This window comes from Epinephelus lanceolatus, chromosome 10 (assembly GCF_041903045.1).
Source record: "Epinephelus lanceolatus isolate andai-2023 chromosome 10, ASM4190304v1, whole genome shotgun sequence".
NCBI lineage: Eukaryota > Metazoa > Chordata > Actinopteri > Perciformes > Serranidae > Epinephelus > Epinephelus lanceolatus.
This window is the reverse complement of record NC_135743.1, coordinates 10,277,537-10,349,329: the sequence shown is the minus strand read 5'-3', so window position 1 is coordinate 10,349,329 and position 71,793 is coordinate 10,277,537. Positions and strand designations below refer to the sequence as shown.

General features: G+C 39.7%; 5 protein-coding genes across 7 annotated transcripts in view; 1 reads left to right on the top strand and 4 right to left on the bottom strand.

Moving 5' to 3' along the window:
* lta (lymphotoxin alpha (TNF superfamily, member 1)) overlaps positions 1 to 5,482 on the bottom strand; it is a 9,872-nt gene extending 4,390 nt beyond the window's left edge. The window contains exons 1-5 of the mRNA XM_078171208.1: positions 5,118 to 5,482; positions 2,698 to 2,821; positions 1,900 to 1,951; positions 1,734 to 1,766; positions 668 to 700 (exon numbers count right to left, since the gene is read on the bottom strand). Coding sequence (XP_078027334.1) covers positions 668 to 700; positions 1,734 to 1,766; positions 1,900 to 1,951; positions 2,698 to 2,821; positions 5,118 to 5,176 — 301 coding nt within the window. The 5' untranslated portion in view covers positions 5,177 to 5,482. The remainder of the gene's footprint in view (positions 1 to 667; positions 701 to 1,733; positions 1,767 to 1,899; positions 1,952 to 2,697; positions 2,822 to 5,117) is intronic.
* A 10,343-nt stretch (positions 5,483 to 15,825) lies between these two features.
* LOC117265684 (uncharacterized) lies at positions 15,826 to 25,231 on the bottom strand. The gene is made up of 7 exons (XM_033640320.2): positions 25,034 to 25,231; positions 24,480 to 24,619; positions 21,937 to 22,007; positions 20,153 to 20,287; positions 16,130 to 16,228; positions 16,020 to 16,047; positions 15,826 to 15,917 (listed from the first exon to the last, which is right to left on the bottom strand). The coding sequence occupies exons 1-6, from the start codon at positions 25,145 to 25,147 to the stop codon at positions 16,034 to 16,036; spliced, it is 573 nt and encodes a 190-aa protein (XP_033496211.1). The 5' UTR covers positions 25,148 to 25,231; the 3' UTR covers positions 15,826 to 15,917; positions 16,020 to 16,033.
* Positions 25,232 to 30,930: 5,699 nt separating this feature from the next.
* Positions 30,931 to 32,854, bottom strand: glrx3 (glutaredoxin 3). Its single transcript, XM_033640532.2, has one exon. The coding sequence runs from the start codon at positions 32,828 to 32,830 to the stop codon at positions 31,856 to 31,858; it is 975 nt and encodes a 324-aa protein (XP_033496423.1). The 5' UTR covers positions 32,831 to 32,854; the 3' UTR covers positions 30,931 to 31,855.
* On the top strand, positions 32,844 to 54,608 carry bag6 (BCL2 associated athanogene 6). 3 transcript variants are annotated; one of them, XM_033640531.2, is made up of 25 exons: positions 32,844 to 32,999; positions 35,560 to 35,647; positions 35,750 to 35,867; positions 36,316 to 36,530; positions 38,105 to 38,176; positions 38,283 to 38,405; positions 38,494 to 38,687; positions 39,004 to 39,136; positions 40,264 to 40,464; positions 40,552 to 40,642; positions 41,074 to 41,124; positions 42,736 to 43,088; positions 43,175 to 43,247; positions 43,390 to 43,718; positions 45,363 to 45,615; positions 45,753 to 45,922; positions 46,368 to 46,421; positions 47,515 to 47,623; positions 47,878 to 48,002; positions 49,252 to 49,386; positions 49,792 to 49,848; positions 49,957 to 50,181; positions 51,863 to 51,970; positions 52,064 to 52,210; positions 54,047 to 54,608. In XM_033640531.2, the coding sequence occupies exons 2-25, from the start codon at positions 35,567 to 35,569 to the stop codon at positions 54,140 to 54,142; spliced, it is 3,513 nt and encodes a 1,170-aa protein (XP_033496422.1). In that variant the 5' UTR covers positions 32,844 to 32,999; positions 35,560 to 35,566; the 3' UTR covers positions 54,143 to 54,608. The 3 variants fall into 3 exon arrangements, with proteins under 3 accessions (XP_033496422.1, XP_033496420.1, XP_033496421.1); XM_033640529.2 differs by having other exon boundaries at positions 40,552 to 40,774; XM_033640530.2 differs by lacking the exon at positions 41,074 to 41,124 and having other exon boundaries at positions 40,552 to 40,774.
* Positions 54,609 to 59,203: 4,595 nt separating this feature from the next.
* On the bottom strand, positions 59,204 to 71,318 carry tspan13a (tetraspanin 13a). Its single transcript, XM_033640205.2, has 6 exons — positions 71,099 to 71,318; positions 67,930 to 68,097; positions 67,638 to 67,718; positions 64,188 to 64,301; positions 63,958 to 64,077; positions 59,204 to 63,844 (listed from the first exon to the last, which is right to left on the bottom strand). The coding sequence occupies exons 1-6, from the start codon at positions 71,159 to 71,161 to the stop codon at positions 63,770 to 63,772; spliced, it is 621 nt and encodes a 206-aa protein (XP_033496096.1). The 5' UTR covers positions 71,162 to 71,318; the 3' UTR covers positions 59,204 to 63,769.
* Between the last annotated feature and the right edge of the window lie 475 nt (positions 71,319 to 71,793).

The window sequence follows — 71,793 nt, the reverse complement described above, 5'->3', positions numbered from 1 at the left end:
CATTCATATGGGGAGCTGCTTTGTTGTTATTTACTCTATGGTGCAACCACTTCCCCTTCATCTGCCCTGTCATCATCTGCTTCACTTAAAGACTTCCTACGTTTCTCAGAATGACTGTCAGCAGCTCCCAAAGAGCATGTCTGAACTTGCTGCACCCGGCATGTGTGGGTGTCAAGTGTGGCAACAGTTTGAGAGTCAAACTTTGTACTCAAAACACATCTTGCATTTTGGTCAGTTGAGACTTCTTTGGGCAAGACAGTGGCATCCCTGTCTCTTTATATAATGTAGTTTTCTCTGTATGACCATTGAAAGTCTGTTTGCCGTGACAGCTCTAGATAGAAGTACTCGCTCCTAGACAGTGACAAAAAGCCCCTTACATTGTGTATTGATGTTTTAGACAGTTGAAAATGTTTCTGCTGCCATTGGAAATATCAAAACTTGACATATTTTTGTTTATTCTAGACCAGTTTTTCATAGAAACAATCAAACTGAGAAATGTGAGATGAGGAACCAAAGATTTAAATATACAAAGTACATCACTAAAGCATTTTAGCCACTTAGAAACATGCTATCTAAAAATACTCATGTCATCAACACATGAGTTTACCGCACAAGAGGAAGCAATGTAAATGATCTGAATAATAACCAGAAGAGGAAGTGTACTTACGCTTGACCAGCTGGATGTATGAGAGAGAGGATCCTGTAAAGAAACATTTTAGAGGTTATTTGATGATGCAGTTACTGGAAATGTTCAAAGTATGTTTATTCTTTGAGCTCTGGTTCCAGGTGGATGTAACTTCTTCTTAAAGGCTTGTGATATTACTCGTTACAGGGTTCCCACAGTCATGAAATTACTGGATAAGTTATGAAATTAGAAAGAACTGTTTTCCAGGCCTGGAAATGATTTTGAATTAACAGGATGTTTTAGAAAAAAATTGAATATAAATTATTTTGGCTGTTTTTTAAGATATGTTTAATAAAAATTCCAAACATGTCTTAATGTTATGTGAAATATGCTCCTTGTATTACTGATTTGAAATCTAGCATTGTGCTGCGCAACCGTTGAAACGTCACTAGTAGGCTATTATCTGATACGCAGCCCAGACCACTATCAGGTAATCGCCAAGAAAAGCGACAGAAATGTGGCGTCACATCAGGAGAGAAACAAGTAAAATGCCGAAAAGCTGTGGCACCAGGTATCATAACACCCCAGGAAGAGTAGCTGTTATTGCTGTAACAACTTACAGGGATCCTGAATAATGAAGAAATAAAGAAATCCGTGATGTCTGTCCGCTGTTTTGGGTCATTGAGGGGCATGAAGGCAATCCAAATTAATTTATTAAGGATTCAGGAGTGCACAGCATCAGGCACGGTCACAAAACAATTTTTAGACATGTCTATAAAACAAACGTTTGTTTATGAAGAAATGATGCACACAAACGTGTCAAAATTAAATCTTTAAACACGTTAAATTTCATTGACATCTACAGGATCTTTGTGTTTCTATCCCCCCAAAAGGTGCGCGACCTTTTGGTATATGCTGATCTGCAGCTAGTTGGCGGCAAGAATGTCTAACAAGCGAGTTGCTTAAATGCCTGGGAAGTTTGTGTTCAGTAATGTCTGGCTATATCGCTATATAGGATGGCCCATTTTTAACTACTTTAAGTCATGGAAATAGGGTGAAATATAATGGAAAAGTTTAATGTGTGGGAACACAGTAGTGACAAACTTACGTATAGACGTTAAGGGAGCTGGGACAGTGTTGACTGCAAGACAAAAAAAAATTCCAGTTTCATTCATGTAAATGTGCCGCGTTTTTACATTTTTACTGAAATACTCACAAGATCTTAATTTGTGCAATAATGTGAGGTTGTTTGAAGTGACATCTAATTATTGTACCTGGTGGACCTGTTGGACTGACAGAACCTGGCTTCAGTGTAGTGACTGTGCCCTAGAAAATAGAAAACCATCATCATTTGCATCATCATCATATTCATCATCTTGTTATTTTGCCATCTGGTTTGGTGGGAAATGTGTATTTTTTCAGCCAATTCTGTGAATTTTGGTAGGATACAATGTAGGAAAATCCCACACAATGAAGGAATCCTTAAGTTTAACTGGAAAAGATAAAGATAACCAAAACTAAAATACAACTTCATTCAAACTGTGTGGTCCTTTTTGAGGTGGTAGTTTGTGGCATTGAATCACATTATATAGACATTTACTACACTGAGGCACCTAGGAGTATCCCTGTTTCAGACATAGCTCAGATCCAGCCGCGACATCACATCAGTCACGACGTTGCTGCCCCCTAGAGGCACCCTCAGGGAGTCTGGGCTTCATTTAAAGCAACAAGCTGAACTAAGAACAAATCTTGTTGAAATGAATACAGAGATTAGATAGGAAGTGCTTTGTGATGGCATAAAACACAGTGAACAGCCACTTCTTTTGCACATACAGTAGTAACATCATTCAGACATTACTGTGTGTTTTTATGTGACATCATGAGAATTACACGAATGGATTTTTCAAGCACACATGAGACATGACTCCACATGTGATGGCATTCAACACTAGGCAGTCTAAGTAGTAGTCCAGCTACATCAGTATTCAGACATTGAGTAAAGTGTTAACCAATGACTCTCGAATCTAAATGTAAATTTTCTTGTCTCCCGTCACCGTGACAGATGTACTGACCTCAGTTGACTTGGGTTTGATGGAAAGGACTAGCGCAGCCATAACCACCATGGCCACAGTGAGGATACCACACCACACCTGCAGCAGCACGTACTTCTGAGAGGACCTCGACTGACCCTCCATTCTGTCAAACACAGACACACACACACACACATGTACACACATTAGGTTTGTCATATATTTGTACTGATTTTAATGACTTCCCTGGAGGCTTAACATAATGTTAACATCTGACTTTTTTTTTACTTCCTGGCCCTTATTGCAGTTCTGACTATAACTCTTACCACAAGCTTCACTGCAGACATCTGGTGCGACTTTGTAATAATTACTAATTTTCAGATTAAGATTTTACTTGAAAAAGAATATAAAATGATCGAAGCTCCACCAAAGAGGCATTTTTCCTCTGAACTTCTCAACTTCTGCTTGAGGTCCAAAAATGATCAGATTTTTAAAAAACAAAAGCAAAGACTTGAGAAAAAGCTAAAAAAGGAAGACAAATTTCTGTAGTGGATCTTTGTTTTTCTTTGTCTCTTACTCTTCGATGCCCCTTCAGAGTTATCTTGTAATTGTAACAGTAATGCTCACACACTGATGCATCTGTATTCACAACCTTATGATGTAATAAATGGTAATAAGTCTCTCACAGAGTCCATTTTACTCTTGAACAAGTTACTGTGATTCATCAGGTACGTTTTTCTGATGATAATTTGTAGTACGATTTTGAACGCAGGACTTCTACTTACAAATAATCATTTTTCTGTTGAAGTACTTGGTAACTGGTGCTTCAACTTAAAGTAACTATAAGTAACTTACCGAGTGTTACCATGAACTTTGTTTTTCTCGCATGCCTACAATCGCTTGTGCAGGATACTGTTTGTTCTGATTGTGATGTTTTAGCGAAAATACAGGTGTTTGGGAAGTACTGACTGTACGACTGGATAAATGGGACTTGGATTATACTGCACAAGTTGTGTGAGAGTTTGTAAACTGATGTTTTGTTATAGTTTTGCTGTTGAACGCTGTGGACATTTACTTAAATTCATGAAGAATATTCTAAGTGGTAGGACAGTAGACAAGTTGACAGGACAAGTGTTTAAAACCTGTCTCTCTACTCGTGTTTCTCCTCTCAGTGAATGAGTAGCTGTACTTATTTATCTCTTATTTGGTAAATAATATGTTAACACAACTCTGAGGAATAACAAGCAAAACTCAGAATGTAATAGATGCTTTCTGTCCTTTAACCTGCAGCTCTAAAATCACTAAGTATAACTAAACCAGACTACACACAGCAGCAGGGCCACATGTATGAGATTAGCTGTGATGCACGCATTGCATTATGGTCACATGTACCCTCAGCTCATAGCCACCATGGTGCCACTTCTCTACAATTTAACCTCAGTGGGAGTTGGGGGGTTTTCTGGAACCTGCACAGAGTAGCATGTCAGCCTGTAGTTTGTGGTTTGGTTGTTTTTTTGTAATGATATCACAGAGAGTCATCAAAGGCTGCTGAAATACCACTGACCCAGAACTGTTTTTTCAAGTGACTGTCAGTCAAACTCCATTCAACAAGAATGTTAGGATGGTCCGCAGGTTATTTCCACTAACATACTTTGCATACCAATCCAAGCACGTTGCTCTTCTTTACATTCCACTGCATACGATGTATAACGAACAGTGGGCGTAACACGTTTAGCATGTGAGACAGTGAAAGGACTAGTTGAAAGCAAATCTCTATGTATCTTTATTGAAGCTGATAAATATGCTAAATTATTTATTTGCCCCCATCTGATGATTTTTTTTAAAAAAAGTCTGAACTGGAAATAAATATTTCTGACCAACAGCTGTGGGAAAAAAATATTAACCCAGTTCTTATTTGAAAGTCACACATTACAGTGGACAGCAGCGTATTTCATGTATCTGGGGCTACTGAATGAATCAAGTGTGTAATTCTACATCGCACCCTTATTTGTATAGAGTGTGTCATGAAGGTTGAGCGCTGATTTCTCAGTAACTGAATCCAGACAATATCCCAACAAGTCGTATTAAACCTCTTTTTCTGCACTGATGTGAGAAGCTTTGACTGTTGACTCCCCACTGTGGGATTTGATGTTCAAAGATAGATGTTTTTTAGAACTCCAAATTTTAAATTGTACCAAAACATGTTATTATTGACCTTGTTATTGTGACCCTGACACAAATATTGTGGAAATACTGAAAAAAACAAAAACAAGACAAAAATCCTTGAACACATGTATTCTTCTGATCACACATAGTTGCATAGTTTGGAGATTTCAGCATCTAGGCAGTTATGATCATACCCACAGACTGATAGATGAACACCTGATAAAGTCTAGTAATGTGAGAGATAAGTAAAACAAACAAACAATTGAAGTAAATGAATTGACTAAATCTTAACTCACCCAGTGTGTGCTGCACTCTCAGTGTCCAAAATCATCTGCTGCTTCTCTTTGATAGACATGTCAGATTGACAGGGCTTTCCCTTTTACATGGGCCCTGTAGTGAAGATATTATGGAGTTTTCCCCCCCCCCCTGCACAGAGAGCTGTGGTTGGACCTAGTGGAGGAAGGAGGCTGTGGTGTAGGTGGCTCCACTTGTGGATGACAAAGAGTATTGCAGGCGGGATGAAACTGAGAAGCACCACATAACAAATAGTGTGAAACTTTTATTGGATTAATGAAACCAAATTGCAGTTTCACATAGTATAACTTTGATGTAAAAATAAATGTCTACCTTCATTTCCCCTGAAATGAAACAAATATCTACGAACACAAGTTGTTAAGAAGCTTATGTTGAATAAGATGAAAACAGTATTTTTGTGACACATACAGAAATACGTCTGTGGTTCAGCCCCCCACTGACACATTAATGTTTGTTGTGGGTGGTTTGTGATTTCCCATGTTTATAGGTCACTCACCTCAACAACTATGACAGGGACTTTTTCTTCACACACTGTAATGCAGCATGTTATGGCATCCCCTTTTGACATCCTCCTGCCTCATTCGGTCTCTCTGCAAAGACTGATTTCTCAGTGAAAGCCTCAGTACATGCAATATCAGCTAAACAAGTGTTTACATGTGTAGTAAATGTAAAGTTCAAGGGTCAACAAAGCTCCAGTAGAATAAATGTAAGCTTTAAGTGCTGGAACATAACCCAAATGTAGGTGTTTAGATACATCTGAGGATTGTTTCTTTGGACAAATTGCATGAAGTTAGCGTAACAGAGGTTTTATCTTAAGTGGTTTTAAAAAAGGGAAGACAAAATTAGTAAAAAAAAAAAAAAAATGAAAAGGCTCAGTTTATACAAACAGCTAATCATGAGTTTACATACACTGCTCAAAAAGTAAGGGAACACTTAATGGTCACAGTTTAACACCAGGGCAGTTAAACTTCAGGGACATCAATCTGTCCATTTAGGAAACACAAGTGATTGTGAATCAGTTCCAGCTGCTTTGGTGCAAATCAAAGTGACAACAGGTGCAATGGAGAGGCAAAAGCAAGGCAACCCCCAAAAAGGGAATGGTTTTACACATGGTGTCCACAGACAGTTGCTCTCTCCTTATCCTTCCTGACTGATTCTTCTCTAGTTTTGTGTTCTACTAGTGTCTTTGTCACTACTGGTAGCATGAGGCTGTACCTGCAGCCCAGTCAGGTTGCACAGGTAGTCCAGCTCCTCCAGGATGACACATCCATACATGCAGTCACAAGAAGGTTTGCTGTGTCTCCCAGCACAGTCTCAAGAGCATGGAGGAGATTCCAGGAGACCGGCTGTTACCGACCAGGTCTGAGAGGAGATCCCCACCATCCGCCGACTCATCAGGAGCATGCCCAGATGTTGTCAGGAATGCATACAGGCAAGTGAGGGCCATACACACCACTGAGTCACATCACGAGTTGCAGTGATGAAATTCACGTTAGTTGGATCAGCCTGTGATTTAAATTATTAATGATTTTCAGTGTGATTTTGAATCCAGCCCTCAGTGGTTTGTTCCCAACAAACTACACTATGTACATCAGTAAAGATTTTCAACTTGAATAATTCGTTCATCAAGATCTGATGTGTGATTTAAATGTTCTCTTAATTTGTTTGAGCAGTGTATAAAGTAACTAGCTCCACAAGAGTAATTCCCAGCTTTCTGAAGTGCTTGAACCCCAAATTTTGATACATTTAGAAAATTAAGATATGCCACATCAGCAGTGTGGGGTAAAATTTCACCTGCAAAATGACCATTTGTTCATCAATTGCTCATCGTATGTTACCTTAAATTTGTGAAGAACACTTTGTTCTTAGTGCATGCCTCCATGGTGAACGAGGAATCCGAAAGAGGTGAACATTCTTAAAGAATTGAAGTCATTGGGGCTGTGTTTAACGACCGCAAAACTGTATAAAAAAAATCAGTTTACAAAGTCACACAACTCTTGCAGTATAATCCAAGTCTCGTTCATCCAGCTGTACGCTCAGCACTTCCCAAACACCTGCATTTTTGCCAAAACATTACAGTTTGGCTCATGAGTAGCACCCTCGAACATAACGGAGCATGTGCATGCATACTGTATGAGCTGCATATACTGCATTAGTTGTGTGAGAGTTTGTAGACTGATGTTTTGGTATTGTCCTGCTGTTAAACTCGGTCCCTGTTTACTTCAATTCATGAAGAATGCCAATATGAGGTTTCAGCATCATCCAAAGAAACGTGTTTTAAGTGTAAGATTCTCTTGTTTCTTTTCCCCCGGACAGTGTTGCTCATTGAGCTGTAGTGACGTACGTATGTACATATAGAACAACATTACAAAACAAGCAGGACATATAAATAGCAGCAGCAGAAAAGAATTTAGTGTTTACATGTGTATGTGTATGTATCAATCATCCATTGTTTTAATTGGTTACTTTTGGATGTTGAGAAAGCGCCATGTGACCAAAGCTTTAATACTTTTATAGATAAATCAACGCAAAGGTTTGTGTAAGAATTCAGTTTTTGTTTAAGGTTTATATTTTGTCCTAACTTTAGGATGTATTTTTTCACAAAGAACAAGGACTGTGAATTTTATATACATTTAATTTACAACAGCAAGTAATGAGCAAACCGACTAACTGAAACCAAACTGAACTGAAAACAAGAATTAGAAACAAAATTAAAATAGAAAACTGATGTAATGTTTCATCACAACCATAACAGGTCTGCGAGCATACAGTTGTAAATATACACACAAAATACTAGGCTTATTGGTCCAGTAGTTTATGCAATAAGCTGCTGTCAGACAGATACACACGGACGCACTGACAGAGATAAAAAGCTGTTTCAATAGACACTGGCAGCTGACCATAATTAATTAAGACGAGCTTAAAAAGCTGTAAACCTCTCTTTTTTAAAGTAAAAGTTACACCTGAAGGAGTTGTAATGCAGTAAGAGCTTAACGGTACCGAGGAGCGAGCTTTAGTAACGTAAGACTTTATTGCTGAAATGCTGTTTTGTTCCGAGTGTGGAATGGGTTGATTGTAGAGGAACTAAGTTCCAGTATTTCAAAAGCAGACGCAGACATCAAGATGAGAGATCTTGGTATGAAAACAGTAGTGAGAGTTGGGTTTTGAAAACATGGTGAGCTAGAGAGTGAGAGGGTCACTTTCCATTTCACTTTACTGTTTTTGGTTTCATGCTCCATGGGACATCCCCAACTAACCAGTGTATGTTCTCCGGGATTATGTAAATGTCACCAACTCTCTCCTACCTTATCTCTGTTATCACACACACATACTAACACACACACACCCACACATGAAACACGACAGACATGTGGGGCGGTTGTGGGCTGCTGGGTGCTGTCCCCACTCAAAACAATGAAGTGAACAAACAGTTCTTTATGTTTTCTCCCATGCTTCTTACCTGTAGCAGTAAAATGATGCACAGGTACAAGTTCTTATTTCCATGCGTCTCCTCATCATTTCCCACCAGGTCAGTATGTATGAATGGAGGACAGACTAATTGATTCTGTTGAGATTTGTGACAAAGTGAATGCAAAACGTCAGTGTGGTCAGACTTAAAGAACTCAGCATCTTGAAAACCAAGTTGTTCTTTAGTTTTGGGTCATCAGTCATCATGTCAAAGCTCAACTCTGCCCAACGAGAACATTATGTCCTTGTTTAGTTCCACGGAACTCACAGTTCAGATTTTGTGGTCACATTCATCGAGACATCGCTGGTACAAGATTGTGCTTTACTGTAAGAACCGTAAGTAGAACTTACAGCCCCCACAAACTATTAAGATTTTCTATACACGTTGGTGAAGATTCGAAGATTCGGTGAAATTAAAACGGCATTAATCAAAGTTTTTCATAAAAACATATTTAGGTGTAATTCATTAACGCCCTGTCTACACAGATATTTTTGAATACAGATATTAGGTCACTTAATCTGAGATTTTTTAAAAAGTCCTCTAAGGTGAGGATTTTTAAAAACTGGTCAGTGTTTATTTGTGTGGACATGTGAAACGGAGCAAAAAGGAAATGATGACCTCATCTCCTCAACTCATGCGTGCCTATTGTTTCTTTGTGTAACAAATATTTCCCAGAAACAATACCAACAACGGTGGACTCATTATGTTAGCACTGCTCGGTCTAATGAGTACTTTACATTTAAACTTAGTATTGCTGCACCACTTCATGGATGAACGGAGGCGTTTGCTGCACTCAGTGTTCCATCTCAGCATCTGCGGTTTAAAGTCCACTGGAGATGGCGTTGGTCAGATGATGTGGGGCTTTCCAGTGGAGGACTGTTGTTGATGAGGAGTGGAAGGAAAACTTTTGCATGTCCAGAGCATCAGTTGTATCTTTGAGTGAGCTGCGTCATCCTTTTATCAAAGGAGAATCAATGATGATGATATCTCAAGTAGGTGTTTTGAAATGTTAATGCAGCCTGTCGCTGTGTGTGACGAAGGAAGACTGCTGCAGACACCTTTCGCCAGCAGGTGTTAGGAGTTGTTTGTGCTCTAGTGTGGATGGAGATATTTTGTGTGCACAGAATTTATTTTTAGACGAAAAGGGGAAATATCTGTTTGGAAAAATACCTGTATACGTGTAGACAGGGCCTTAGAGTTTCAAAAACCCAGCTAATAGATATAGTTGTTATCGAAGCATACTTAGGAGGCGTGGTGAGGGGGAAAACTTACCATAATATCAGTAGGCTACGACCATTAATGCTATGATGAAATAGACTAGCATGTGTTAGAGAACTCCATGCACGCTTCAAGATAGCAGCATCAATGTTACTCAAGGCCATTTGCGTTTCATGGTATGAAGATGTACAGGGATGCAACCTCAAGAACAACAGGTTCATGGACAATAACAACTTTTTTACCAGTAGCTAAACAATCTAACACTGTTTGAATAAGACATTAGATCCTTTTTGATTAATTAGAAACAGCCCTGAAATCGCCATTACCAAACCAGACTCCATTTAGCCACCATATTCTCAAATCTAACCGATTAATAGAATTGTTTCAACCAAACCTGGGTTGGTGGTTGTTAAAGGTACACTATGCAGGACTTTCCTAAGAAACAATGTAAGTAATCCCTTTCAGTCATCACTTATGATTCCTGGAAGTGTGTGGCAGTGTGTTTTTCTGCAAATATAATGAGAAGAGACGCCCAACTGAAGCTTGACAGAAGCGATTTTGGGGCTGTTTCTAGTTTAAACTGAAGGATCCTACTCTTTAGTAAAACATCCATCTCTGTAGGGATCCTTTCCATGAAGTTGTCAGACATAAAATACACAAGCACTTTAAGTAGACATAGAATGATGGTCGACAATGCCCTGAGCTCTGGCGACCATAATAATACTGGTCCAGTTTTAAAAAATGTCCCCATTAATCTGGGTCCGTGTGTGATAAATAACCTCTAGCTCTGGATTTTTAAGTTGCATTGATGTGCAAAAAGCCACACAGCATGGTGGCAAACACTTTGTTTTCCCCCTCGGCGTAAACGTGACATTTTGTGGGCGTTTCCATAAATAATGACTGTATCTCTCGGCTTCATCAGGACTGTGTGGGTGTAGTTTAATCAACTTTGACTGACACCATCAGTAAACAACCCCACAAGTTCCATCAGATATTTGAATGTTGCTAAATCCTAAAGGACATGATCACAAGTTTTAGATGAGCCTGCAGCAAAGTTATAACGATTAGAAATCAGGGTTACATTTTAAGTGTGGTCTCACTTGAACCCAGCATTGCAAAAACAAACAAACAAAAAAACAATCTTTAAGCCCTTTTCTTTACATTTACATCTATTTTAATGATATATTTCCATGTGTCATAATATTGTGGTGTGAAGAGGCTCTGGCTTTGGACAGAATGAATTAGTATTCTTTCACACCAGCAATTAACACTCATAGGTGAACAGGGAGTTCCTTTATTTTCTGCAGCAGAATCATGTTTGGAATTTCAGATTTCCCCTTTTTTGAAAACAATTGCTTTGTTTATTTGTGTTTTTACTTTCAATATGCAGAATGATATCTGTGCAGATGTGAACACTGGAAGTCTGTTTTCACATTCATCTGCTGAAAGGAGAACATTTTTTCTGTGCTCACCTTTAAACTGACTTTAAGACCTGTATGTGTGGGATAATTATGTGACATTGCAACAACTCTGGAGGCCAATCAAGGTCCATCAGTTAAACTCATCAGCTAAAAAGAGATTTTCATGTTCATAGATTCTGGAGTAGATTTGATTAGATAACTGAACTTTGAACAGCTAGAGTTATTCATTACTTTTAAGATTAAGATTTTACATTACAAAGCAAATGATCAGCAGACAGAATAAAATAGAACACACTGTTTAGATTAAAACAGTTGGACCACCATAGCCTTTTTGGCTTGTGACCCCTAAAGCACTGTCATGTTTCAGATGTCCAGGGACAGATGCTAATATTTTTAAGCACAGCCCCCGGGGGCCGCCAAGCCCCTAAATTAGGTAAACAAAGTACATTATTTAGGCTTTCCACGTAGGCACGGTGACGTTAGAGAGGTTTGCTCCCTCCGCCTTCACCTTTCCACGTAGGTTCGTGGAAGAGCAGAGAGGTCCTGGAACAGAGTCATACCCCCAAATATCAAACTGCTAATAGACATTAAGTATTCTTTGACTAAAGTGCTCCTGACTGAAGTACTTTTTGGAGGCCCAAATGTAAACTCATGTAAAAACAATGCAGAAAATGCCATTTAATGCAATGTAAAATAGCCTTCCTTAACTGTGATGCTTCAGTAAATGAAAAGACATTGACAGAATGCCGTGCCGTTGCCTCACACACACTCTCCCTCCCTCCCTTCCAGTGTTTTCCCATGAATTGCGATGTGCTGTTTCCTGAAGGCATTGATTCTGATGAAAAACAAGCTAGACGTCTCGGCTAGTTAGTGAAACTGGCTGCCCACATACCAGTACATTACCTCCTGTAATGTGTCATATTCCAACCACTTCCTTCCATTCAATACTAAATGTCTGTTGCCTTTTCATTTTTTCATCGTCTGCCTTTTGTGTTTCTGGTTCTTCTGTAAGGATCGTGCTAGCAGTTTCAGTAGGCTTAGTGAACCCACACGTCAGTAGCCTCACCATATTTATAAATAGCTAGCAAAAAGTACTGTTCACAGTTTGTGTAGAATGTTGAACTAAAAGATGCAAATGAATCGGGATGTTTGTGGAACTGTAGCATTGCGTTGGCAAAGGCTCGCAACCTTTATTGAGACAGGTAATCTGTGTGTGTGTGTTTACACTTGGCATTAACATGTGTCTTGGATGATCAGGTCACCAGTGGACAGCTCTAAGTACACGTGTCAACGCAACCTGTGCATCTTGAGATGTAATCGCTCAGACCACATTCAGAGGGGGTCTAGGACACATATGGCCACATTCCCTCAGCAGTGTGTAAGCTAATAGGTCCTGGGCCACGGTGAAGGATTGCTGTCCACTTGTGATGCGATCACCCAAGACCCATGTTAGTACCATAAATAAACAAGCTCATGGGGACACAGTCTCATTCTCAAGAGAGACCTGATTAAACTGAGTGGTCATCTACAGAGAATATTGGGTGCATACAGAGGAACTTCATGGCCACGGGCCATTGGGACATTGTTAATATCAAAACCCTGGTGTCTTTGAGTCGCTAGCAGTTACACCAGAGAGATCAGTTAAATAACACCTCAACCTCCTGGCAGTAGCCTGCGTAGCATTAGGGCCAACACCCGCTGGCTCAAAAACAGATTTTCCTCCCCAGGCTCTCTGGAAGCTGAACTGCCAGACTCAGCAGACTTGTCAGACTAGTTATGCTGAGAATAAATGATGCAATTCATATGTGAAAACCCACACGTACACACATGGTCAATCTGGGCTAAAATATTACATCATAACTTTTGTCTTTTTAAGATATAAAAATGACAGCTATTTGTTTAAACATGTCTGTTACACTGCAGCCCTGGAGATGTGTATTTCATTCTATTCTTTACATGTCTGTAAGGAGAAGTAATGACAAATAAACGCACTTTAACTTGAACTGCATTTGAAAAGAGTAGAGTAGAGGAAAAAGTAAAAAAAAAAAATCAAAGTTTTAAGAGAGATGAGCCACGGGACTACACTAGTCATTCATTAATTCATTCGTTTATTGTAACAGCTTAACCTGTCAGGGGTCGTGAGGGGGCTGGAGCCTATCCCAGCTGACATTGGGCGAGAGGCAGGGTACACCCTGGACAGGTCACCAGACTATCACAGGGCTGACACATAGAGACAGACAACCATTCACACTCACATTCACACCTACAGGCAAGTTAGAGTCACCAATTAACCTGCATGTCTTTGGACTGAGGGAGGAAGCTGGAGTGAACATGCAACATGCAAACTCACACAGAAGGGCTCCTCCACCGTGGGTTCAAACCAGGAACCCTCTTGCACCACCCCACCTCCTTACTATATATAGTAACCTCTAATGACCTTGACTAATGACTATATGTAGTAAAGTGGCACAAGCTAATTTCAACGACTTTTTATACACTTTACTATATATAAAGTAGTTAAGATTAGCTCCACCTTGACCGGCTGCAACAGCAAAATGCTGCCTCCACACTATTGCATCTCTACTACAATCAAATGATGTCATACATATAATGATATTTAGCTCACGAGGGCATGTTACTGTGCTTCACTTTTGATATTTTGAGAGCATTTTGCAGATAATATAGTGCTTTTACTTAATTTTGAATGCGGGACTTTTAATTGTAATGGAGTATTTTAGTAAATAGCATACTAAGCGTTTCCCTTACCTCTGGGCTGTGTGACGTCATGTCGCGAGAGCTTTGCTCCACTGTGTCTGTAGCTCTCTCTACTCGTGGGACAGCCGTTTTCTTGAGGAAGAGGTGTTTCGGGATTGGATGTCTTCTCTTCTTCAGCTGGCAGTAGTCATCTTGGGAGAAGTGAGCACTGCAGACCCGATGGTCTGCAAGGCGCAGTGTCTGGACAGTTAGCATCCATTTGTAGCACAACTAGCCACAACTTCAGCATCTCGCTGTCCAACAAAGGCAGCCTGTGAAAGCTGTATGGGGTGTTGCGCAACATCCTGTTCTTGCAATTCAGATAAGCACAAACACGAACCATTGTTTTCAATCGATGCGGTAAAACTCTCAACTGTACTCCGGGACAACCAGCGCCACTCTGAGCACGCTCAGCATGGCTCTGTTTTCTTCCGGCAACAAGCAAAGCTCTCGCGAGATGACGTCACACAGCCCAGAGGTAAGAGAAACGCTTAGTATGCTATTTACAGAGATAGCACTGGCGATCTGAACTGGTCAGTGGCGAAAAAAAGCACTTTTAATGCGCAAACTTATACGGGACGCATTTGCCCCCGTTACCATTTTAGCTCGTTTCGCGGCTGTCGCCTGCATCCGCCTCCCTCAATACTGAACCAATTTTAAAATGAGTTGTACCTATGAATCATACGCACACATACACATGGGGAAATAGGGCCCAGGTTGAAAAATATCGAAGTTATCCTTTAATCATCTGACCACTCCTACAAATACACAGTTCAGTGGCACTGCAGTGAGTTGTAGTGACTGAGGGTTGGATGGCACACTTTTTCATCAGGTATCCAAGGAGAGACCAATAAACGCACACCAGCGTGGCAAAGTTGATGAGGAGAATTCAACTTCTGCTTTCTGTATTTCATTACGTTTTCATATCCCTCAACATTTCCAGCACCCGGGCCAATCTGGCAAATATGTGTTACTAAGTGACAGCTCTGTTTACTAAATACATGCATGACATCTCACAGTTGGCATGTGGTGGTGCCCTTGTTACAGAAGCAGAACATTGATTTTGCAATCATGCTGCCTTTTTGTTTGTTTAGATTCAAAGAGGGAAGGTGGAAGTGAATATCAGTTGCTGTCATAACAGCACAAGCATAAACACAAATTGTTGCCAGCATCATTGTGTTTATTCCGAGTGAGTATCTGCTGTTGTTTATTTTTAGAAACGTAATGCTCATCACTTCCAGTACAGGAGAGAAACCCTTTCCAGGGAAAACCGACTAGAAACTGGATGTTGGTAACGAAAGCGTTGCGAATGACTGACATCTTTACTGCATCAAACGGCACAATGGAGTCACAAAAAAGTATTTATATGAAACTGTTTCTGTATGCGACTTTAATGGTCTTAATGAACCAATATTTTTCTCAGCATTTGTGATCAAACTCCAGCACACTGAATACGTCTGTGTTAAAATAGTGCAGAATCTGTGCTGCCTTCATTCAAGTTATCTGAACAGGTATTTTTGTTCAGTGGCATCATGGGAATTCCCCCGGGTTTTTGCTGGGTGAGTGTGGGTGGATCCTCCCCAACAAAGGTGTTTTTTTTTTACCTCACGTTATGTCACCTCTGGATCTTCTTGTTTAAAGTGATGAGAATGACAGGTGGATGAGCAAACAATCAAACAACATAATGACTGGCCTCACTTTTCACTCTGGCATTATATTTTTGGCACCACAAATCACTGATGACATCATTATGATGTGATGTTTGTAAAAATGTAGGTACTTAGTCTCAGTCTAATGTAAAGGTGTGATAAAATAATGCAATTCCTGAAGGAGAGACTTTTTGCTTTATTTGTTGTTACACAGTGAAAACATGAAATAATCTTAATATCATCTGGGACATCCATGGCTCCAGCAACTTCCTGTAAGAAATGAAGTCTGTAATTTAAAATCAGCAGGGACAGACCAAGTATAAAAAAATCATTAAAATGCAAATGGAAGTAAGATGTAATATCTGTGCCTACCTCAGTGTTAATATTTAGGTGCACAACTCTGTCAATGCAGATGTAATTGTTAACCTCAGGAAACACTTTGAGATTTAAAAGCATCATATTTAATTATCTAAAAGACAAACCTTTCTCTTGAGGTAGTCTGACACTTTCCAACATGTTATGACAAGCCAAGTTTTTCAGAAATGCCGTCACCGCCTCAGAGTAACCGTCACTCTGGCGAGCTACAGTGAAAAGAAAGAAAAAAAGAGAAGACGGTTTTATGTGTAGGCGCTGTCGTTGTTTACAACAATCACATGGACCCAGTGTTTGTTATTCGGGGGTGTCAAACTAATTTTAGGTCATGGGTCACATACAGCCTAATTTACCTCAAGTGGGCTGGACCAGTAACACCATCACATAATAACCTATAAATAAAACACCTCCACATTGTTGCCTTTCTTTTACTGATATAATGATAGCATAATGTACATACACCCTTTCACGCTTTCACACCCTTTGAACTTTTAATTCTTAACAATATTCAGACATTGTAATTAGAATATGAATATATTTATATTTGTATTTAAAAATGTAATTAACAGCTATAAAGATACACAGGACAGTATATATAAAATTATAGTATCTTTATAAGAGTAGCCCTAAATTATTCAGTTTGAGACTTAAAACCAAGTGATGCTTCTTGTGAAGCTGCGGGAACACTACCGTCTATAATCCAGCTGTTGTGCTGCTGGGAATGGACAGCCTGCGAGCTGGGTAGTTTGGTGGTGAATTAATGGAGTGGAGGATAAAGTTGTTAGATGGTAAGACTACAGACAGCTGACTTTTGAAGGACTTTTTGGCTTGTTGCAGCCTCTGTAGATGGAGTGCAATGAGTGTTTGGTGTGAGCTTCAGTTTGTCAGAACTGTATGTGATCGGCCTTCAAACTATTTCGAAGAACTCGGCCGACATCCATCAGTTGATCAGAGCACCCCTATCTGGGGGTGTTCAATATATAATCCTTGCTCATCTCCGACTCTGGCTGCTTGTAGAAATGGCAATTTAATGGTATGGGGAGATTTTTAAATCGCAGCAGCGCTAATTTTTTAGCAACAGAGAGGCGCTGCGACTAAATGTGTACAGTGGAAACACTGCAACAATAAGCATTCATAGTTTTTTAGAGAGCTGTACTCTGGTCAGAGTGAAAAAGCCTCTTAAGCAGCATTTTACATGAAGTAGCTACTCACTATTTAACATGCTCCTGAAACCGAACACCTCTTTGCCCTCAAAATTAGGTATACACTGTCATGTGGTCGATCAGATTGGCTCCTTTGATGGACCGATTCTCGCCCGCAGGTTGTATGTTTGACAATCGTGGTAGGTGCTTTCTATCAATGTATACTCTGATAAAGTACCCCATTATTCTGAACCTGCCTTTCATGCAGGCGTGTCTCCCTCTCTCTTTTAATATCGACCTGACTCTCAGCTCATCTATCATTTTTTTGTACTATTCAGGAGATGGTTGGCCGTCTTATTGACGACATTCCAGCTGTTATTAGGGATCAGTGGAATGGGGAGGATTGTGATTGGATTTCATGCTTTGTTCCCATCATATATATGCTTTAATTTTGATACCTGTTGTAATCATGCAGTATAATCCTATTAAAACTGAATAAAAATATTCCTGACAGTCCTGGTTTAAAACAATATCCTGGGAGTAGTTAAAGAAATAGTTCACCCCAAAATTTAATGGTATAATCTAAATGCTTTGTAGACAAACTAAACCAAAGACACTCTTTTTACCTCGTGATTTCCCATCAGTAGCTCAGTGGAGCCCCTTTTTCACTGGACAAAAAAAACCCACTAACACCTGCTAACATCTGGCTTTTCTATTTAATGGGAAATGTTACAATCGGTATTCTTTCACGGGAAAATGACTCTGCAGTAGTCACAGGATATTTATCAGCCCTAGCTCCAACTGGCAGTGATGGAAATATGGACAAACTAATTTTAGCCTCTTTGCTGGTGTGATTCAGTGACATGCCACCACAAATTCTGCCCGTCTCCATCCAAACAGCGTTTATACATCTTTCAAAATTTAGCTGGCACAGAGTTTGAGAGGAAGACTGAATAAGTAACAGATGTAAAGAAAGAAGTAACCACCATGAAATTTTCACTGGCCTCCATGCTGCTGTCGAATGTGACACACCAGGAAAAAAAAAAACAGTCTCTGGCTATTGATGATGGGAAAGCAGTCTGTTGCCTATTTTCACGGGTTTTCCGAGGTTAAATTACCCACATACAAGCACTAATTTTGATGGGAAAAGGAAACATTGGATTTTGGGGCCCTTGTTGTAATCATTTAACGCTGCCTTACAAAGCTAGCACATAACTACAGATTTGGTTAAAATTGAGGACGGGAATCTGACTTATTTTACCATATAAAAACATCATAATGTCATAGAAACATATAAAACTGTGTAGAAAATTGTCAAAGAGAGAAAGACAACCATAGGGCTAAAGCATGGAAGTTAACTAAGTGTACAAGTGAAAGCTAGCTGGTGAGAAAGCTACAAGCTAGTCTTTGCCAAAACAAAATTAACTCGACATGTCTGTCTGTAGCTGTACTCTGTAATTTAAAAATAACTGATGAATTGATGTAATTGATGATCTTGGTAATTCAGTTCATTAACTCAATAAAGCTGTAGCTGAATCCAATTTGTATTCCCTAACTAGCTTAGCATAGCATCTGCTCTTGACTTATGTAAAATTAACGTAACTAGGTATAGTGTTAGTTAAGCTACATTTAATGTTTTTTAAATTGTAGATTAATTGATTATTCATTTAAGGCAACTCTTACCTTTCTTGCATTTCACACAGCACTTAGAAAAAAATTGAACATCCACAACTCCCGCCTCCCTCCAAAGGCCTACTCCCCCCTCCTCCATAACGTCCTCATTGTGGCTACGATAGACGTAGGCGTTGGCAAGGTAACGTTAGATACACGGAAGAGGAGAGCGAGTGTAACGTTACAACCAAGACAGTCAAACACAACCCTGGAGTTTTAAAACTCAACCGGAGTCAGTGATGACTGATGAGTTTTAGAATAAGGTTACAGTGCTAACGTTAGATAGTAGCATTAACGTTAGTAGTAAGTGGAAACGCACAAGGAAGATAACGTTAATGTTTCAGAGGCTACACTGCAGTACTGGACGCTGTGTTGTCATACAACGTTATATGTTAAATTAGAAGCAAACTAAACATAACTAAGCCTATGTAACTTTGGGGGGGGGGGGGTATTACATGAGCGGTTATGTCAAGTCGGAGGCCTCCACGTTGGGAACACAGACAGCGGTTTTCTTAAAACCATATGAGAATGGTACAATCATGAGTTTTTATCTCTGGTGGAATTCACATTATGGTGTGCCATCAGCTTATTAATAGCATTTAAACCTAAACAAAGAAAAGCATGTAATTTCCAGAAAGGTAAGTGTTGCTTTAATTGTGCTGTAAATATTAAAAGAAGAAGAAATGATAAACTAGTTTTAATAGACAAGAACGCTAAAAACATATTTTACAACACCATATATTTATATTTTGGTATATTACACTTACTATACAGTATGTTATACTATAGCCTACTTGTACTGTAATTTATTATTTCTTTATATCCCACAACCTACTATATTACACAGTACTATGTTATATTAATATGGTATTATTTTTCTATTATGAATCCAGACAAACTCTACTTATAATTTCTTAATTGTATTATATTACTCTGATGTACAATGTTATAGTAGATGATATTGTATGATGCCAACTGTACTGAACACATCACTATGTTGCTTAGCTTGAGACAGTGCTGCACTTTTTAAATACAACCTACCTGCTGTGGGCACTGTATGTATTCTGCTTGCCTCATAATCTGGGGTCGTGTTGCTTTTGTATAGTTTCTGTTTTTATTTCTATTTACTTGTGGTTATTTATTATTATCTTTTTGTATCCTTGTGCTGCTGCAAGACCTTTTTTTCCCTCTGGGGATTGATAAGGCTTATCTTATCTCTGCAGGGCAGTACAAAACTGTTTGTGGTTGAACTTTAGCTGTAGGGGTAATAGTTTGGGAGAGAGCTGAATTATTTGAGTATTATGCAGGGTAATGGCTCACCATACAGCATGTGTCTGTTGAGGGAGTCCTCTGAGTCTGTCTCTTTTAGAGGTGGCTCTACTTCTTGGAAAATGATGCATTCGGGACAGTTGGCCCACTTGCCGCTCCAGAGCAGGTTCCTCCGCTGCGGCCTTCCTGCATCAAAACAGCAAAACACCAGCAGGGCAGAAACAGTAGTGATCAGAGAGTGACACAGAATGAGGTCAGTATACCGCAGTGAACTCCCAAAAGGCTACAAGGCTAATCATCAACAGAAGTGTCTTTGTTCTGAGTCAGAGTTCTGTTAGGTGATCAGTTGACCAACAGACTGTGCCGGTATTTAGGCTGGATTACCAACTGGGTGAAGCAGGCTATTGAATATTGTTGTATGCAACACAAAAGCAAAACATCAACTAACATTAAGGCCTTAACATGGATCTTGTTTTATTATCTGAATGTGATGATCTCAAAGAGATAGTCTGGCTCTTTTGAAGTGGGGTTGTATGAGGTACTTATCCACAGTGAGTATTACTTACAGTAGATGTTGATTGGCACACCCCCAGTTTGGAGAAGCAGACAGGAGCACCGCCACGGAAGCTAAGCAATGTACTGCCGTGGATGGGGGCAGCAGCAAAACGTCTGCCGCTGCCTCAATCAGATCCGAACTGATCCTTTTACGCCAAAATCCCACAACACAAACAAATGAACTGATCGAGGCAGCGGTAGACCAGCAGCTCCTGTGTTCAGTCATGTTAAATAACATCTCATTGGAGTCTGGCTTTGAAGAGAGTGATATAATAGCTTCAGTTCCCATGTCTGATGTCTGATGACGAGGTAAAGCGGTGAAAATATTCTCAATGAAGCGTACACTTAAACTGATATTGATTTTTTTATGTGGCTAGATACATTTTGCTTCTGCCCCCTTCCACAGCAGTACATTGCTGAGCTTCTATGTTGCCTGCTTTTCAAAACAGGGAACGTGCCGACTGCCACTTACTGTAGGTAATACTTTGACTTTGGCTTGATACCTCATACAGCCCCACTCCCAAAGATCTGAACTATCCCTTTATAGGACTATCCTATATTTCAGCATCTTAAATGAATGAACACTTGTTTGCTCTCAGGCTGAGAATTAGGTGAGAAGGTTGATAGCACTCTCATGTTTGTGTACAGTCACAGGCTGGTACGCTTAATTCAGCACAGATACTGGAAACAGGAAACAGTTTGTTTTTGAAACTTTTGTTGCTGAATGGTACTTTCTCTCTTTGTCCTGTTGTTATACACCTGTTCAGATTCCTGTTTTATATAGTAGGCTCTATTGTAGCGTACCATAACAATCATAACTGTAAATTTTGGAAATCTTTGGCAACTTAGATTCATGTCCAGTCATTGTGAATCAAAGTAATCTCCTTTTGTTCACACTATTTGTTCTACATGAGACAACATGAGCAATGAAGAATTCGACTGGACATGTTTGGAGCTATTTTGATGTGATGTTTTGTGAATTGAATTTATTCAGGTGCCTAAGTTTTTAAAGCCAAAAAATCCACCCAAAAGTCATTTCAGTGGTGAGCTTTAGAGTTACAGATGTTCTGACAGAAACACTCAGGGGTTTTCCCACCCTGCTAAGAATAAAAGTCTGGGAAAATTACTGATCCCTGTAATTTTTTGGGGTAAAGTTGTTGCATTTATTTTAACACCAGCACAAAATTCCCATTTGCATCGCCTCCTAAAAAAGGCCTCTTGAAACCAGCACCTATTCATCTCTCGTGTGCATGTGTGAATGCAGGTGGTTGTGCAGTTACCTTCCAGTTCCATATCGTCCCTGTCAGGACGTATGTGATAGGTCCAGGTCTGTTTAATGCAGTTATCTCCCCTAAAAGAATATTTGAAAAGTAAGTACACATTAGGCAGGTTTTATAGTTCATCACATAATGACATAATAATATAAACATGACATCAAGACTTTCATTTTTGAAACATACATTCACACCTTTTACACTTTCTAGACGTAACTTCCCTAATTCTGGTGTCTATTCATGGTCTGGGTTTTTTTGTTTGTGTCTTGTTATAAAAATGCTCTAAAGCAGTTTCATCTAATGCAGTTTCATACATAGAAGTGTGTCATATAATTAAAACATCATGTGAATGGTTTGGACGGAGCTAATACTGGCTTTGATGTCGTCAGTGGTGGGAGGTATTTAGTTGCTTAGCTCAAGCTCAAGTGCAGTTGTGAGTTTCTTTAACTTTACTTGATTATTTCCATTTTATTCTACTTTATATTTTAATTCCACTACTAAAGTCCTAAAACCTGAATATGAGTTAGTATCTTGGTTTCCTCATCTCAAAGTCAGTTGTTTTTTGATTTGGTTTTTGGTTAGATGCCTGAAATCAGGTCTGTTGTTAACACAAGCTGAAGAGACTTTCACATTTTGTTCTACGACATAAAATACATCAGTAAATTTGAAGCTTCTGTTTGTCTTTAAAAAAAGACAGTTGCTAACAAGTGGCTAAATGCGACTGCGGATTGTCATCACACCAAGGTGAGCCTCCCCACACCCTGCTGAACATAGCTTTACAGTCTTGTTATGGTGGTGATGTTAGGTCATGTGAGCATGATGTAGTTTTTTTTATAGCCTAACGTTAGCTTTTTACTTCTGGCGATTGCAATCAGACTTTTGTGTAGATTACCTTGCAGAACATAACATCTTAGTATCCTAATTGTGTATTTGCCACAGAGCTTATTTTCAGTAATAATCTAAAATCCAATGGAAAAATCTCATAGGCTTTCTGGCGAGGGAACCAGGGCGAAGCTAACCTCCGTGTAGGCCTACAGAAAAAACGTCATCCCTGGCTGACTCTATATCTATATATAGGGAGCAGGTCCTCATCTATGTTTCACAGCCATGTTTCTACAGTAGCCCTGCATGGCTCTAGATAGGTCCATTAGCATTTTTATGTGACACTGCTGCATGCAGTGTTTGCATTTTAAATCACTAGGTCTGTTTGTTTTAGAGAGAAGACTACGAATAATTGGACTCCTGATAAAAACCTCCTGAATGTCTGGCTCTTAAGTAATCAGAGAAAAGTGAGCACATATTAGCAAAACAAACAAACAGCATCGGAAAAACACTGATTTGTAATGTGAAAATTCTGTGTTTTTACAGGTTTAAATCATATGGTCTGTTTGTTTTGGATAGGAAGAGACCCCTGTGGATTATTCGGGTCCTGGAAAAAACCTCCTGAACGTGTGGATCAGAAATAAGGTGAGCACACATTAGTAGGTGCTGGGCTAGCGGCCTGTCTGTATCTTTCCGAATATCACAGGAGAAATATTTGTAGCGTGAGACTGCTTTATTCAGTGTTTTTCTGGTTGTCCTGAACAATGAACACTGTAGGAATTCTAACCAGGAGAAGTTTCAGCTGGTTGCAATCTGCAATCCTCACCACTAGATGCCACTAAATCCCCCTAAATCTTACACACTGTTCCTTTAAAGTGAAAACAGACCAATTGTCAACCACAGTTTCAGTTAGTTTTCAGAGTGGGTGGCTTGTTTCAGTTTAGTTTGGTTTTAGTTTAGTTTTTATTAGTTCTAGTATTAGTTTTACTTTTTATTCTTGACTATGTGGGTATTGGTCAGTGGCACCATTTCCGAAGTTACAGTACAAACACAATACTTTGTGAAGACAATTGACTGACTGTCATGTAGACATCCCAGTCTCAATAAACATATGCCCCAGTGCCTCCTCATGCTTGTACTGACAAATTTGACCATTTTACAAAGACTAAAATTAAAGACATTTATTTGTGTATTTGTATTTTATTATTATTAATAGTTAATTTTGTAAGTACACTGTATCATTTCAGTTAGTTTTTTTCTAAAGCCTAGTTTTTATGTTTATTACAGCTAAATAAATGTTTTTTTTAAGTTTTTAGTTTTTAATTTTAGTTAACCACAACAACCTTGCCTCAGAGCCTAGCACCTACTACATCTTCCACAGATACTTTGGTTGTTCCACTGTCTGCCATTTCCCCCTCTGGGGATAATGACCACATATAACACTGATACTGTTTGGTAACTGGGGATAGCTACCAGTAGCTAACGGGTAAAACAAAAGTGCTGTCCGCTTCCTGTTTTGGTTGCATAATAATTGACACACTTCCTCTGTGTCATAAATCAAGCCTCCTATTTCCCAGGAGATCGTCATTATTCTGTAGCCATTACATTGTGATATTAACATTTACTTCATAATGATAAGTTAAAACAAAAAAACCTGTCTATTTCCACTTTAAGGTTGGGATTTATTCCCTATGAGGTCATGTGTGCGTGTGTATCTGCTGCCTCACATGCGCATGTGTCCAGTCAGCAGCAGTGTGCTGTTGGTCAACTCCTCCATGGTGAACCAAATGTTGTCCAGTGCTTTGAACTTGTGGATGTCAGCCTCTCTGCGACTGACTGCCGCTTTAAAGTACCACTTCCCCAAATACTGAAAGAGACGCAGACACAGAGAGGTGGCATGACAGTGTGGGGTTGCAGCAACGCTACAGGAACATAACCTATTTTAAGATACAAGCCCACAAGTATTGAGAAAGACCACTTATGGAAAGAACAGAGGGGGTGGAAAGAGCGTCTCTGTGGTCATGTCTTCAGTTTATCTCAGTAAATCTCTGTGTCTGCACTAACTGTGAAATGCCATTGCGTTACTTATTTGTATGACACACTTAACCAGAGGCTATATATTAAGACTACATTAAAGTTATCTTAGATGCATCAAAAAGCACAAAATGTTTCATTAAAATAACAACAACAAAGTGCCAATGACAGGAATCATCAAATGTTGTGAATGTGAATATATTTTGTATTTAGACAAACAGAAAATCTAAATATTTCATTTTCTCACCTGCTGATGGTCGACAGTGTTGACAGGCAACAGCTCAGGAACTGAACAAGGCACAAAGGCCTGATACAACAAACTAAATAAATAGAGAAAACATGACAAAGCTTTATCCAACATAACTGCAACCTCAGAGCTAATTGTTCACTAAGAACCTGATCAGAATGTGTGTTGGTCTTCGGGGCACAGTTTGTTCCAACGTGTCAACTAAAAAGAGTGTGGGTGTAGGTAAATTATTAACATGTACTGCTGCAATACCCTCTGACCTCCACACCAACAGCTGCACCTCAGAAGACCCGTCTGTTAAACTCCTGAAGTTTGCAGATGACACAATGATCAAGTGGCGAGTCTGCATACAGACAAGAGTTTTAGCAGCTGGTGTGGTCAGAACAACCTGAAGCCGAATACTCAAAACTGTGGCAATGACAATAGACTTCAGGAGGTGCCCCTCAACACTGCTCCCTATCATCTTACTCAACAACACTGTGTTTGCGGTGGAGGCCTTTAAGCTTCTGGGATCCACCATCTCCCAGGACCTAAAGTGGACATCCAATATCAGCATCACCAGAAAAAAACAAGGCTCAGAGGAGGCTCAGGAGGTGCTGCTCCAGTTTCTCACTGCAATGATTCAGTCTATTCTCTGCACATCCATCACTATCTGGTTTGGATCAGCCACCAAACAGGACAGGAAGTGACTACAACGGACAATCATTACTGCAGAGAGAATCACTGGTGCCAACCTGCCCTCCATCCAGGACTTACACACTTCAGAGTCAGGAGTCAGGCAGGTAACATGGCTGCACAGCCTGTTCCAACTTCTCCCCTCTGGAGGGCGCTACAGAATACTATGCAGCAAAACAACCAGACACAAGAGCCATTGATTGATTGATTGATTGATGAACAGCTAACATCAGTTTAATGACACTATATCAGGGGTCTTAAATGTTTTTCAGAGCAAGGAGCCCTTAGCTGAAAGAGAGACAGAGAATGGACCCCCTGCTACTTATTGCGTGTAAAACTGAGTTGAGTATTACGGCCTACAACAACGTGTGCAGCGGCCTAAAGTGGCATGTATAAACCTGTATACCCTATTATAGTGCATACAATACTAAGCTATTAAAATAATACCTATTGGCACATTCATATACTTATACATATTATTTGTTTCTGATGTGGGCGGTAATTGAGCCTCTTGCTCAAGAAGTTGCAAAACAATCCGCTGTGGCTCACAAGAATGTCTGTAAACTTAAAATAATAAACAGCCAATAGGTAATAATTGGTGCCCCCCTGCAGTAACTCTGAGGACCCCCTGGGTGTTGCGGACCCCCTGTTGAAGACCCAGGCTATATATTATTGTTTAAATATACAGTGGTTTTTGTAACGTGCACATACTACTGTCAAATATAAAACCATTATGGAAGGACAAGCCCCTGCACAGCATGTACCACTGACAGATTGAAGAAGTTGCCGACATCAAGAAATCCTGCCAGTGGCTGGAAAAGGCCGGACTGAAAGACACCACAGGAGCACTAATCATGGCAGCACAGGAAGTACGAGATCAACAGAAGCAATAGTCTACCACACCAGAGAGGATCCCAGGTGCAGGCTGTGCAAAAATGCTCCTGAGACAGCTCAGCACATAATAGCAGGGTGTGAGATGCAGGCAGGAAGAGCATACATGGAACGCCATAACCAAGAGGCTGGCATAGTGTACAGGAACATCTGCACTGAGAATGGACTGGAAATCCCAAGGTCAGAATGTTAGACACCTCCTAAGGTGGCTGAGAATGACTGAGCTGAGATCATGTGGGACTTCCAGATCCAAACTGGTGATGGCTAACCAACCGGGCACCGTGTTGACGGACAAACAACAAAAGAAGGCAGAGGTGGTAGATGTAGCAATCCCCAGCGACAGCAACACCAGGAAGAAGGAACGTGAGAAGCTGGAAAAATACCAAGGGCTGAAAGAGGAGCTAGAAAAGATGTGGGGATTGAAGGCAACCGTGGTGTCAGTGGTAATGGGAGCACTGGGGGCTGTGACCCCCAAACTGGGAGAGTGACTTCAGCAGAGTCCAGGTACAACATCTGAGGTCTCTGTCCAGAAGAGTGCAGTCACAGGAACAGCTAAGATACTGCGCAGAACCCTAAAGCTCTCTGGTAGAGGACCCAAGCTTGAGGAAGACACACCACCACCCCCATGGGAGGGAGGGGGAGAGGGGGATGTGTGTGTATTGTATAACTGTATGTATAACAAAAGAAATCTGACTTGTAGATCATGTATGTTGTTCATATCTATCTATCTATATAAAATAAGATACACCTTTATTGATCCCACAATTGAGAAATATACAGTGTGTGTGTGTGTGTGTGTGATTCAGATTGTGATCTCTGAAGGAGGTGAACAATGGGTTAAAAGGTGTCGTCTCTGTCTTTTAGGATAAACACATTTATAGTAAAGTGATGATCACTTTCTCACAGCGAGCTTTACTCATGCTCCAAATTCTGCTGAGAAGAGAAAGTCCCTTAAAAGCGCTCTTCATGGGCCCTCTGAGTCATCATCATATGTAGGAGGTGGTGGTTTCTTTTAAATCACTTCAGCAAAGAAAAAGTTAATTATAGAAAGTTTTTACTATTGGAAAGTGAACATGTTACAACCTCAGGTATAATTTTTTTTTTAACACTTCAAAAACTGAGTGTTACTAATGTGTTTGAGTACAGTCTGTCCTGACTGAACAAGTCCCACGCACTCTGTCAACAGACATCTACTGGGAATCATTAACTAGGCCTATTTGTTTTACTCTCTTACTCTCTACATTACTCTCTTATTTAATCACTCAATCTTTTAGTCCATAAAATGTTTAAACAAATTCACACAGCCCAAGTTGACATACTAAAATTGCTTGTTTTTTTACTAACTGTCCACAGATTATTAGTTTATCTTGTAAAAAAAAAACTAGGAAATTCAAGGAAAAACAGCAAATATTCACATTAGACACTTAAAACTAGTATATTTTTGATTGAAATTTATTTTAATTAATTATCAAAGTAGTTGCCAGTAGTTCAGCTCTAAAATATGTTTTCATGAGTTGAACTTACAGTTTGAGATCAGTTTATGCTTGTAATAGTACATATATTTTTGCGAGGCATCATTTGTTCGGGACATTCAGCCTCAACTTGACTTGTTTCTGTTTCCTTACCCCAGTCTTATGCGGCCTAACAGCAGCCTATGTCCTGGCACATGTGGAACACCAAGTCAAAAGTGTGAGTTCCCCACAGGAAGCTTTGGCAGTGTGTCGGTTTGTTGACTGCTGTCTGAAAGGTGGTTATCAGATTAGCTGAGCTCATGTAGTATTACAGCAGACACCATACTGCCAGGAGCAAGAGCTGGATGAGCTTCCACGTACTTCCACAAGGTGGTGTCAAACAACAAGCTTGTCTGCACATGTTACACCTGTAGAGACTTCCCCAGAAAACAAAGAGGCTACCTACAACAAGGATTTATTTTATCAAAATAAATCGCACCTGGAAATGTTTATTAAAATATTCACTGCAGACAGATTGTGAATATAGTGTCAGGTCTTTTAGAGTTATGTTTTATTGCATTCTGGTCCTTGGACTACGTCTAGGTCCTGCAGACTTTAAGGAATACTTTACCCACAAAATTACAAGTTGTAAATCAACTGCTGTGTTGCCTTGATACATGCATTTTCTCTGAAATCCTTACTATTTAAAACTGAACTGAAAGTGAAACTATCTATGCTCCAAACCCAGACTTCAATATTAAGGTTATGTTTAGCAAAAATGTATGTGTTGGGGAAATACTGAGCACATGACCTGAAAAATGAGACTTGGATAATACTGCACAAGTTGTTGAGAGTTGTGTAAGCATATGTTTTGATATTGTTTTGCAGTTGTTAAATGTGTAAATCAGTAAATCAATATGTTTGCCATGAATTTAAGGTAACACAGTATGACTAACTGATATAATAATGATCATTTAGTGGGTGAAGTATTACTTAAATTATAAATATTTGATTAAAATGAGGTGAGCAGGAAGACCTGTTTTCCTCCATCGTGCTTGCCACTAAAATAGGCTGTGCAGAGTTACTACCTTTGAAATGCTTATTTGATTTTTGTTATGTTGTCTGCTGATTCAATTCTACTTAATTTTTGAGGCGGTAGTTTGCAGGAAGAATTTTTTATTGTTGTGAGTCTGTTAGTTTGTTTAGTTCTACGGTTACTGTAAAACTTCAATTAATAGCCCGGGCTATTATTTGCTATTTTTGGGACATTCCAGCAGTTAACGATAGCTTACAAGTGGCCCTGTTTGGGATGGGGATGGTGGTTAGCTAGCAAGCTAGCTGTAGCTCACTGAGAGTTTCAAGGGCCACAACAAATTCTGTCCACTTACCATAAAACTTGAATTAGTAGCTCAGACTATTATTTGCTTAAATCACTAAAATCAACAGGCCTATATTTGGGACAGGCCTTTAATTCCTTTCACACAAAACTGTTGCTCAGCAAAGATCAGAAAATACAATCAAATTGTTTATTTAAACCAGTATGAATATTACTTGTTTAAAAATTAGGCTTCAGATGATATATCAATTATGAATCATTCATTTGATCTTGCTCCAACGGACAGTGCATCAGAGAAAGTTACAGCACTCTAGGATTACAGCACCCGGCATACCAACACAACATCACTTTATCCTGTTAAAACAATACTCACAACTTTAATTAATTTTTATGAAAAACCCTTTTGATTCTTTTGATCTGAGGACCCTTACACACTAAAGGAATATGAATAACTTACAGGGTGATCGAGGAATGGACACAGAAGTTGAGGTTTTATACATCTGAAGAACTTCTAAAAAAATTAATTGCTTGGCAACCAGACCAGGCCTCTATATGAGACAGGTGTTTATTTGTCAAAATGTGTAGCCACATCGGGCTAGTAAAAGGAACTGGGTGTTAAATTGGGACTAGGCTTTTAGTTAAAGTTTTACGGTATTAAACTTCACATTTAACAGCAGTTTAACTACAGCTAAGAATTGTGGATGTGCTGTATTTATGTTCACAGACACAACTTGTAATCTTTTGTTATTCTACAGCAAAATCAACACAATTTCAACAACTTTTACTTTCTCATATTAGGTTTAAGGCAGGGGTGTCAAACTCATTTTAGTTCAGGGGCCGCATACAGCCCAATTTGATCTCAAGTGGGACATCCCCTTCAGAGTTTTCCATTTTTTAGTGTACAGAAAATCATTCTGAATATGTTCATCCATTTACAAAACAAATGCATGCCTCACCCTTTCTACATCCAGTCAGTCTACTGCTCGCTTTCATTACATGTGACTTTTTTCATAATTTTCCATTAAAGTGGAGGCTATTGAAGAAGCAGGTTAACTCATCCACTGACAAATCATTTACAATCTGAAGTTTTGTCAGGGCCTCAGCAGCAGGGTTCCACTAATATTGTTTTAAGATCGAAGTCTGATACAGATCCTTTTGTACTGAAGCTGCTGGTTGAAAGCATTTTGCACAATGTTCAGTATCTTTAAATATGACTATAGAGAATATTTATTGTTTTTCAAATATCTCCTGAAACCTGTCAGCCTTCACATGAGTATCAATATTAGATGTGCAAAGTCGTGTAGAGGGCTGGATTGGACCCTTTGGCGGGCCGGTTCTGGCCCCCGAGCAGTATGTTTGACACCCCTGGTTTAAGGTATTGCATTGCTGTGAATATACGGTTTGTTTGGTTTAGGGTTGCGACAGTATGAGATTTTCACAGTACGATAACAGTCTCAGAAAGCATTGCGGTTTCACTGTATCACGATATTACAGAACTTATATTATCAGTCAGAATGACCCTTAAAGGAATAAAACAGAGAGGGTTTGTTGTTGGTTAAATAAATGTTTTATTACTATAATTGAAACCATTTTGTTAATAGAAGTATGTGTATAATGTCTCCTCTTTGAAAACAACTAAAAGAAATGGGAGATTCAACATCCAGTTGCATTTTTTCCCCCCAATATTGTAGATAAGCAAATGTACTCTGTATGATAGAAACTTTTATATCACAGTATACCTTGAAACATATCGCTGCAACCCTAGTTTGGTTGCCCGCAGATTCTACAAAGTGATATTTTGTACATATTAGCAAGCTGATAGAAGCAGCACCAAAAACAACACCAAATCTTAGTTTTTTTTTTAATTGTTTAATCATAATGTTATTAATGAACAAAGTCTCAATAACTGCCACCTAGAGTTAGTTCTATGCATTTAACCAGAGTGATTATTGGATATAGTTGTAACTGTTTTTCTTTCAGGTGAGGAAAGCGTGGACAGGACAACAGGAAAAGTCAGAGGCTTCACTAAATATAAACCCGCTCGTAAGTGTGAGGCTGTGAATACTGGAAGGACAAGTGTAACCCCCCAAAATGCAGAAAACATGTAAGTCATCTGTTCTCAGTGTATTTTCTCAGAGTCAGACAGGATTTATAAAATCAGGCCACGCACAGGGATCGCTTAACATTCACTTTAAACGTTTCTCAAGATGTGTTTTCAAGAATTACTTTGCCGAAACTTCAAAAATAATAAACCAAAAGTAAATTCTCTTTAAGTGCAGTTTCATTTTTGACTTTTAAGTAGGCTGTGAATATATCCAAATGTTACAACAGCTTGGTTATATGTGACACAATTTGATTATTAAATCTAATATTTCCCTCCCTGGCCCTCCTGTTGCATCAGTGACACTGGTCTGGTCTGGGCATGTGCAGTAGCTTCTTGTTCTCACTCTGATGACATGGTGAATACACCTACTCCCCCTTTAGCACTGATACCAGCTCCCCATTCTCCTTCAGCTCCTTCATTATGTCCAGTCCACCGATCAGGTCTCCTTTCACGTACAGCTGTGGGTAGGTTGGCCAGTTAGAATAGGTCTTGAGCCCCTGACGCACCTCTTCATCCTGCAGAATATCAAAGGTGTCATAATCCACCCCGGTGTCGTTCAAAATCTCCAGTGTCTGCCTGCTGAAGCCGCATTTTGCAGCCTCCTTGTTCCCCTTCATGAACAGCATGACTGGGCTCTGGTTGATGAGAGTCTTCAGACGGTGCTCCAGGGTGACAGCCTTCGGGCAGGTGTTCTCCAGCTCTCCAGACTCGGCCAGCTCCTTCACTATGTCCAGTCCTCCCACCAGCTCTCCATTCGCGTACAGCTGAGGGTATGTGGGCCAGTTGGAGTAGGTCTTCAGCCCCTGTCGGACCTCCTCGTCGGACAGGATGTCGAAGCTGCTGAACTGGATGTTGTGCTCCTTCAGCAAGGCCACTATCTGCCTGCTGAAGCCGCAGCGGGGCTCCTGCGGTGACCCCTTCATGAAGAGCATACATGGCGCCGCGTTGATTAGCTTCTTTAGCCGCTGGTTCAGGTCTGTGGTGCCGCTTTCCGCAGCTCCGCCCGGACTCCCGGTAACTGCCAAGCGCTGCACCTTCTTATCCAGCTCCGGAGCATTGGCCCCGTCCAAGCGGTCCACCTTCTCCCCTCCCTTGAAGAAAAGGAAAGTCGGGACAGCGGTGATTTCATACTTCTCCGACACCTCAGGCACCGCTTCCGCCTCCAGTTTAACAAACGTGGTGTGCGCGTGTACTTTAGCCAACTCGGTCATCACTTCGTTCATTTGGCCGCACTGAGGAGCCCATGCCGCCTGGAAATGCACCACAGTCAGACATTTTCCAGATTTGGCCAAGAAATCTTCAAACTGCTGCTGGGTTGTCGCCTCCACGAGATTCGCCATGTTTCTTTCCTCTGTGTGTGTTCCGGTGTCGTCATTACGTCACATCCGTGCAGCCTGGTAGCTTCTGGCATGTACCAGAGCTTGTACTAGGAAGTCATTTGCATGTTATTTGATGATAAGAAACAGCTGCATACACTGGATAAGTTGAAAGGATAGTGTGACTTTCAAGGTAAGCACTGAACAACACGCCGCGGTGTTTATGAAAACGAAGTATCTCATCGTCTCTGATATACGCTTGTTTTAACGGTTAGTTTATTTAGCATTAGCTTAGCCTCTTTACCTACGCTAGTTAGCTAGTCAAAGTTAGCTTCGTTGTAAACGTTTGTCTGGTTTACAAGTTAAGCTAAGCTAAATCCTGCTAGCAAACCAGTGCTAACTAACGGTAGCTGGCTAACGTTATCCACAATTACAGATAGCGATGCGTGTCGCTGTTCAAATTGTTTTAATAACTACAAAACTCTGTAATACCTATGCCGCTAACTGGCCTAGCAGGTTACAGCTAACCTGTGCCAACTTAACTTAGCTAACGTCCACCGTTATAGCCGATAGTTAGCTGCGGTGACATTGTGATGCTAGTTACCTGGCAGGTGAACTTGGCTAGCTGCTTCTTCCCTCTGATTTACTTTTATTTTGAGTTATTTAACTTTACACATGACTATTTCCTCGATCCCCTAGCATCTGTTGTATTCGTTGTTATTACCGATAAAGGGGAAGCAAGTATTTACGTGTTTTGTCAATACTGAGTCCTTTTATATGTGTTTTTTGTGTTATTCGTGACACTGGTGTCTTGAAGGTGTAACGTAATGATTTGTGGATAAATGTTAGTTGTGTGTTAGGGATGGAAGTAACAATAACTGTCATTATTGATTCATCTGTTAATTTTTTTCAGTGTCAAGAGTGAAGTTTAGACTGTAAAATGTCATAATGTAGTTAAAAACATTCATCACAACTCCTCAGAGCTCAATGTGTTGTCTTCAAACTGCTTGTTTGGTCTGATTATAGTCCAAAGACATTTCATTTAATGTTACAATTCTATAAAAAGAGATAAGAGAAGCAAACCCTAACACTTAAGTAGCTAGAGCCAGTTAATGTTTGAAAAGTTTTCTTTAAAAGTGACTGGAATGATTAATTGATCTGATTTAGACAGATAGTTTTCTGTGGATCAACTCATCAAGTGATGTATTAATTATCAGCACTGACTCATTATGTAGGTTTGCAGCGAGACAAATCTAATTACATGCATCAGATTAGTGCCGAAACAACTAATTGGTTTTTGAGTGATCCATTAGTCAAGAGAAAATTAATTGACAAAACTAGGGCTGTACCAAATAGTTCAAAATTTTGAAGCTTTATCCATTACAATGACCTTCGATTTCTAAATTAAGATTTGACTGCTGTGCAGATTTTCTTTGTTTTTGCATGTCCACTCATGCTTTGGGCAAACCCAGTATTTCTAAACAGTTGAAGAAAAAGATCAAGCAGCAGTAATCTTACTGATATCACACTATTTTTATGATTTGATTTCAGGGGTGGCTGTGTAGGTGGCTGTTGCTTCTGACTTGTCTGATTCAGACAATTCCAATAACTCTATAGCGTTTTAAAGTCCTGATTTGTTAAAAAAAAACAAGATGTAATCATTTCCAAAATTTACACCATTTTGTTATCTAATGAAATATTCTGCTTAAGTTCATTTTTTTCTGTCATTTAGCCTTTAAAAACAACTTTTCACTGTGGTCAAAAAATGGTTTGCCCTCGAGTCTGCTGCACACAAAGTGAGGCACACACCAGTTTCAATCGGGTGGTCTGGCAGCAATCTTAGAGCACCATGAATTACATTTATTAATTAAAGAAAGTTCTTTTTTTTTCTTTTTTTAAAGAGTTTGTCATTCAGTCTGATAAACCACTTATTCTCTTTGTTCAAGGATTGAAAAAGTGTTTTTAAAGTGCTTAAATCATAAAAAAACAACAGCAGACGTTCAGAGCTTCATTCGAAAACCTCAGGAGAAGCTTTAAAGCTTTAGAGTAGGTGCAGCCTTAAAAAACATTCACTGGTTTCAGCTTCTCGTATTTTCTTTTGTCCATTTTGTAAAGGGAATATTTTGGGGTTTTGAACTGTTGGTTGGACAAACAAGCGATTTGAATACACCACCATGATCTTTCAGAAATGACCATTTTCTGATGTTTTACACATTCAATGATTAGTCAGTTAATGGGAAAAACATTAACTGAGAATAAAAAAAACAGTTAGTAGCAGCCTTGCATCAGATTGCTGGCAACTGGCTGTACCAGTTTTATCAGTTTGGCCTGAATCTTGACCAGTATTATCTAATTACTGATGTTCTGGATTGGTGTGTATTTGGTATGTATTTTATTTTAACATATTTTCTATTATGTCTATTTCATTATGAGCTGCTGGACAGCTGAATTTCCCTTTGGGGATTAATAAAGTTCTATTTTTATATGGCAGTGGTTAAATACCAAGAAAAGTCTGTACATAAATTCCAATGATATTTTTTAAGGTCGTTTAGAAACCGCACCTCCACGATAACCCGAAAGCACTGAAGGGTTTATTTTTCAATTGTAAAATCCCCTTTGTAGTCTGGTCATAGTTCTTTAAAAACAGGTCTTTATCAAAAAGGGTTGCTTGTGTTAAGAAATGAATATCAGCTGATTGGCCTCAGGAATTCAGTATCAGTCAGGCTTTAATAATGCTTTATTTTGTGATACAGGAACACCATGGAGGAACAAACTACAGACATAGAGGTGACAGTAAAAACACTAGACTCCCAAAGCAGAACCTACACTGTTGGTGCTCAGGTAAATTCTTCAGTTCCTTCTTACGGCAAACTCTGGAGTGAATTCTCATTTTCAGTCAGCCTTTGTGGAAATCTGACTCACCTCTGTTTTGTCTTTTTGTAGTTGACAGTGAAGGAGTTCAAGGAGCACATTGCCCCTTCGGTGGGTATCCCTGTGGACAAACAGAGGCTGATCTATCAGGGCAGAGTCTTACAGGATGAAAGGACTCTGGCAGACTACAGTAAGTAATCAAAGGGTCAATTAAAGAAGTGCAGAGCTTGATTTGATCTTGACTCAAGGGCAATTTTAGTTTTGATTTTGCACTCTTTCTTGTTTTGTTATTCTAGGTATAAATTGTTCTTATTTAATCATTATCATGTGCACATTGATTCTTAACACATGGGCCGCATGCATTGAATAGTTAGGAACTGACTTTGAGGGATGCTGTTATATTTTTGTAAGATTTTCTGTTACTTTGGTGTTTATCCGCTTTCGTGCTTCACCACTGTTGTGTGAGGAAAAAAAATGAGTCTGTATTGCAGTGCAGCAAAAGTAGTTGAATGTAATTTTTGAGGCCTTCAACGATGTAGAAAAGCTATACTTTCTGCTGTTTCTCAAAATGAGAGTTTGAAGTCAACACGCCATCATATGTGTAGAGATGTAATTGTAGTTCTCTGTTGTTGTCCCAGATGTGGATGGTAAGGTGATACATCTTGTGGAGCGGGCGCCCCCTCCGCCCTCCCAGCCTGGCTCGGGGTCAGGAGGCACTTCAGCCGACAGTGGACCCTCCTCATCCTCCCAGGGACCATCACAAGTGCCTCCACATGATCGTAACGCTAACAGCTACGTTATGCTTGGCACCTTCAACCTCCCTGTCAACATCATGGACCCCCAGCAGATACAGGTAGGTCTGCTTTGTGACTTGTTTAGGGCAGGAATATCACTGATGTCATACATCAAAGTCTGTTTACAGGTTTTAGAGGGCACTACTGCATGTGTAAAAAACATATATAGCCTTTTGTGGCTATAAAGAAAGAAGTGAAGTCACCAGACTGCTATAGCCCGCTCCTCTTCTCTGTTTGAGGTTTGCAGCTCGCAGTTACAACTAGGGCTGGGGGACAAATTGTTTCTTAGATGCTTCATGATGCGGATGATTCTGCAATGATTCACAAATGTCAATAATCGATGATGTAAATGTTTGTTCATAACATGATGTTGACGGAACAAAAGTGGCAGAACTCAAGTGTGCAGTCAGTGTAGCACCCGGACAGTCTACAGCGCTGACGGGCTAAATTTACCTTGTGCTAATTCATCTTCACAAAAGACAGCGGTTGCAGCTTGTTTTGATTTAATGTCTAAATAATTACATTTGCAAGGCGAACATGACGTATATTGTCAATATTTACTCATGCTATCACCCAGAGACTAACATTAATGAGAGGAGCAGCAACCAGCATGTAAACTGGCTGCAGCATTAACCAAATTAAAACACCTCTGTGGTGAAGAAAATAACTCTCTGCTCAGTCTGTTTACCTTAAAAATCCTGTGCCTGGCCTGCCCAGTGCCTTGGCTTTCACCAGCACTAATGGAGAGAGAGGCTGCTTGCAGCTTCTCTGCTGGGATAACGTAAATAAGAACACAGCGGCTGTGGTGGAGCACTCCCCCTCCCCCTCATGCTATTCTTATACACACAGGAGGCTGTAAGGCCCTTTCAGATTAATTCATTCATTCATCAATGCAGTTAACGTTTTAAAATAAAAAGGATGAGCACCATATATTATTTAATAGAAGGTGAATTGCAGACTGTTTCAAGGGAAATCTTACAGTAGGCTATGCAAACACTGGACCCTACGCAGGTGTGTGTATATTCTGCATATTTGGATATCTCACAATGGACAAGTGTGAGCATCCGCAGGTGGATACAATCCGACTGGCGCCCCCTGATTCAAAAGTAAGGGTATGGAGGTAGTTTGAAGGGGAAAGGGACCGGGACAAGAGCCACACTCTGTGCAAGTAAAATAACCTGTTTATTTATTTAATTATGGATCGCCAAAAATACAGTCTGCTATATTTTAAAAGAAACATTTTGAACTGTTGCCCTCTGAATCAAAATCAGATCGTGAGGTACCTGGAGATTCCCACCCCTAGTTACAATATAATACTAACTAGTAAACTATCAATAGAACAAAGGTACATTGATTCTCTTCATCTAGGCAAAATGCCTGAACTGTATTAATTAAAGCAGAAAACACAACATTTAAAAATTTCACACTATAAGCAAATATTTAAAAATATCTTCAGTAATTTTGGCTCTCGCAGGAAGAAAATCCTCTGGTTTGTTTTTTATCATGTATTTTATATGCAGCATGTTGCCCAGCCTTAATCATGTTTATTATCATGACTGTCAGATGGTTTGTCATGCATGTTACAGTGTTTCCATAGGTGTATTATTTCTGTGCTTTTTCTATTTCTGTTTAGATGTCGGTTCAGCAGATGGTGTCTGGCATGGGAGAGAATGCCAGGAATGCCAGAGTCACAACCAGCACCGGGGTAAGATACTATACCTGCTGATATCATACACTGCCACATGACATTTTTCTGTGATTTGTTGATTGCCAACTTTTTTTTTTCTTTTTTTTTTTTTAATATATATCAGAGCAATGGGTCTGTGAATGTGCACATCGATATGGACCAACCAGTACAGAGCGAGCCTAGGCTGAGGCTGGTGCTGGCTGAGAACCTCCTGAGGGACATCAATGATGTCATCCACAGGATGGAGGTGAGAGCTCAACTTTCAGATTACTCCAGTGGCAAAGCTCCAGAGAAATCACAGCCTTATCAGTAACAAACCTGCTGTCTTTTCCCAGGGTCGGCCGAGCGACTCCAGCCAAACAGAAACAACTTCTGCTGCTGCTCCCCCTCCACCCTCATCTTCATCTACCACCTCCACTCCCTCCCCGTCTGCCCAGCCGATGGACACTTCCCCACCTCCATCAACTCCCCCACCTCCACCCACCTCCTCAGCACAATCTGAGGGACCAACACCCCAACCTGGACCCAAGTGAGACATCCACTCTTTCACCGACACAGATTGTTACATATGCCACATACTTTTGATTCCTTTTTTTTACTCCACACCTTTTTTAGGTCAGGTGAATTTTAAAAGAATGTGAAATTATTAAGCATAGAATCAGATAATTTTTAATTTTATTGAAACTATTGTGTAAATTGATCTGTCTATCTTCCTGTCAGTTGCATATCTTTCTCTGTATCTTTCTATCTATATACTTAGTGATTCTGTATGTTTGTGTTGACCTGCTTTGTTATCATTTCTTGTGCTTGATTGTCATCAAATTAGCCCCTCTTTCTTCCCCTAGCCATCCCAGCCCAGCAGAGTTGGCGGAGATGCTGTCTGAGCTGCGGAGGGTGGAAGAGAGACTGCAGCCCTTCATTCAGAGAGCTCACACCATCCTGGAGACAGCCACCACTGCAGAATACAACAATAATACAGTAGGATTCAAGCAGCCAAATAATAATTTACTGGTGATCTGTAGTACATTTCTGGGAAAGTTGCTGTTTTTGTTAAAACAATTGAATGCTTCCGTACCTGATAAAAGTTGTTTGGACAAAAATGATGGACTAAATCATCAGTTCTTGACTTACTTTCAAGGTTGTGATGATACTGATAGCGCAACTTATACTACCACTTCAATTTATGTTATCTTTAAAAGGAAGAGTTTGGCATTCTTTTATGGCACAATAAATTCCTAGAGGCTCTGCAGTGGTCCTGACCAAGAAATACTTTGACACATAACCCTCGTAAAACAGACAATTATTTTTATTTTTGTAGATTAAACTGTCAGATACATGTTTTTAAAGGCGCCTGTTGGCAGATTTTGTTAGAGTTGAACAGAGCCAGGCTAGCTGTTTTCACTTAGCTATGTTTTCTGTACAGGAATGAGAATGGTGTCAGTCTTCTCATCAAACTGTTCAAAAAGTAAATAGACATATTTCCCCAAATTTTTAACTTTTCATCTAATGCTCAAAACCCTGTGTATTTAAAGGTCCAGTGTGTAGGATTTAGGGGCATCTGTTGGCAGAAATTATATATAATATATGAACAACTATTTTCATGAGTTTAAAATCACCTGAAAATAAGAATTGTTGTGTTTTCGTTACCTTAGAACAGGGTTGGAAATGAGCACCAGCAACTAGCCAAATGCTGGTAAAATATGCAAGTGGCTGCAAGATTTGCTTCACTTACTAGCCAAAACAAACAACGGTAATATATTGTGTGGCTGGTAGATTTTGGAATCCACCAGTGTTAGGGGAACAAGAAGTTAATTTCCAACCCTGCTTTAGAATGAACCTCATATCTACATATGGAGCAGATTGAATCTACAGTCGCCCAGAACGGACAAACCAAACACTGGCTCTAGATAAGGCCATTCCCATTTTCGTGTTTTCGCATTGACTACCGTAGTTCTCCTACACACTTTGCACACGGGAGAAGTTTAAGTTCTGCAACCTCAGCATTAGATGCCACTAAATCCTAAAAACTATTCCTTGAATACAAATTACTGTAAATAGATGTTGTTCAAAAAACAATTGCCTAAGCTGTTTTTTTTCTGCAACAGGAGAGAGAGGAGGACCAGCGCACTCTCATCCTGACGTGGGAGTGTCTCCGGCTGCTTGGTAACGCCCTTGTGGCCCTCAGTGACCTGCGGTTGAACCTCATGAGCCCTGTGCCCCGCCACTTGCATGTGGTCCGGCCATTTTCCCACTATGCCACCCCCGTCACTCTGCCTGGAGCTGTGCACCACCACATCCCTGTGCAAGTAAGTGAATCAAGCATATTTTAAAGGAAAGATGTAAAAAACCTTTTAATGTATTTGGACTGATTGTTCTTGCACCTTCCTCAACAGATGAACATGGGCGCCACAGTGACTGTTGCAGCCAACAGCACAGAAGGACAAGCCCCACCCACCCAGCCGGCCAGCCAGTCGGAGCAGGCAGGTCAGGGACAGACCTCCCCCTCTCAGACTTCCCCCTCCAATCAGCAGGCTGGACAGGGACAGGCTGGCCCCCGGGTCATCAGGATCAGCCACCAGGCAGTACCGGTGGTCATGATGCAGATGAACACGGACGGTGTGTTGTCCCCTACCCGCCACTGATTGAATGCTCCACTGCATCAAAGCTGTTTGTGTGTCATATTGCTGGGCGGCAGTGTGTGAGGAGTTAAATGATCGCTAATACCACATGTCTGCATCCTCCATGCACTGCTGCCACAATCAGAGTGATCTGAAGAAAGATTTTTTTGTCACAGTATTTGTTGAATGTTGGCTTGTTGCTGCAGATGCACTTCTGTCTCTTATTTACAGGCAGGTACTTTCATAATTTTACAATGGAGTTCAAAATAGTTGTGTGTTGTTTTTGTGCATGTGCAGGCCCAGGTGCAAACCCTGCTACAGCTGGACAGCAAATGCCTGGACAACCAGGTAAAAGCCAAGTTATATCTCATTTGGTGTACTACGTTTTACATACCATAGTCTAGTCATGTAAAAACCCTCCAAAAGTCCATGTTTTCTTTTTTCCAACTCTCAGACAGGGTCAACAAAATACTTGATGTTGATCTGGAATCAGAAATGAGTCCTCTCTCTAAAAGCGTTATATTTTCTGCTGAAAACAGAAGTAAAACATTAGGGGTGCTGTCTTAAATAGACTAAGAATTTTCAACTGTCAACTAATGGCCCTAAATAACGACTATTGGTCGATGAGACCAGTAGACATTATTTAGGGCCATTAGTCAACTAGTTGCCTGCATGTTTACGATATTAATTTAATTATTAAATGATATATTTTGGGCGGGGCAACACAATGGTTTGAGTTAAAGGTGTGAGAAAGAATAGTATCAGTAACATTGTTAACACTGTGTTACATTACAGAGAAATACAAAACCGTACTAATGAACCTTCATTAATATAGGCCTGTATTTTATCTACAAGTGTACATCACACACCGAGCGAGCCGCCTGTTAATTACACTGTGGGCTAATGGGCATGTAGCTACTTCCATGTTTCAGATGATACGTCATGTTTGTAGTCGACCAATGAAGATGAGTTTACATATCACCTTGGGCTCGTCCTTCACCTTCTCAAAATGATCCCACACTTTGGATTTCCTGCCCGACATGTTATTAACTAGCCTGTGGAATAACCGCAGGTACCAGCACTGGAAACTCAGGTTCAGACTCTGAGTGCTACTTTTGTGCCTTTTTTGTTTCAAGCTTTCAAGACAAGGCAGCTGGTTGTGACTGAGGTTGTTAAGCAACCTCAACAAGCATCGCATAGCCTATTTACCTAAAATCCTGAGTGCAGAGCTGATCTTCTTTCAGGGGCTGTTTATAAGTGTGTAGGCCTATTGTCTGTGGGACAGATGTTAAGCTCTGGGTAGCCCTGCACTAACATGACCAACTTTTCCGTATTTATCAGACTGAATAGTTACAGAAGAAGGGAAAGATATCTGTCGGCTGTGATTGGTTTGTAATCTGACTCCTGTGTGACTGCTGAGCGTGGCCTCTTCCTGTGTCTGTCCTTTCAAATTCAGTCATTGCAGTCCCAGAATTAGCTGCAGAGTCAGTGTGTCTCACTTTCGCGCTGCCCTTGAGGCCAAAATTGCTGCACTGCATCAAAATGTCCCAAACACTTTGTGACGATGTCACTGACAGATACAGGCAATTGTGGACTCAGACCAGTCTGTCTGAGTAAGACAGGCAGCTGCTCTGGGGAAGAGATGCTTTGCTGGTCAGATTCTGAGATAATTTTATCGTCTGCCTTCTGTTTGTAAGGGCTAAATTTACAGCTCACTGCTGCCTAATATGATATAGTCTCTGGCTTATGTTTGATATCTGGTGTCAGCAAAAAAATGTTGCACATTTTCGAACTGTCGTTTGCGTAGTTAGAAGCATGTATTGGCTCGGAAGGCTGATTTGGCTTGTTTACCATATTACCTGACATCCCGCCAAAGTTGGCAGTTGAATAACATTCTAGGTTGAGAACTGCCCTTAAATCATGTTATTCTAATTCCCCAGTTTCTGCTCTCCCCTTCAGGTGCCCTCCCCCCTGACTTTATGCGGAATCTCATGCAACAGATCAGCCAGTATGCTGCTGCTGTAGCTACTAGCGCCGCCACCGCCACTGCTACTGGCCAACCAGTCCCACCCCAGCCCACTCCTCCAGGCTACAGCTCCACAGCCAACTCCTCAACCACCACTACAGGTCCCAACACACCCACCACCACCCCTACAGCTCCCCCACCACCTCCCCATACTGGCCCACAGCCCCAGGCCAGGGTAGTGTTCACTCGACCCCCATTTGCACCCAACATGCCCCCTCCAGCCTTTGGCACTCGGGGAACCACCATCAACGTTAGGGCTGCCATGCCGGGCCAGCAGCCTGGACAGGTGGGGATAATGTTTTCTGATTTTGGTTCTTCTTTTTGAGGCTGATTTTCAACATTTGAAACTTATTGAAAAATCTTGCTCCACAGGCATTCAACCCTGCTGCTCTTAATCAGATGATTAGTGGACTGGTTGGACAGCTTTTGTTGCCAGGACAGATGGGTAAATGTTTCCGGTTGTCAAATTTAGATTTGGACTTCATGACCAACATTTTTGTGTTATTATGTTAGCTTAAAGTATAGCAAGATTGTTTCAGGATTGCTGTCAATCAGTGGTATTTCAATCTTTTTTTTTTTTTTTACAGCTGGTCAAACAGTCACATCCTCCTCCTCCACATCCACATCCTCCTCCTCCTCATTTTCCTCCTCCTCTCAAACCTCCTCAGCCTCCTCCTCCTTTTCTTTCTCCAATTCGGGCCCAACACCTCCGCCCACAGCAAACACTACTAGTCCACCGAGCCAATCTGACACCAACACTGGTGAACCTCAGTCTCAGGAGATGCCCCCAGACCTTGGCCAGCTTCTGGGCTCTCTCCTGGGGGCCGGCGTGGGTTCTGTTGGGGCCCCTTCAATTACTGTCACCACATCTGGCGTCCCAGCCTTCATCCAGGGAGTGACTGAGTTCATGCAGCAGGTCAGTGGTTGAATGTGCGACTTGACAGTTAGACACTTCATTTGCGTACCATTTCTTTAGTGCTAGACTTCCTGCACACAGACGATGTGAAAGGAGTTCATCAGTCAAATCAAATTCTAAATCTTTTAATTCATTGAATAGATCTTTAAAGAGTTAACGTATTTGAAACACTGCAATGTTTAAAAATGTCTTACAACTTACAATGTATATCAGTGCTGATATACATCATCTACAATAAGAGTAACAGGTTGTTGTCGTCGTCGCTGTTCTACTCTGGTGAAAACATCATTCAATAGGGGAGAGAAAACTGATATTCCAGCATTGGTAACAACTGCCTACATTGCAAAGCAACCCAAAAAAAAGAGGACGGAGTTATCAAAAAGAAAGCCTGACAATAAACAAAACAATATGTGTGTCAGTATTGGGGAAGCAATTCAGAGATGAGGAGAAAATGTTGCCAATAGTTTAGCCTTCGGTTAACTGAAGGATCATGGCTACAACTTCAAGTCCACTAGCTACGTTAGCAACAGCCTCAAATCAGTGTGTCCTCCACCTCACTTCCTGCCTCTACAAACAGCTTGCTGGGTCTAGAGCAGGCATCAGCTCTGGAAACAGACGCCAGGCAGCAACTTGAATCCAACCAGCGCAAACTCCATCTCTGGGGAACCAGACAGCCCCAACTCCCTGCCATGTCAGCAAACTTTCTGTTGCTGCTGTAACACAGGTTAGAGCCAGTGCTTCTGTTGGCCACCAGCCCACTGTGACACCTGGTGCTGGGGGAGTTTGTGCTGGCCAAAGTTGAGCCACTTTGGCTGCCGATTGAAGGTCTGTTTCCCAAGCTAGTCCCCGTTCTCCTCCAGGGGAAGCAGTTCACAGCGATGGGGAGACCGTGGGGTGGATAGCTAGCTAATTCTTGTCTAACTTGTGGTCTGATAAACTGAGAGCGAGAGTGGGGCAAGAACAGGTTGAAGAAATGCTCTGTGGGCAATTCTACAATGAAACAAGATTAAAGAAAACAATGTATGGGAAACACTGGGTTACTGTATGAAGCGTGAGCATATGTCTGTGGTTGTTTGGTGGGAGGGGCTTGGGATGGAGAGGGAAGAGCAGAGGTAGAGGGTCTGTTTTCAGATTCAGCTTCCCAGATTTACCCTAGCTTAAACAGTATCTTAGGGAGGAACGCAGTGAAGGATGGTGACTCGTTTTGTGTGTGTAACAGCTATGCTTTTTTTGTACTAACTGAAATTGGTCTTTTGCACCGGTTATTGGGAAGTTTCGAGTACCAAAAGCTGGCATTGACTGCTTTCTCATATTTGTGCTCTTCTTTGACTTTGATGAGACAGTTTCTGATTGAAATAATAATTCTGCCAATTTCTGTATTTCATTTAGTTTCATGAGACTGCTTGTGTCTGGACAACTTTTAATATTCAGAAAATTTTGTAACTTTGGAAAACCGTATCACATGTTAATATGCATCTCATTGGCCCAAGTATAGAGACATTTAAAGGCCATAGTCATCACTATGTGTCCCACTAGAGGGCAGACAGGCTGACAGTGAGTTGTGCTTTCCATTTAAAGGAATCATTCGCATTTCAAGTAAAGCAACATAATGTTAACAAATCCTTGTTTCCATTTAATTTCTAGGCCCAGCCCATCTTCTCTCCACCCCCACCTCCCTCTGGTACCACTCCTGCTCCTGGGCCCACCCCCATGCCCAACCCCCCTACTGGAGCCGAAGCCCTCAACCCAGAGCTGTTCACAGGCATCGTCCGTGGTGTCCTGAGCACCATGATGGGCTCTCTGGGTCAGGCCCAGAACGACACTGAGAGCATTGCCCAGTTCATGCAGAGACTGTCCCAGGCGACCAACATCTTCATCAGTCCTGAGGATCCCACTGGTAAAGAACCAACACACATGTATATTATGTTGTCAGTGCAGCCGCTGTGGGTAACAGATTACAATGTCATTCAGTCAAGCAGCATATCAGACAATGATTTATCTAAATATTTCTTCTTGTTGTAATGTGGTTTGCAGGGTTTTTTGGAGAGCTGCTGATGTTGGTGTGCCAGACGTTCACCATGTCAGACCTGGTGATGCTGCTTCATGGCCAGCACCAGCCCCTTGGCCGCATCCAGCCTCAGCTGTCCCAGTTCTTCAACCAGAACTACCTCAACGGCAGAGAGCCCACTGATGAGAACATTGCTGTCAGTACCACTTGAATTATTTTTCCTTTTCATTGTTGTTGTTCACTATCAATCAATCAATCAATCAATCAATTTTATTTATAAAGCCCAATATCACAAATCACAATTTGCCTCACAGGGCTTTACAGCATACGACATCCCTCTGTCCTTATGACCCTCGCAGCGGATAAGGAAAAACTCCCCAAAAAAAACCCCTTTAACGGGGAAAAAAAACAGTAGAAACCTCAGGAAGAGCAACTGAGGAGGGATCCCTCCCCTTCTTTAATTACTTAAGCACAGTTAAAAGTAGAAAGAGCTCATGTACTCTCCGTTATTGGTGCCATGTTTGATGGGTTGTCTTTTTTATTCTTTTGAGTAACTGACCAATAACAGTTTTTGTCATCTTCTTCTTGTATGTGTCGTCATTCTCTGGTTTTTCCTCATGTTCTCTGTTTCCGTCCCCCAGGCTGCAGCTGACGGTCTTGTCAACGAACTTGAGGAGTACATCAGTGAGAGCTTTGTAAGTCCTTATGTCTGCTCCTCGTCTAGTGTCTTAAATTAAATTTTATACATATTAGGCCTTAAAAGTCATTAAATATTCTAAAATTTGAATTTCTCCGGTCTTAATTGCCACAAACATTTGATTCATTTAATTTATCCATCTTTTAATTTATTGTTGTCAAAATAAGGCAAATGTAAAGTAACCTCACTGAATAACAACCATTTTCATATTCAAACCTTCCCCTGCACAGGACCGCATAGATACAACTTACTTTTAATCTTACCTGCAATGCTTGAATAAGGAAAAAGATGACTTGTCCAAAAATCTGTCATAACTTTGGTTAAAAATGATCTTTAAAAGGTCTTTAAATGCCCTAAATTAAAGTGTGATACCTATTGACACCCTAAAAAACGGTATATAACTAAATGTAGGGCTGTTCAGAGTAGGGTTTCAGTAGTTTTCCAGTGTCAGGGTGTACCATGTTATCGAAAAATTTGATGGATATCATACTGTGGACATTTGCTTATCTACGGAAATGAAAAAGAAATGTAATCAGAAGAATCTCACCTATATTTTAGTTAGTTTCAGTCATTATTTTACCTCCATTAAAGAAAATTGTTTCAGTTTCAGTTATAGTAATAAAGTATTTGTTTAACTAAAACCAAAACTGCTTTTAGTCCTTGAAGTGTTCTTGTAACTGATAATAAAGATATTGTGAAACAGATGGTTGTCGTACCGTGACAGTCTCATACTGTTGCAACCCTTGCTCCGAATCGCCTTGCATTTTGTCAGGTGAATCAGGTCACATTCAGACAGTGTTCAAATCTGATGTTCTCACATCACAGATGACGAATAAAGGCATCAAAAGGTTGGTAAAACATGCGGCTAAAATAGGCTGATAACAGGAGTTCATTGTGGGGACTGATTCATGTATGGCTCATATTCGTAGGTAAGGTATATAAAGGAATGAGTCGCCTCTAAAAAATCCTGATTTGGGGACAGCCCTAATTTAATTAAATGTTTCATTAATAAGCCAGTTTGGTTAAAAGGAGGTTTACTAACTGTTGAAGTGCTGAATGTATTGACGACACCCCTTTCTCAACTCCCACAGAGAGAGTCTTCAGTCACAGTGTTGGAGGGCGTTGACGTAACTCAGACCAACATGACCTTCTTCAGACAGCAGCTGATGCACATTGCTACACACATTCTGCGCTGCACTGGTAAACTTTTAACAACAGTATAAATCAGTGGGTGTAGATGAAGGGTTTGTGTGGATGTTTTTGTTTATCCTCTGTGTATAGAGTATAGGTTGCAGCACTAGAGCTAATCATAATTAATTATTTATCAGGAGGTGAAGAAATAATTTAAAAATGTTTCATTTCACTGTCCCTGCAGGAGCTGTGTTTGTGTTGGGCTTTTTTTGCTAAACAATATAACAAAACAAATAATAATATCAATATTTTTTCTCATCCAGATGAGTCATTTGGGCCCCGGCTGCTACAGATGTGCAACCAGGCACTGTTTGAGTGTCTTGCCCTCAACCTGCACTGCCTGAGAGGAGATCAGAGAGCTCTGACTGCAGTCATCAACCACCGAATAGTCAGTATACAATCTCTTATCCAGTCAGTCGCTGTTTGTTTATGCTACAGTAGGTTTCTACAGGCAGTAGAGTCCAGGTGAAACTGAATTTAACATTTTAGTAAAAGGATATAAGGTTTAGTGGTTTGTGCAAATGCAAACACAAGCTTGAGTGGCACACTTGAGTGCTTGTGGCAGGAAATGCCAAAAAAAAAAAAACTACAAACCAACAAAGTCTCAGTCATGACATTGTTGAGCTGTTGAGGAACCCTTTATGGAAGGAGAGGGGAAATATGTAAATACTTGTTCCTGACTAACTTTCAAATATTGCAGCAAGTGAAGTCGGAGAAGCTTTGCTTTAATCACAAATTCGCTATTTTGCCTTTCAGAAAAAACTAATTTCATTTAGACTATACTGCCTTTACCTTTTACTTGTTTACATGTCCACTGTTTATCGATCCTGTCCCTCCATTTCATTCACATTAGTGAGGTCACCACTCAAACCATGCAGCTTTTTCAAGAACCGCTCATTCAAACAACTACACACTCGACTCTGCACTACCTTTGGTTGTACACGAGTCATTTGCTAACAGCTAGCTATTTAGGACCAGGCTATTTCCAGGAACAAAAGCATTTATTTTGAAAGTTGCATAGGTTTTCTCCAGTGTAACATCTGCAGTCTCTATTTCTTCAGCTGTTCTTGAATGTACTGTGGGGAGTGACAGAGGATGAGCTGTACCCAGCATGCCATTGGACAGAGTAGCAGTTATTAGGGGTCCCTTGTCAATATGCTACACAGTAATAACGATAGCAATACACCCACCAAGTGTGAAGTTGATTGGATGAACAGTTGTTGAGAATACTGAAGGACAGACAAGCAATCAGAGACTTGTAAATATTTTAAACCGTGGTGTTGCCGACAAGTTTGTACAGAAAACAGTCATTTTACAGCCAGTACGATTAACTAAAGAACTAAATAAGTTATTAAAATGTACAAAATTTAATACATATCATGGATAATCAAAGTGAACTTTATTGTTCTCTGCGGTGATGACATTACATTGTAGATTTTAAAGCAACACTCAGTACAGAATGACAACATTACAGGCTGTAGAGGTCAACTACTGTATCCTTGAAATGTTTTTGTGATGCTAGAATAGTCACAGGAGATGAAGATTTGATGCAAAAGCAACTAAAAAACAAACAAACACAATTTTGAAAACAGTTGCACCTGCAAACTAAAAGCTGTGTTTCCTCTCTCGCCGTTCAGCGGAGGATGTCAAGTGACATCAGCCCCAGCCTGGAAAACTGGATGACCAGCATGATGACGATGAGGCTGCAGGTGATTCTGGAGCACATCCCCATCACACAGGATCAGATCCAGAACTACATAGTTTACACACAGGTAACAGACCAGCTGCAAGTTTCTGTGGCCTTTTCATTTGCATTTGTTTAACATTTCAGCTCAGTCAATATGGTTCCCTCCCAAGACATGGATGAACACATGTTGGCAGTTTGAGGAAATCAAACCTGCAAGCCTCATTTACATGACGTAGCCTCTCAGTTACTCTCAGGAATATAAAATCTTTGTTTCCCCAAATTTTGTCTGCATAACTGTAGACTTAAGTTTTATTTTCCTGAATTTTACATTTGAATATTGTTTAACTTTTCTACAGGACAGAATGCTCATGCAACATGTGACATGCAGAGAAAGAAGCAGTCCCTCTTATCTGATGGCTGTTGCATATCCTGTTACCTTGGACAACACGTCTGAAATGGCTAATAAATATTAAATGACATTCTTTCACAGAGAGATCAGTCTTCTGCAGCTGGCACACAAGAGCCCGAACGAGCACAAAGTGCAACGGTAAGCATTGTGTGTTTTTAATGTCCTTTTCAGATGAACTCAGTTTGACATTTTAGGCACTGCTCTGCCTTTTTAGCTCCCCCATGTCATTGTTCTCCACTTCCAAAGATCGGGGACACCCTCTCGCCAGCTGCAGCCACCACAGCAGAGGAGGCCATGTCGGTGTCCCACGACACGAGGGCGTCGCCACGTGAAACAAGGGTGTTGCCTGGAGACCTGGGAGCCTCGGGAGGTGCTGCACCGTTAGGTGGCGACATGGCAGCAGCGGGAGCCGAGGGAGGGAGCGAGGACTCTGCGCGAGAGTCAGAGGCCTGGGCAGCTGCTGTTCCCCCTGTAAGCGCCCACACAGTTTGTTTGAAATTGATCTTATCATTGTTTGTTGAGGGAAGGGTTTTCATGACTACACATGCTCTAGTTTAGCACCACCCTGCGTCACATTTAGTGTCCTCGTCACTCTGAATAATCCAGTGAACAAACTGTCAACAGATTCCTCTGTAAAGAACTTCCTCTTTTAGAAGTCTGTGGATTGTCCAGAGTGATTGGGACATTGCTTCTGGAAAGTCACATTGATGGTTTGAATTTAAATTTTATTGCAGTGAGCTCCACAAATTAGATCTTTATTGGAGTGATTTTATGATCTTCTCACTAGTGCTTTACAGGATAGTAAGTCAGTCAATTCAATCAATCAGTTTTATTTATAAAGCCCAATATCACAAATCACAATTTGCCTCACAGGGCTTTACAGCATACGACATCCCTCTGTCCTTATGACCCTCGCAGTGGATAAGGAAAAACTCCCCAAAAAAAACCCTTTAACCCCTTTAAGTCTGTCTTAAAACAATACTCACATGTCCATATGTACATTAAAACCTTTTTTTTTACTGTAACTGTGTCCATACTGGATGTTGAGGTCCATACCTAACACAACTCCAGTGTAAGATACAGTGAATGTGCATTTTAAAGCTGTAGTTGGTAACTTTTATTTAAAAAGTTTCCCAAACTGTCACTATATCCACACAGCACTAAATGAGACAGATAATCTGCGAAACATGATATTCCTCTGCTTTCTCTATGGTCTTATAGTGCTTCCAATGGCCTTACTGCATGTGACTGAAAAGAATCAGAGTTGAGTAGTCTCTAACACAGCTGTCCATCATGTCAACCACTGCTCTAGGCAGCGCTAATCAAATATGAATCAAGATTCTGTTACTGCATTGCCTGTTCCTCCCCTCAGATGTTTTCAGAAACCTGTTTAAGTGCACTGTTCAGCTGTAAAATCAGAGTTTGCTCTAGCTGGTGGGCAGCGCTTTGTACTTTAGTCGGTTACCTCCAGCATGGCAGGTCACGAAGTTTCTCATTTCACAGCTTTTCATTTTAGCGGCGCTGCCTATTATGATCACAGTTCACGAGCAGTGATTGACATAACTGCCTGCTGTGTTTGAGTCGGCTCTGATTGGTTGTTCTCAATGCGCTGCGGTCTGATTCTGGCAAATGCCGTAAGAGGCAGTAGGAAGAGGAGGAGAGTCATGATTTGTTTCAAAGGACTTTTTTCAGAACATAGTGACAGTTTCAGCAAATATGACACAAAGTTATTACCATAAAAGTTACTGACTGTAGCTTTGAAGGGATTTTTGAGGGGTCGGATTTTTTCAAGTGGGGCTGTATGAAGCAGTATTACCACAAAAGCTAAGCAATGAATATCAGTCTTAGTGTTCACTATTTTAAGAATATTTCCACAGCTTTACCTTGCCATCAGACAACTCCTTTCATTTGGCACTACAGTGTTTCAACTGTAGAACTGTACTTCTATGCATGTCTCTCTTTTCTGGCCAGTACAGTCTCCCTCTGCGCAAGTTCTTCTTAGTCTTACTTAATGTTTTTATTACAGAATTCCCTTATGTGTGTTCTCCTACTTTGAGTTTTGTTATAAGACAGACTTAAAAACATGAACTTATCCTGTAAAAGGCACTGCTGGTAACTCAACATCCCTCTCCATTGACTGTATGTGTTGTAGGAGTGGGTGCCCATCATCAGGTGTGACATGATAACCCAGAGGAAGATGAAGGCTCAGCCTCCGTTGTCTGACGCGTACCTACATGGCATGCCGGCTAAACGCAGGAAGGTAATCAGAGCAGTTGTAACTTTACTTAATATGTTTGAATGTCACTTGTCCTTACCTTCTTTAAGGTGTCTGTGTGTGTGTGTGTGTTTTCAGACGGGGCTGAGTGGTGGAAGCCTCCTCTCCCTCTCTGATGCTGTGAGTCAAGCAGCCAGGACAGCAGGAGTGAAGCCCATCACTTCTCCTGAGAGGTTACAAGACGACCTGGAGGCCCAGGAGGTGAAGGAGGCGTATGCAGAACAGGTAATTAAACCTTACATGTATATTAAAACAAACCAGAGACACACTGCATATCATTCAGGGACATCATGACCAGTTTGGTTTTCTTGTTTTCATAGTTTTAACCGTGACGTGTATCGATAAGCACAATGTGTAATCACTAAATTCATTGCAGAGACACAAGCTTACACTGCCAGATGTATCTTAAAAACACAAGTGGTTAAAACCAAGTCTGTGTTAACCAGTTTATCTAAACTAATTGAAAGTGACAACTAAGATGAGCTTTAAATTTCTTTTAAACTTTGAAAACATTTATCTTTGACCTGAGAAACTTAGTGTACTTGTATGTTCAAGCAGTTTTACAATTTACTACACATTCCCAGAATCTTTGTTTTAATAAAGGTAGAGGTAAGTGTAGAAATGTAACAGTTAGCCTATGTTGCACCAACAAGAATTTACTCAGTCTAAGATTACTTCTAATCAGAGTTTAAAATAAGTAAATCCAGATTTCAATTATGCGGAGCTTTGCTGCACAATAACAAACAAATCTCAGTTTAGTAAGTCTATTTAGGTGAACCAAAATTAATTAGAGTTTAAATAATATGTAGATACTTGCCTACTCAAATTGAAATAAACAAACTTACATATTAATTTGTGTACTGTCGGGACCTTGTAAGATTTGATGATGATTTAAAGTTAAACAGAGCAGGCACCCCATGTACAAGGCTGTTGCCGCAGCGGCCCGGGTTCAACTCCAGCCTGTGGCCCTTTGCTGCATGTCACTCCCTCTCTCTCCCCCTTTCACACTTGTCTGTCCTATCCATTAAAGACTAAAAATGCCCCCAAAATAATCTTTAAAAAAAAAAAAGAAAAAAAATGAACCATTGTTATTCAGCCAAAAAATACCTACGAAAATGTGCAGTTAAAGGCAGAATAATTAAAATAATAAGGTGCAGATTTGTATGAAGTGTAATATTAAATTATAAGAATAGGGAGAAGACAATATTTGACACGTGTTAAACAGTTTCAACAAACCATGCACATTAAAACCTTCATTAATTTTAGCTCAGTGTACCTAATAAAATGGCAGCTGAGTGTATGATATAATATTAAATTGAGGCATTTAAAAAAAACTATTAAATTAATTGCATTTAAATAATTATAAAACTATAATTACATTAGTCAGTGAATAACTAATTCCTCATGCTGTCATTGAATAACGAACGAACAATTAAAATCTGAAATGAAATAACTGTGCTGTGGGTTTGACATTTAATTTAGTAGCACACAATACCTTACACATGTCTAAATTAAATCCATAACAAAGAAGGAACTGTAAAGGTTAAAGTTTTTGATGTGCTCTTTTTTTTACCTGAGATTCCAGACTTTTGTCCATGTCGGGATACTTTTATCTTCTGTGATCTCATTGGTCAGAGGTCAGGGTGTTGACAGCCTGTGATCCGATCCTTTAAACATAACCTGCTTTGCTGAAGGTTAGCTGTTTAGCATCTGTTACCATGGTGATTTATCCCTGTAAAAAGAGAACCAGCTCTGTAGTACTGAAAACACAGGCTCAACTCTGACGTTACCTCACTAACTCCAAATCCTGCTTCGTAGTAAGGGTGGCCTATTTTTTTTCAAGCGTACGACGGAAATGGTGTTTGTTAAAGACAGCGAAAAACCTAAAATATTGAATAAATAGCGACGTTAGATTGTTGTTAGGTAAACCCTGTCCTTATCTAAACATATACAGTGAGCCACACAACACACTGTTGAGTCAGGGTCTCCTCCACAGCTGTATTTTCAGTTATGAATTAGAAATGTCTGTGAATTTTACTGATCATACATTTGTCCTCTCAGGTTAAAGCAGACATCAAGAAACGAGTGAGAGAAGACCCGGATTTCAACCCTCAACAGTTCCCCAACGGACACAGAGCCTTCTCATCAGATTCATAATCAAGTTCGACTGATAAGAAACCTGCAAAACTCCCACCGTTTTCATCTTTATTATTTCTGGAGTCTTCATTTGACTACCACACACCGCAGCTTCAGCCCCGCAGTTAGCAGCTCTCTTGACTAATTGCCTCATGCTAATGTGACTACTTCTCCCAGTGCCTATTTATTTTGTTGTGTTTATTTTGGTCCAACTTTTAGCTGAGATAATGCTCCTGATGAAGAGGTATCAGATTGAAGTTTGACTAAATCAGGTCACTTTACTTTTGTTTAAATACATGTGTACGTCTGTAAGTTTTTTGCCCTCATATCCTCGTGTTGCTTTGTTAATATGAAGCCTGAATTCTCATTATTTAGCAGACTTTAGCCTTCCTATCAATACTCTAAAGCCCAAGAGTAAACTTTCATGTGATGAACACGCTGTTTGGTACATGAATGTACAGTAAGCTTAATAAAAATCTTGATACAATACAAGAGTGGTTTTTTGAGTAATGGGAAATATCTGCTTTGAGAATAAATGTATTGTAGTAGAATGTTATGAAGAAAGTACAGTGCTTGAGTGAATGTTCTCAGTTACTTTCCACCACTGCAACAGAAGTCAAAGATAAATGTCATTGAAAACTGTGTTTCTACTACACACTTTGTCCACCAGAGAGGAATGATGGGTCAAAATTTATACAATTAAATGGCTCAGCTCTTTATCAGCCAAATTCAAGGAATCTTAATTAAAATGCTTTGTTTTGTATTTAAATTAAAAACATTTGTTTTTTATAACATACTATACTATGACTTTTTTATGGAGTTTTGGACGACATACTATACTATGACTTTTTTTCATTATTTTGGACGATATACTATACTATGACTTTTTTTTCATTATTTTGGACGATATACTATACTATGACTTTTTTTCATGATTTTGGATGATATACTACACTATGACTGTTTTTTTTTCATGATTTTGGACAACATACTATACTATGACTTTTTTCATGATTTTGGACAACATACTATACTATGACTTTTTTCATGATTTTGGACGACATACTATATGACTTTTTCATGATTTTGGACGATATACTGTACTATGACTGTTTTTTTCATGATGACTTTTTTTCATGATTTTGGACAACATACTATGACTTTTTTCCATGATTTTGGATGACATACTATACTATGACTTTTTTTCATGATTTTGGACGACATACTATATGACTTTTTCATGATTTTGGACAACATATTATACTATGACTTTTTTTCATGATTTTGGACAACATACTACACTACGACTTTTTCATGATTTTGGGCGACATACTATGACTTTTTTATGAGTTTGGACAACATACTATACTATGACTTTTTTCATGATTATGGACAACATACTATACTATGACTGTTTTTCATGATTTTGGATGATATACTATACTATGACTTTTTTATGCAGTTTTTGACGACATACATACTATGACTTTTTTATGCAGTTTTTGACGACATACTATACCAGGACTTTTTTTCACGATTTTAGACGACATACTATACTATGACGTTTTTCATGCAGTTTTGGACGATATACTATACTATGACTTTTTCATGATTTTGGACGACATACTACACTACGACTTTTTCATGATTTTGGACGACATACTATACTATGACTTTTTTTCATAATTTTGGACGACATACTATATGACTTTTTCATGATTTTGGACGATATACTGTACTATGACTTTTTATGCAGTTTTGGACGACATACTATCCTATGACTTTTTTTTTCATTATTTTGGACGACATACTATACTATGACTTTTTTTCATGATTTCGGACGACATACCACACTATGACTTTTCTATGCAGTTTTTGATGACATAGTATACCAAGACTTTTTTTCACGTTTTTGGACGACATACTATACTATGACGTTTTTCATGCAGTTTTGGACGACATACTATACTATGACTTTTTTTCATGATTTTGGACAACATACTATACTATGACTTTTTTGATGATTTTGGACAACATACTATACTATGACTTTTTTATGCAGTTTTGGACGACATACTATACTATGACTTTTTTTCATGATTTTGGACAACATACTATACTATGACTTTTTTGATGATTTTGGACAACATACTATACTATGACTTTTTTATGCAGTTTTGGATGACATACTATACTATGACTTTTTTTCATGATTTTAGACAACATACTATACGATGACTTTTTTATGCAGTTTTGAACAACATACTAGACTATGACTTTTTTTCATGATTTTGGACAACATACTATACGATGACTTTTTTATGCAGTTTTGGACGATATACTATACTATGAAATTTTTTCATGCACTTTGGACGATATACTATACTATAAATTTTTTTCATGATTTTGGACGACATATTATACTATGACTTTTTTTCATGATTTTGGACAACATACTACACTACGACTTTTTTTCATGATTTTGGACAACATACTACACTACGACTTTTTCATGATTTTGGGCGACATACTATGACTTTTTTATGATTTTGGACAACATACTATACTATGACTTTTTTCATGATTATGGACAACATACTATACTATGACTGTTTTTCATGATTTTGGATGATATACTATACTATGACTTTTTTATGCAGTTTTTGACGACATACATACTATGACTTTTTTATGCAGTTTTTGACGACATACTATACCAGGACTTTTTTTCACGATTTTAGACGACATACTATACTATGACGTTTTTCATGCAGTTTTGGACGATATACTATACTATGACTTTTTCATGATTTTGGACGACATACTACACTACGACTTTTTCATGATTTTGGACGACATACTATACTATGACTTTTTTTCATAATTTTGGACGACATACTATATGACTTTTTCATGATTTTGGACGATATACTGTACTATGACTTTTTATGCAGTTTTGGACGACATACTATCCTATGACTTTTTTTTTCATTATTTTGGACGACATACTATACTATGACTTTTTTTCATGATTTTGGACGACATACCACACTATGACTTTTCTATGCAGTTTTTGATGACATAGTATACCAAGACTTTTTTTCACGTTTTTGGACGACATACTATACTATGACGTTTTTCATGCAGTTTTGGACGACATACTATACTATGACTTTTTTTCATGATTTTGGACAACATACTATACTATGACTTTTTTGATGATTTTGGACAACATACTATACTATGACTTTTTTATGCAGTTTTGGACGACATACTATACTATGACTTTTTTTCATGATTTTGGACAACATACTATACTATGACTTTTTTGATGATTTTGGACAACATACTATACTATGACTTTTTTATGCAGTTTTGGATGACATACTATACTATGACTTTTTTTCATGATTTTAGACAACATACTATACGATGACTTTTTTATGCAGTTTTGAACAACATACTAGACTATGACTTTTTTTCATGATTTTGGACAACATACTATACGATGACTTTTTTATGCAGTTTTGGACGATATACTATACTATGAAATTATTTCATGCACTTTGGACGATATACTATACTATAAATTTTTTTCATGATTTTGGACGACATATACTATGACTTTTTCTTCATGATTTTGGACAACATACTATGACTTTTTTCGTGATTTTGGACGACATATTATACTATGACTTTTTCTTCATGATTTTGGACAACATACTATACTATGATGTTTTCATGCAGTTTTGGACAATATACTATCCTATGACTTTTTTTCATGATTTTGGACGATATACTATACTATGACTTTTTTTCATGATTTTTGACGACATACTATACTATGACTTTTTTTCATGATTTTGGACAACATACTATACTATGACTTTTTCTTCATGATTTTGGACAACATACTATGACTTTTTTCGTGATTTTGGACGACATATTATACTATGACTTTTTCTTCATGATCTTGGACAACATACTATACTATGATGTTTTCATGCAGTTTTGGACAATATACTATCCTATGACTTTTTTTCATGATTTTGGACGATATACTATACTATGACTTTTTTTCATGATTTTGGACGACATACCACACTATGACTTTTCTATGCAGTTTTTGATGACATAGTATACCAAGACTTTTTTTCACGTTTTTGGACGACATACTATACTATGACGTTTTTCATGCAGTTTTGGACGACATACTATACTATGACTTTTTTTCATGATTTTGGACAACATACTATACTATGACTTTTTTTCATGATTTTGGACGACATACTATACTATGACTTTTTTATGCAGTTTTGGACGACATACTGTACTATGACTTTTTTCATGCAGTTTTGGATGACATACTATACTGTGACTTTTTTTCATGATTTTGGACGACATACTATACTATGACTTTTTTATGCAGTTTTGGACGACATACTATACTATGACTTTTTTCATGCAGTTTTGGATGACATACTATACTGTGACTTTTTTTCATGATTTTGGAAAAAATACTATACTATGACTTTTTTTCATGATTTTGGACAACATACTATACTATGACTTTTTTTCATGATTTTGGATGACATATTGTACTATGACTTTTTTTCATGATTTTAGACAACATACTATACTATGACTTTTTTTATGCAGTTTTGATCGACATACTATACTATGACTTTTTTTTAATGGTTTTGGTCGACATACTATACTATGACTTTTTTTATGCAGTTTTGGACTTCATACTATACTATGACTTTTTTTTATGGTTTTGGTCGACATACTATACAATAACTTTTTCATGCTCTTTGGGACAACATACTATACCTTGACTTTTTCATGCAGTTTTGGACGACATACTAATGTCTGTTAGCTTTGGAGCGTTCTGACAAGAGATTGGTACATTTTTTTAAGGAGTCATTATGGCAAAGAAACATGAGTTTGATGCAACAGACAGTGGTTTGTATAGGAGGAGACAGAAGATACAGGGAATTAAAATGTCTTTCCTTGAGATGTAAGTGAATTCACATCACTAACAGCATTTCTAACTGTGAGCAAACAAGGAGCACAAATAAATGGTTTTCACAGCTTTTTATTTATTGAGTTAAAAATGGTCTTATTTTACTGTTTAGTTTCATTTTCTTTTTTGTGATCAGTTGTTTATTGTTTATATTATAGGCAGTTAAGTCTTACAGTGATTCATTTAGCTGAAACATCAGTGTGCTGAAGTGCAGTCTCACAGAGCTGTTTGCATGACTTCATTTTGTTATCTATCAACCAGTTTGTTTTCCTTCAAGACACCATCCCTGAGATATTTCAAACATGTGTAAACATCCAGTAGGCCACTTTAACAATGTGCCGAGATTCACCCTATGTGCTCATTTTACCTTTATCTCCTTCCCACCACTGCCTTACATCTGAAACACAGGGCAGCAGTAATGAAGTTAATGTTGCATTGATTCAATGATCTGTACGTGTTGCATCAAGCCTGAAAACTTGTGCTAAGTTTTGCAAACTGAGACATTGTTGTGAAACTACACAGCCATTAAACACTGTCACAGGATTAAAAGCAATAAGACAAAGTGGGCAACACTTTACATATTTAGAAGAAGAAGATACACTTTATTAATACCCAAGGGGAAATTCAATTTTTTTTCACACAAGCACGAAATAGATGCACATACAAAAAAGGACCTCTACATGTATTCAATGGAGGGATATCAAAGTGAGGAGGCTGCCTTGGGCAGGCACCCTGGGCAATTGGGGGTTCAGTGCCTCTCCAGCTGCCAGTCCACGCTCCATCCATACGGGGACTTGAGCTACCGACCCTCTGGTTCCTAAGCCAGGCCCCTATGGACTGAGCTACTGCCACCCATGCATTAACATATACACCAATACTTCTTCATGTATTTTAATCGTTATCCCTGCACAGCCACACACTCATGAGCATCTTCAACTATTAAACCATCCATATATATTTGTCTTTCTTCCAGAAACTTCTACAGATATTTAAATATTTTATTAGTGTCTAAATAAGGCCATGTAATTGACTCTACCCTGTCACTGCATGCTACCACAGAATGAGCTGTTTGTAAAATTAATAGATCTAAATATACATCTCAGTTCATTAGAAGGTGTGCACACAATGACTTAATTTTACATGTTGGCAGTGCAGAGCAGCTGAGTTCACAGTCACCTTGGTGAACAGGTTGGACCGTCTAATGAGTCTGTTACACATTCAGAGGAATCTAAACAGAAAGCTCAGTTCCTGGTTGGCATCCTGGTTGTGGTGAGGAATGTGAGCGAGTCATGTGGCACCGAGCTGCCTGCTCCTGACTGAACACACGCCTCTCTATCAGCACTTAATCTGACAAGCAAAGCATTGAGATACAACATTTTCCATACATGTGCTGCGTGTTTATTTTTAGACAACCATGGAAAACGAGACACTTAATATGAGGACGCCATGATTCAGCGTGATGTGTCTTAAACAGGAAACAAAGAGCAATAAATACACAGTAAACAAAAACAAAGCTGGTTTCATAACAGTGTGGCTAACATGCTGAAACAGGTTTGGCTTTAATTTGATCTTGTCCTGTTTTAACGGACACCTAACACCCAAATCCACTGTCTGCAGCACACACCAGTGTGTGTGGTCCCCCATGAATAGTGAGGCTGGGAGTGGTGACCACAGTCATCCAGCCACCGTGGAGCTAACATGCATGTTATTTGCATAAGGTGTGTGCACAGTGAGCACACAGAGCCACTGTTAATGTCTATCACTTTGAGACAGATTAGAATTAAAGGAGGGGAGACGTGTGTCAGGTTTCACTTTGAGGAATAGTTTGACATTTTGGGAATCAAGCCTATTTGCTGTCTTGCAGAGAGATATATCCTCTTTGTTTTGTCATCTCCATGAAGTCACTACACCCTGGCACTAACCTTCTGTTACAAAAAATAGAAAGTCAATTTTACACTTCTTTTTATTGCACAGATTAAAACAAGATGTAATTTAATCACTGAGCTTCAGAGGTGCTGGCAGGTGGAGTTTGTCTCTTTTAGACAGAGCCAGGCGAGTCATTTCAGGGTCATTCTTATGTTCCCAGCTCACTTAACATGACATGGGTCAGGTTAGGGCAGGGGTTTTCAAACTTGTTGTGCCCAGGCATCCTAAAGGGCACACCAAAATCTCAAGACACCTGTATTTACATCTGTGCACAATAGCTTCTAGAACACGTGGTATCACTCTTATCACGATTTGATACGATGATACTGTCCACTGACAGTTTTTCTCTTCTCTTGCGGTGGTAGGTCATCATTGCTGGATCTTTGTTGTAATTTGCTCCGTATAATAAAGTGATCTATTGTCCCACTCACTGCTTTGTCCTTGAAAATAATATGATACCTCATACTGGCTGCCAATCAGAGCTTTTGATACGTCACACATTTATAATTCCCATGTGCAAATGGTGACAAATAGGTTCCCAGTGAAGGTTATTTAAATCAAGGTTATTCGCCTCAACATACTGACACAGCCAATTAAAAATGAATTCACTTCTTGTATAGACAATAGAATATTGCCATACTAATGTGTGGTTATTAAAAAAAATCCCACAGCACACCTGGATTCTTATCACGGCACACCATTTGAGAACCACTGGGTTAGGGGACTGATATGCCCCTGATGAAACTGTAATGGCACAGGTCTTTGTCTCAATATAGTTGTACTTTCTGTTTCTGTTATTAATTGCAGCCCAACAAATTATAAAACTATGATAAGAATGAATTAATGAAATGAATCAAAAGAGGGCTAATTTAGGGTTAGAGCCAGGGTTAAGTCCCATTTATTAACAGGTGGTTAGGAGGTCAGGTTAAGGTGAGATATCCATAACAACTGACTTTTCCCATCTTCAATGGGAAACAATTTAAGGTTGGGGAAAAAGGCTTGGAAAGGGGGTGTGAAATCTTCAGACACACTCCTACTAGTCAATTTTAATCTTACATCTTACTATATAATGACGAAAACTCTGTCTGTGTCTGTTCCACATTTTTCTCTTCACTGACTTGGTCAATCCATGTGAAATTTGGCACAGTGGTAGAGGGTCATGGGAGGATGCGAATGAAGCAATATTACATCAATTGGCCAAAGGGGGGCGCTATAGCAACCAACTGAAATTGCAAAATTTGAATGGGCATATCTCATGCCATGTATGTCGTAGAGACATGAAACTTTGCACAGAGATGCCTCTCCTCATGAGGAACACATTTGCCTCAAGAACCCATAACTTCCGGTTATATAGATTTTCCGCCATTTTGAATTTTTTGAAAAACACTTAAAATCGATGTCTTCCTAGGAAGTTTGACCGATCTGCATGAAACTGGGTGAACATAATCTAGGGACCAATATCTAAAGTTCCCTCTCGGCAAAAGTTGGAAAACTTACTAAAACTGAGCTTCTATAAGGCAATGAATATTGCAGAGGGCGTGGCTCATCACATAAAGGTGTATAACATCTCAAGGGTTTCACTGATCACTGCGCAACTTTGTAGGCATATGACCACACATAATCTGAGGGGACCCCTCCATTATTGACCGCATCAAACAAAATGGGGGCGCTAGAGAGCTAATTTCTTATCTAGGCCTAACCGCCATATCGATTTTTACTAAACTTGGTAGATATGTAGAACAGGACGCCTCAAGGTGACTGGAGAAATTTAACTCTAATTGGCAACTGGGTGGCGCTATAACAACAGAAAAATGCTTAAAAATGTGACAGATTGCTGTGGCTGCAAATTCACAAAAACTCTGTCTGAATACATTGCTCTTCTTAATGAGTTCAGTTGACTATTTAATCTGCAATTTCCTATGACCTGTATCCCAAACACACACCATGTAAAACTGTACGTGGGCAACTGTGCACTCAATGGGTATGGACTAGTTTTAATGTATTAATGGCTCTTTGTCTGATATGCCTTATGTATTAATATGCAGAGTAACTATTTTAGGGATAAAGAGTGACAAGAAAGTGGCATGAACACAAGAGGAGAGTTAATGTGTCCTCACAGAATACTGAACTGGGGAACATAGACTCCTCCTGTTTCGCCCCAGTTCCAGTCACTATGCTAAACTAAGCTGAGCAGCTGCTGGTGGTGGCTTTAAATTTACCGCACCCGACAGTGGTGCCAATCACCTCCTCTAACTCTTGGCAAATTTATTTCCCTAAATGTCAAAATATTCCTTTAAAGGAAGGCAATAAATATTTACAGCAACAAAAACTGCATCATTTTAATGAAAGTAATCGAGCAGCACATTTTAAGTGAGGCAGTGACTTCTGAAAGATGAAATTAAACAAACAAAGTTGAATTTGTGAGCAATAAAACCAACCTTTGCCCAATTCAATAGACTTAGAAGTTTCGTTGGCTAATGTTGGCTGTTAGCGGTATTTAGATGGATGCTGTGTAGCTGGCTTCAAGACTGTCTTCTCTTTCGCTGTGTTACTGTTACACAACACTTTACCTTCATCGGCAAAAGTCACAGCCTTTCTTTAAATGTTATAAATGTCCAGATGAGTGTGATTTACAGAGTTAAAAAGAGAAACTATGATTAGCAGTGCAATCTTTTGGTTTATTAAACTGTGAGTGGTTATAGAAAGGCTCCAGGGTTTGAGCGAGGATCTTTGAGATTTCTGTATCTGTGGGCAAGCCAGACTCCAAGAATCTGAAAGGAAGGATAAATGAGTATCAAGTCTTCTGACAGCGCTTATCTGTCTAAATATCTACATCAGCACCCATTTCACACACAATTCTTGGTCTCCATCTCATTCTACTGACCTCTGTGAAGCTGAAGAAGAGTCCGATACCACCCACAAACCGCAGCACCTCTCCTGCATACCCCTGGATAGTGTTCGAGCATGTGTCACAAGTCGGCGGAGGATTGCTGTGAAAGCATCTCTAGAGGAAGTAGTGGAGAAAATTCAGTTCCAGAGAAGCGGTCGTGCGAATCGAGATCAAGTTGCTGATAAGAGGAAAAAGGAAATAAAAGTCCAGTCTGGCTTACTCACAGCTGCACAGGTGCCATTGTAGGAAAATGAAGAGAAGCCGCAACAGTTGAGTGTTTTCTCGATGTCCTTTTGAGTGTCCTCGGATTTGTTCCATCCAACCTCCAGCAGATTGTTCTGTGAATGAAAAATCACAGTCTGGTTGTGTCTTTGTTTATTTGAAAAGCACGAGAAAAGGCAAAAGGATCAGCATGAATAACCACATTTTAAAAAAGTATACTATAGCACGTAAGACAAAGTTACTTTTATAAAATGTTTATGGATGAATATTACTGCTGCGTGAACGTGTATGTTGCATTTTGCTGCTGTAGATGTTTCAGGTTGTGCTCATTTTAACTCCTTTATATCCTGTTCGGTAGTTTAATCTACAGCGATGCATCATATTCCATAGGATCATCATGTGTTTGTAGCGTGGCCGTCCTCTGACGACCATGTATCTGTAAACAGTCAACTTTTCACAGTGTCAGAAAAACAGCCCTGTTTTCAGATTTGTGACGATGCATTTTCCAGCTGATCCACGAGGGTTTTTAAAAATTGTACTTCTCTTAAGAAGTAGTGTCAACACCTAAATGAACACTTCATCCTTCAGTTCAATCACAAACAATTCAAAATCTTTTCACTGGACAGGAAGGGGATGAGAAATTGTAAGCTGAAATTAAAAGTACAATACTTACCTCTGTAATGTAGCAGAGTAGGAGTATAAAGTAGCATAAAATGGTTTAGTACTTGAATTTGTACTTGAAGGGACACTTCACATGCAAAATGACCATCTGAATATCACTCACCACATTATCTTGAATTTGTAAAGAAAACTTTGTCTCGCATGCCTCCACGGTGAAGAGAGAATCCAAAAAAGGCCAACATTCATGATGAATCGAAGTCACAAAAACTGTATAAAAACATTCATTTACAAACTCTCACAACTCCAGTCCAATGCGCAGTGCTCAGCTCATACGCACATGTGGGCCAGGCATGCTCAGGGAATGCTACTCATAAGCACAAGTGTTTAAATAGTACAGTTTTAATGGAGAATGCAGGTGTTTGGAAAGTACTGAGCATAACGACTGGATAAATGAGACTTGGATCTTACTGCATGAGCTGTGTGAGAGTTTGTAAACGGATGTTCTGATATAGTTTTGCTGGTGTTGAATGCGAACCATGTTTACTCCAATTCATAATGAATGTTCGACTTTTTTGGATTCTCCATTTACCGTGAAGGCATAGATGGATTACTGAACAGGCCTACCAGGCCCAGGGGTCCAAAGTGCAAGTGAAGGCCCCCATGGCCCCCAAAATGTCACTCATGTACCGACCAGGAACAAATACAAAAAGACCAGAAAGAGATGCAAATTAACAACAAAGGGACACACAATAACTACAAGGTGATACAAAACAAGTGAAGAGGGACACATAATTATGACCAAGAGGGGAAAAACAACCTAAAAAGACCAAAAGAAACCCCCACAATTTCCTCAAAGAGACACAAAATGACCTAAAAAAACAAAACAAAGTAACTATAAAAGGGGCAAAACCAAAAAAAGACATCAGACCACCAAAACACAAAAAATTACCTAAAGAAACACACAGGATTTCCTCAAAGAGACACAAAACAACCAAAAAGAGATGCAAAATGCTTACAAAGAGACCTCAGACGGCCAAACAAGACAAACTGTCCTCAGAGAGACATAAAGTAGCTATAAAAAGGGTCAAAACAACCAAAAAAGGCATCAAATGACCAAAAAACACTCAAAATGACCTAAAAAACCCCACACAATTTCCTCAAAGAGACACAAAATGATTTACAAACAGATGTCAAACAACCAAACAAGACAAACTGACCTCAAAGAGACATAAAGTAGCTATAAAAAGGGGCAAAACAACCAAAAAAGACATCAAATGACCAGAAAACACTCAAAAAGACCTAAAGAAACCCACAGAAGTTCCTCAAAAAGACACAAAATGACCTTAAAAAAAACAAAGTAACTATAAAAGGGGCAAAACCAAAAAAGACATTAGACCACCAAAAACAGTAAAAATTACCTAAAGAAACCCACAGGATTTCCTCAAAGAGACACAAAACAACCAAAAAGAGATGCAAAATGCTTACAAAGAGACCTCAGACAAAGACAAACTGTCCTCAGAGAGACATGAAATAACTATAAAAAGGGTCAAAACAACCAAAAAAAGGCATCAAATGACCAAAAAACACTCAAAATGACCTAAAAAACCCCACACAATTTCCTCAAAGAGACACAAAATGATTTACAAACAGATGTCAAACAACCAAACAAGACAAACTGACCTCAAAGAGACATAAAGTAGCTATAAAAAGGGGCAAAACAACCAAAAAAGACATCAAATGACCAGAAAACACTCAACAATTACAGGGAGACACAAAATGACCACAAAGCAACACAACGTAACCATAAAAGGGGCAAAACAGCCAAAAAACACTGAAAATTACCTGTGGATACTCAGTGAATTTCCTTAGACATGGAACAGTTACAAAAAGACAAAAAGTAACTCAGCGTAACCATAAAAAAACAACTAGGGCTGTGCGATATGACAATATATATCATGTGACGAGAGAAAAATGTCTATCGTTTCATATTTTGCTCTATCGTTTATATCGTTGTGACGCAAATTACACTTTGCACTTACAGTAACATAACAAGTTTATGTAACTCCGCTGTCTGTCTCTGCTGCGCTGCACAGGGCTGCGCTGAGAAAGAGCAGACAAGCAAGACAGCGACAACAAATGACAGCAAAACCCATATTCAGACCAAATCAGGTGGTGCGGAGTACAGCCTCAGTGTTGAGCGGGGGTGTGTGCGTGTTTGTGCTACTTTTTATTCATTGGATTAAAATGTGCTTTATCGTGATATGTATCGTTATCGGGATATGAAATGACCTATATCGTGATATGAGATTTTGGTCATATCGTCCAGCCCTAAAAACAACCAAAAAAGACATCAAACGACCAAAAACACTTAAAGTACCTAAAGAAACCCAATGAATTACCTCAAAGAGACAAAAACCAACCAAAAGAGACACAAAATGATTACAAAGAGACATCAAATGACCTCAAAAAGATACAACATAACAATAAAAAGGGGCAAAACCACCAAAAAAAAAACCCCCACTCAAAATTACTTCAAGAAACCCACAGAAGTTCCTCAAAGAAACACAAAGCAATTACAAAGAGACACAAAATGACTTCAACAAAAAAGAGGCACAATCACTACACAGTCTGTGTGTGTTTCCAGTCCTATGTAGGAGAGGTGGTGGGGCTTTTTACATGTGTGTGCCCAGGGACCCACTGTCTCATGATCCACCCATCGGGGTGAGTAATTGATATACAAATGGTCATTTTCTGGGTCAAGTGTTCAGTACTTGAGTAAATGTACTTAGTTACATGCCATCACTGGTGATGTATGCAGACAGTAAACATACCTGTTGGTCTTTATTCAGGGCCAGACAAGCACAGGACACAGAGAACTGCACGACGAACACTGTGAACAGGATTATCATGTACTGGAGCAAGTATAGGAAGTTCACACTGGATTTAAAAAAAAAAAAAACCCACAAAAACATTCTGAAATCTCACAAGAGGCATTAAAACACAAAGCGCAGCAGGTGAGAGGAACAAAATCCTCAGAGCTTTGGGGTTATTTACTTTTCATTCAACAACCATCAGAAGGTGTGAGATGACTCCCTGCGCTCCTACAAACAAACCAAAGGATACGAAGAAGAGCAGGACCTGGTGGTGCTTCACAGCGCCGCACAGCCCCACAAAGGCCACCAGGAACAGGAAGATGCCCACGCCGATGACCCCCGCCACCACCCTGATGCTGGAGACCAGGTCGAACCATTTCCCCCAGGCGGCCACTCCGATCAGCAGCAGACTCACCAACTGAGCACAAAGGAAAGCAATGTTGAGAGGAGGGGAGCACAATCGATGTCACCTTTCTCATATAGCAGCTGCTGTCCAAACTAAAACAACATTCTGCTTTTGTAAAGCAGTCACTAGAGTGCAGCGTCAGTTCAGTTTCTTTCAAATCTCTCGTCTCTCAGGCCACGTAAAGGAAAAGAAAACTCCCATTCCTTAATAGTGGAGGCCTTATGTCCTCTGAGAGAAGACTGCAGGCTTTACTCAGCGCTGAAAAAACTACTTTGACTTCTTCTGCAAACCAAAAACTTCAATCTGTGTCTTTATGGATTCGATGTCCAACTGTTGATGTAAACTACACTGATCAGCCAAAACATTCAAACCACTGACAGGTGAAGTGACACATATTGATCACCTTGGGTTCTGACATTCATGTGGATACCGCCTGACATGCTCCACCCACTTAAACACCAGTGCAGACCAAGCACCCTTCATTATGGCAATGGCACTCCCCACAACAGGACAATGCACCATGCCACACCACAGAAACTGCTCAGGAATGGTCTGAGGAACGTGACAAAGAGCTCAAGGCGTCGACCTGGCGCCCAAATTCCCCAGATCCCGATCTGATCAAACATCTGAAGGACGTGGTGACACCCCACCTCACAACCCACTGAACCTAAAAGGTCTGAGGCCAACGCGTTGGTGCCAGACACTAAAGGACAGCCCCCAGAGGTCCTGTGTCCATGCCTTGACAGGTCAGAGCCAAGTCCAGTCCAATGAGGATCCACCATGGATCAGGGGTACCTATGGGGTACCAGAAGGTCCCTCAAATGTTAGATCAGATTGGTATCTGGGGTATTTGGAGGCCAGGCTGATGCTCTTTGTCCCATTTCTCATGTCATTCCAGAGTTTTTGTGGTGTGGCATGGTGTATTGTCTTACAGGGGGGGTCACTGCTATTGACAAGTGCTGTTGCCATGAGGAGGGGTACTTGGTCTGCAACAGTGTTCAGGTATGTGGAGCGCATCAAGTAGCATCCACATGAATGCCAGGATCCAAGATGATAACAAGATGATCAATGTTATTCACTTCACCTACCAATGGTTTTAATATTTTGGCTGATCTGTGTATAAGATGTGGCAGTAAAGGACAGTACTGTAAAGATGCTAATACAAAATGATTGTAAGTAGAGTTAGTACATTAGTTAGGGCATTTTGGGTCATCAGCCGTCACTTTAATGTTGCAGCTGGTAAAGTTGGAGCTCATTTAAATGCTTTATATACTGCTGGGTAGTTTAATCTATACTTTTACATTGTTATTTAGTTGATTATATTTTGTGTTAATCAAAAAACAAGTAAAGCAAATAAGTGATGCAGAATGCAGTGGAGTAAAAAGTATAATATTTCCCTCTGAGATGTAGAGGACTTGAAACAAGTAACTGTTTACAAAGCATAGTTCTGCAACGTTCTAAAAACTTGTCGGTTCACATCAATGCAACTAGATGAGACGGTGTATCATCTCTATGCAACAGCTCTCTGTACTTCTGTTCAGATTTGCAGCTTTTCAGGCTTATTTTGTGGCTGAATATAATTTATAGCTTCTTTAAATATGAATGAGGATAGTGATAGTGAGATACTGGCTACAGCTGGCAAAGCGTGAGGACGGAAACAGAGGGCTTGGCAAGGACGGAGCACCTGCCGCAGCAAGCAAACACACCATCTGCGGTCATTTTGACTTGATCAGACTTTACTACAAGCCGGTTAGCTGCTGATACAGGTGACGTGCTTTACGTTCTAAAACCATCACCAGCAATTCGACCAGCTGAGTTGCAGGTGACACCATCAGCCGACTTGAGTCGAGTCACACCGCTAACTTTTCTCTGCAACTTTCTAGAACAGTTTGGTCTTGTAACGAATCTTTCATGCGAACTGGGCTTTAATGAAAGCAGTTGCAAAGTATTCTGTCTCTACTGAACACTAATTACTAACAACTGCTACTATCTATAACATCACAATTCAAATGCATCTGGAAAAAACCTTTCTAAGTAAATCAGATGCCAGAGTGCCTAAAATAAAGCTTGTTAATGAAATAAATTCACAGCGGAGGATCCTCCTGACACCCCACAGAGGCCCAAGCTCAAATCCTTAGAACTGCCCCTGCACCCAACCGCTGCAAATTGTAGTTAAACTAGTATTTGAGCTACTTATAGTTAACAGCTCCCCAACTCTGTTCACATGTCTTATTCTGTCTGACTGACAGTCTCCAATCAAAACACTTTCAGTTCACAATCATGTACAACAAAGAACAAAGCATCAGATCTTCACGTGTGTGAAGCTCGAACCAGCAAATGGTTTGAAATTTTGCTTAACAAACTATTATTCAATGATCCAAATACTGGCACATTAATTTTCTGTCAATGGACTAATCGTTGCAGCTACCATCAAATTTTCTTGGGTCTTCTGATACGGCTGAGAACTTTTAGAAACATGAATATGTCTCTGAGATCCTGAGTCAAAGGCAACTGCTAATAAAACACACTCATTTAAATTAGATGTTTATGTTCACATTTTTTGCACCTATATTTAAGTATGCAGAACAGGAGGCAAACTTCTGCACACACACAGCAGCTCCAGAGTAACTATAGAACATAAGTCATGGACATGGCAAGAAGTAAATGACTCGGGTGTAGGCTATCATTTAAAAAAAAAATAATAATAATAAAGATTCCTAGAAATTTCCACTTAAGTCAAAATATTCTGATATTTGGCACATTGTTACACAGTTACTGATTTATGAATGAGATATTTCCCTGGCTGGAAACTGCAGCCAACACTGGCCCTGAGCTGGGCCTAAGCACTCACCACAAACACCTGCCTGTTTCTCAACATGGAAGCTGCTCAGAGAACAAATATTTCCACCTCTTTTCGCATTACATTAACAGATATAAAGACTAAACACTTGCTGCCTTTTAAGCACTTATTTCTTCCATCAGTTTACTGTAACAGCCGTAAATTCATACTTACAACATAGAGTATGTTGAGAGCGCAGAGTGCGTTCTTGGTGCAAACAAACCCGCCGCAAACCATCGCTGCTCACCGGAAGAAGTCCTTAAAAATATAAATATATTTCTTATTTCCCACTGAGACTGAGTCAGTCTCGAGGCTCTCCGGCTCCTTGTTGCTTCTTGTCTGCAGGCGGAAACCAGCGAGCGTTTCCTGAACTGAACCTGCGCGCTGATTGGTCAGTTGCCTCTATCGCACATGAGTCACCTCTTCATGCAGATAATTGCTTTTCTATCGTCAGCTACTAATTAACCCAGATCTTTGAGTCACGGGGAAAAGGTCACTGACTGTTGGTCCTACACGTCATTTTATAAACACATGACGAGGTGAAAACACAGGACATTTAATCTTTTTACAAGTGAAAGTAAACTGAAAAACAAGTGATTGCATTAGTTTAAATGTTTGTTTGTGTTTACTTCTCTTGATTTACAGATGCTTTTTCAAATTAAAGAAATACTTTTTCACACTTTATGATTAAAATTTATAGTCTCTCCCACAGTTTTTCTTTTTCTTAAGTTTGGAATTTACATTGCAAATTTTCCATGTCATTAAAAAGAGTTTTATGTCGCCATCTGCTGGACAAACACTGATACAACACATTAGCTCAAACATCAAATCTGTTGATCCATGAATATAATAATAATAATAATAATAAT

Coding starts and splice junctions, on each gene's coding strand:
- glrx3 (XM_033640532.2), bottom strand. CDS start 32,830: ATGGCGAATCTCGTGGAGGCGACAACCCAGCAGCAGTTTGAAGATTTC.
- bag6 (XM_033640529.2), top strand. CDS start 35,567: ATGGAGGAACAAACTACAGACATAGAGGTGACAGTAAAAACACTAGAC. Junction 48,003..49,251: donor CAGTCATCAACCACCGAATA/GTCAGTATACAA, acceptor CTCGCCGTTCAG/CGGAGGATGTCAAGTGACAT. Junction 51,971..52,063: donor TGCCGGCTAAACGCAGGAAG/GTAATCAGAGCA, acceptor GTGTGTTTTCAG/ACGGGGCTGAGTGGTGGAAG.
- tspan13a (XM_033640205.2), bottom strand. CDS start 71,161: ATGGTTTGCGGCGGGTTTGTTTGCACCAAGAACGCACTCTGCGCTCTC. Junction 64,302..67,637: donor CCCTGAATAAAGACCAACAG/GTATGTTTACTG, acceptor TTTCATTCACAG/AACAATCTGCTGGAGGTTGG. Junction 64,078..64,187: donor ACAATGGCACCTGTGCAGCT/GTGAGTAAGCCA, acceptor TACTTCCTCTAG/AGATGCTTTCACAGCAATCC.
- LOC117265684 (XM_033640320.2), bottom strand. CDS start 25,147: ATGTTGGATAAAGCTTTGTCATGTTTTCTCTATTTATTTAGTTTGTTG. Junction 24,620..25,033: donor ACACTGTCGACCATCAGCAG/GTGAGAAAATGA, acceptor CGTCTCTTTCAG/TATTTGGGGAAGTGGTACTT. Junction 22,008..24,479: donor CTGACTGGACACATGCGCAT/GTGAGGCAGCAG, acceptor ATATTCTTTTAG/GGGAGATAACTGCATTAAAC.